The 60,249-nt window shown below is 44.3% G+C and overlaps 4 protein-coding genes across 5 annotated transcripts; all 4 read right to left on the bottom strand.

The window, feature by feature from the left end:
* Positions 1 to 234: 234 nt before the first annotated feature.
* Positions 235 to 13,122, bottom strand: LOC310712509 (uncharacterized protein). Of its 2 annotated transcripts, none has more exons than XM_083515647.1 (6): positions 8,676 to 13,122; positions 6,144 to 6,234; positions 4,175 to 4,291; positions 3,119 to 3,274; positions 2,249 to 2,386; positions 235 to 619 (listed from the first exon to the last, which is right to left on the bottom strand). In XM_083515647.1, the coding sequence occupies exons 2-6, from the start codon at positions 6,190 to 6,192 to the stop codon at positions 444 to 446; spliced, it is 636 nt and encodes a 211-aa protein (XP_083371773.1). In that variant the 5' UTR covers positions 6,193 to 6,234; positions 8,676 to 13,122; the 3' UTR covers positions 235 to 443. The 2 variants fall into 2 exon arrangements, with proteins under 2 accessions (XP_083371773.1, XP_083371774.1); XM_083515648.1 differs by lacking the exon at positions 8,676 to 13,122 and adding an exon at positions 6,260 to 6,384 and having other exon boundaries at positions 6,144 to 6,212.
* Positions 13,123 to 13,263: 141 nt separating this feature from the next.
* LOC310712499 (phospholipase A2 inhibitor and Ly6/PLAUR domain-containing protein-like) lies at positions 13,264 to 27,866 on the bottom strand. The gene is made up of 6 exons (XM_083515626.1): positions 27,732 to 27,866; positions 22,245 to 22,357; positions 20,507 to 20,620; positions 19,609 to 19,767; positions 14,596 to 14,724; positions 13,264 to 13,650 (listed from the first exon to the last, which is right to left on the bottom strand). The coding sequence occupies exons 2-6, from the start codon at positions 22,288 to 22,290 to the stop codon at positions 13,424 to 13,426; spliced, it is 675 nt and encodes a 224-aa protein (XP_083371752.1). The 5' UTR covers positions 22,291 to 22,357; positions 27,732 to 27,866; the 3' UTR covers positions 13,264 to 13,423.
* Positions 27,867 to 31,545: 3,679 nt separating this feature from the next.
* On the bottom strand, positions 31,546 to 44,924 carry LOC310712468 (uncharacterized protein). The gene is made up of 6 exons (XM_083515557.1): positions 44,875 to 44,924; positions 39,846 to 39,953; positions 37,688 to 37,789; positions 34,882 to 35,049; positions 34,028 to 34,168; positions 31,546 to 32,814 (listed from the first exon to the last, which is right to left on the bottom strand). The coding sequence occupies exons 2-6, from the start codon at positions 39,889 to 39,891 to the stop codon at positions 32,120 to 32,122; spliced, it is 1,152 nt and encodes a 383-aa protein (XP_083371683.1). The 5' UTR covers positions 39,892 to 39,953; positions 44,875 to 44,924; the 3' UTR covers positions 31,546 to 32,119.
* A 2,968-nt stretch (positions 44,925 to 47,892) lies between these two features.
* On the bottom strand, positions 47,893 to 56,206 carry LOC310712523 (protein RoBo-1-like). The gene is made up of 6 exons (XM_083515672.1): positions 56,055 to 56,206; positions 53,135 to 53,255; positions 51,594 to 51,704; positions 50,820 to 50,972; positions 49,658 to 49,801; positions 47,893 to 48,159 (listed from the first exon to the last, which is right to left on the bottom strand). The coding sequence occupies exons 2-6, from the start codon at positions 53,178 to 53,180 to the stop codon at positions 48,008 to 48,010; spliced, it is 606 nt and encodes a 201-aa protein (XP_083371798.1). The 5' UTR covers positions 53,181 to 53,255; positions 56,055 to 56,206; the 3' UTR covers positions 47,893 to 48,007.
* Between the last annotated feature and the right edge of the window lie 4,043 nt (positions 56,207 to 60,249).

The following is a 60,249-nucleotide window of genomic DNA, read 5'->3' as shown; positions in this document are numbered from 1 at the left end:
TGGAAAAACAAGCAATCTGAACTGAGTACAGAGTAATGCTTTTCTCTCTTTCCAGCTTTCCTGGTGGAAATAGTTCCCCTACTAAAAACACACACACGTGCCATTAGGAAATACATATTGATATCCCAGATTACAATTTTCAGTTTCCTACTCCTTCTTCACCTTCAGAAATTCATCATGCCATATCTGCATAGAAATTATTTGCTGGAAAATCCACAATACAAAGACACAGTATTTGTCTGCTTTATGAATTTATTCAGATCACAATTCAATGGAAATATAACTCCTGTGTCATATTTTCTATAACTAGAGCTCTGAAACCCCAATTTCCTGCTCTCTTGCACCTGCCTTCTAGAAAAACACTCACTCTTTATCATCTTCAGAGATCTTCCACTCCCCCGCTGCTTGGTGCAGTTTCCTCCTAAATCCCACGAAGGGCCCATCTACAGGCCAGAAGTATAGGATGATGACTGGGCATCAAAACATGCTGCTCGGTTGACATTGAACGAAACCCAGTTATTTAAACTTTGCATTACTCCTTTGGGGACTGTTGTTATGTAATTACAAAAATCTGGGGTTGCACATCCTTTGAAAGCAGCTGCCACTTCACTTTTACCCACTGAAAAAAGAGGAATGATAATATGAGTCAGGGTTGATTTCAGGACCCAGCACACTCATGCAATTTGCAGGGCCATTGGAATCATGTGTCCCCCTTTACCCCCAACCCAGTTATGTTCTCTGAATATTCAGAAGATATCTTTTCACTCAGAAAAAGACACTGAAATGAAAGGTGCAGCAGGATAATATGAGTCAGGCTTGGCATCAGGGTCAGGCATCTTTGGACAAATGTCAGGGTCAGTGCACCTGAGAACAGTCTGCATCTGATGTCTTCCACAAGCCCTGCTTTACCTTTCTTCCTTGTCTATTGGTATTCTGACCAGATCAAGGCTACTGGGTGAAGCTCACACATATGAATTTAGCCAACAATTGAATCTTCCATAAGGCCCACAATATAGCATCCTTCCAGGGCCTGGGAAACTCAAAATGGGAACGACAGCTGTTTGCATGTCTGCTTGCATGTGATCAGGGCGATCTGTGAGTGAGGCCAATAGCATGCCAGTGACTGAGGACTGGGGCCAACATTGTGTACCTCCCCAATAATCAGGAGATCCCACCTTCCTAGGGTCCTTCTTTTATCCTTTTATTTCTCTTTCTCACATACAGAAATCAGGGACAGATATATTTCCCCAAAACTCGTTTCTAGCAAGGAAATCTCATGTTGATGAAAACATTAAATATTTCCCTCAAATAAAACACATCTTGACAGATTAGAGAACTGGGCCAAAACAAACAAGATGAATTTTAACAGGGAGAAATGTAAAGTATTGCACTTGGGCAAAAAAAATGAGAGGCACAAATACAAGATGGGTGACACCTGGCTTGAGAGCAGTACATGTGAAAAGGATCTAGGAGTCTTGGTTGACCACAAACTTGACATGAGCCAACAGTGTGACGCGGCAGCTAAAAAAGCCAATGCAATTCTGGGCTGCATCAATAGGAGTATAGCATCTAGATCAAGGGAAGTAATAGTGCCACTGTATTCTGCTCTGGTCAGACCTCACCTGGCATACTGTGTCCAGTTCTGGGCACCACAATTCAAGAAGGACACTGACAAACTGGAACGTGTCCAGAGGAGGGCAACCAAAATGGTCAAAGGCCTGGAAACGATGCCTTAGGAGGAACGGTTAAGGGAGCTGGGCATGTTTAGCCTGGAGAAGAGGAAGTTAAGGGGTGATATGATAGCCATGTTCAAATATATAAAAGGATGTCACATAGAGGAGGGAGAAAGGTTGTTTTCTGCTGCTCCAGAGAAGCGGACACGGAGCAATGGATCCAAACTACAAGAAAGAAGATTCCACCTAAACATTAGGAAGAACTTCCTGACAGTAAGAGCTGTTCGACAGTGGAATTTGCTGCCAAGGAGTGTGGTGGAGTCTCCTACTTTGGAGGTCTTTAAGCAGAGGCTTGACAACCATATGTCAGGAGTGCTCTGATGGTGTTTCCTGCTTGGCAGGGGGTTGGACTCGATGGCCCTTGTGGTCTCTTCCAACTCTATGATTCTATGATTCTATGATTCTATGATCTCCCTCCTCCCTTTGCTTTCTTCATATTTGGCCAAAAAGGGGATGGGTAGTTGGTGGCTGACAGCTGCTTGTTTTCCTCTGTAGTGACCGGAAGTTCTACTCACCTTGCTTCATAATACCACCAAAGGTTATACATTTAGTCGCTTTATAAGGACACCTGCGGGCTGTCATGCTCTCACAATCAGTGGTGCTGTTAGAGAAGCAGGCTGGGCACTCCAGAGGACCATATCTCCCAGGATGCACTGTCAAAATGAAATCTGGTTAGATTTCTGTTTTCTTTGGCATGCCAAGTCCATTCTGGCCCTTAGTTTCCGGTTTGTATAAAGGATTATGACACCCACCAGGGTGTTCTACAGCTGCAGTCAAATGTGCCAGCTGGGAAAATCTAATATAAAAGTTTCAAGGGGAACTTGTGATTACAATATGACAACAATTGGGGGGGGGGGTAGACCCTGCCAACCTTCCATCTATTTGAAATTGTGGCCAGGAACACCATTTTTGAGTTCATTCTTGGGTAAATTATGACTGGCAATCAACTCTGATCATCTTCATTGCGATCAATACCATTAACAATTTCATTTGTTAGGAATGATGCTACTGGGTTGTTGTAGGCAATGAAATAAAAATGCTGCTATATTTGCCCATGCTGAAATTTGCCGTTATCTCTTCCCTGCCCCAAGGTTAATTGACAACAAATTTCCCCGGAATAAGTCAGAAGCCAGCGGAAGTTAGTAGAATGTGGAAGTATTGCTATATATGGACTTAGCTGCCCCTTTGCTTCCTTTGCTTATAAGCGTATAAATGATTGTGCTGTTTTCATGCTTGGTGCAACACCCCTCACTACTTGCTGGATGAGATTGTGCTGACATTCTCACCTAAATGCCCCCATTTTACTGGTAATTGGATTCTATTGGACATTTCAGGCAGCCCAGGATATCTAGCTTCAACCCCGATATTCCCCCAACAATACTTACTTCCGAATCCATCCTCAATGCATGCAGCAGAATGGCAGCAGGTGAACTTCACACGAAAATATTTCCTCATTGCTGTAGCAAAGCCAAAATAGCCTGGGTGGCATTCCTGGGAGTCAACGCAGTCACTGTAATTAAATTGCTCTCTGTACTGAGAAACTGTGGAAGAGAATTAGGAAGGAGGTTCAAGTCAATCATCTTTGCCCTGGCATTAACTGTGGCACTCTCAAAGCTGTAGGGTTGCCAAAGGAGGGATTTTAAATACAGAAGTGACCACAGCTGTTGCTCCATCCAAAAGTGATAAAAGGCACTCCTAGCTAGGGAAGTTGGAAAATAATGGAGGTGGAGACAAAACATGACAGTGTCACTTGCTGGGGGCACATTGTCCAAGCCACCACCCCAACCTGGAACTGGCACTATTATCTAGCTAGCTAGCTAGCTAGCTAACTAGGATCTATCTATCTATCTATCTATCTATCTATCATCTATCTATCATCTATCTATCATCATCTATCTTTCTTTCTTTCTATTTAAAATTATATGCCACTGTTCACCCAAAGATCACAGCGCAGTTTACAGCATTAAAATGCAAAATGAAAACACAAAATACATATAATAATAATAACAATGAAGAAGAAGAGGAGGAGGAGGAGGAGTAGTTTGGATTTGATATCCCGCCTTTCACTCCCTTTAAGGAGTCTCAAAGCGGCTAACATTCTCCTTTCCCTTCCTCCCCTACAACAAATACTCTGTGAGTGTTTGTTGTGGGGGAGGAAGGAAAAGGAGAATGTTAGCTGCTTTGAGACTCCTTCCAATAGCACCTCCCACAAACACATTAAAAAAGCTATAGACTGGCAAAATGGCAGTCCCCACAATTCCTTCTGTGATGAAAGGTTACAGGATGAAGAATGACAGCTCTGTGTATTTTAGGGCTGATTCACACATGGACCTCACTTTAGTTCTTTGATTTCCCAGCATGCAGTTACTACATGTGGAAGGTGTCTTTTGAAAAGGGCTGTGTGCACATTCAGTAGAAAGAATGAAACCTTTCTTACTCACATATATTGTCATCCAGAACACCTTTGAGGCACGTATCAGCTGGGCAGCTATGTGCCTCTCGGTTTTCACAATAGTTTTTCAGCCCATACTGACAAGTTGTACATTGTAGCGGTGCCCCTACAAACAGGAAAGGGGATCAAGAAGGCTCAGTGTCATTAACATACACCACAACACATCTTCTTTTGAGCCTTGGAGCCAGAGGGTCTTGGGCTTAAGATGGGAGACAACGACAGATTCCCTCGACTTTGGAAACCACGTTAACCTATTTTGAATTAAGGCAATTCAGTTTAATAAAGAATTCGAAAATTGAAATTATGTTTAATAAATGAGCACCAAGTTCATTTCAATCATCCTATCTCCTGGTAGGCTTTCCTTCTTTCTCAGAAGCTGGGTACACTTCTGCCAGCAAAGTTACCTTATATTTCATTGAGTAAAGAGGATGGAAGGTTCCTTTATTCGCTCTTAAAACAAAAGTAGAACATCCAGGGGAGATGTACTGGGATATCCACAAATACACAACTCCAGGCCAACTCATTTAGGTCTGGAATCAGTTTTTAGGATGCTTGGGAACCTGCTCCAGCTCATGTGCCCCAGCAGAGCAATCTAGGGCTGACACCTACCCTACAGTACAGACAAACAGTATAGCCAGTGCTGGCAGATGCTATTAGAACCATAGAATTGTAGAGTTGGAAGGGACCACAACAGTCCCTTAGTCCAAACCCCGTGCAATGCAGGAATCTCAACCAAAGCATCCATGACAGATGACCGTCCAACCTCTGCTTAAAAACCTCCAATGAAAGAGAAGCCACAACCTTCTGAAGGATGGTCAGTTCCACTGCCAAACAACTCTTACTGTCAGAAAGGTCTTCCCAAATCTTTTGCTCAATGTGGGACTTGAACCCACAACTCTGAGATTAAGAGTCTTGTGCTCTACCAAGTGAGCTATCCCTGCTTGTTGTTGTCGTTTATGTTTATTAAATTTGTATACCAGTTTTCATCAGGAGATAACAGGGTGCTTCACAACATAAAAATACAAAACAAGAATGCAAATATTGCTATCATTTATTAAATAGACCCACTTTGGAATAGGGTTGTCGCCCATCCTTTAAAATACAGGATCATCCCAGATTTCAGTGTAAAATGCTATGTGTTGATTGAATACAGGACACTTTTTGCCCTGTATTTCCTGTATTTCTGCTCCATGCATTCTGTGTGTGTGTGTGTGTGTGTGTGTGTGTGTGTGTGTGTGTGTGTGTCTGCCAAGTAAGAATCATCTCCAAATAGCCGCCCCCACTACTACAGGGAAGGCATTGCTGGCTTGGCTGGAGAAACCACCTCTCGCTTCGTTCCTTTCATGTTTTCTCCTCGTTTCCTCTTCTCATCTCACCCCCAAGGAGGTGTTCTCCCTTCCCTTTCCCTGCAGCTTCAGTGGGGTTAAGGAAACCATCCACAGAGCTGCAGCCTAGGAACAAGGGCCTCGTCCCTCAGAGAACAGCAGCTTCCAAGGCTCTAGAAACAAGCAGTTTTGTGACACTGTAACCCAGAAGCCACAATTCCAAACATAGTCATCTTAGGGTTACCATATTTCAAAAAGTGAAAATCTGGACACAAAAGTTATTAAGCTTTTTTATCTAGACTTTCGAGATGGGTTGCCATACGTCCGGATTTTCCCGGACATTTCAGAGATTTCTGTCCTGACACTGTTTTCTGCTGCCATTTTCCGCCTATGTCCAGGAAATTCCAGACATATGGCAACCCTAGTTGTCTGCATAGTAATTTATTTTTTTCTCCCTACTCCAAGATGCTAGCCCTGCTTCCCGAATCCTCCTGCTCTTCACTGCTTTGCCCATCTGCTAGTTTTTATTTCTAAGAGCACCTTAGCTTTTCAGTCTCCTTGCTGTAGCTCCACCAACCACTCCCTATTTTTAGATTAAATTACTAGAACCCAGGATGTCTGGTTTCTACTCACCTAGTGAAAACAAGGCCAAGAGGAGACCTGTGCACAGGAGAGCTTTCATGGTGTTGGGGTGATCAAAAGCTAAGGAGGACTTCAAGAAGATCTGCTCCGAAAAGGACAATGGATACAGCTATGAGCTTATTCAAAGGGATTTTATAAGTCAGGGATGGGAGCCTCAGCCAACACTTGAGAACAACCGGTTTAGTGAGATGTGGAAACTGGCACAAATGGAATCTGTATGTTTTCCCAGAGAGCCTGTGATGTGATATTGGAACACACTGCAGTTTTGAAACGGGATGTGATCTTTTTCAGGAACACCATGGAATTTTGCCAAGCGACAAGTTATCCCCAGTCTTCTTCATGCTGTATATGGGGAACCATTTTCAATCATATTCACAGGGATTGATTAGAAACCACAGGAGGGGAGAGTTATCTGTGCTCATGTTCTGCTGCTTGGTTTCCCATAGGCATCTGACTGGCCACTGTGAGAACAGGATGTTGGACTAGATGGGTCATTGGATGGGGAAAATGTATAATTTATCTTAAAACCATTGCAAACAGCTAAAATTGTTAGTAGAATTGGAATAACACTTGTAGTTTAATGCTGAATTTTGGACATGTAAAAATGTAATGGAAATGGACATGGAAATGTAAAAGATATGGATTATCATCAAAGATGCAGGAGGAAACGATTAACAATAGGACCCACAAAGGGGAGGAGGGAAGTCCAGGAGATTCTTTGGAATCTTGTTTTTATGTTGTATGTTGGATATGTGATTGTAAAATTTTATTCTGAAAAACCAAATAATTTTTTTTAAAAAAAAAAAGATGGGCCATTGGGTGTGATCCAGCAGGCTAGTCTTGTGTTATTACATACAAAGCAAGAAAATGCACAAGAGCAGAGAGCTCATACTATTATTGATGGATATTTCCCTTGCTTCTGTGCTACGTTTTGTTTTGTACAAGCTTGCAATTGAAAAAAATTAGGTGTGGTTCTTTTTAATTCTGCAATGTTTAATGAATAGAATACCATTTTTTAAAAGAAAACTTTAATGTTTTCAAAGAAAATACCAGCATTCCCCATTGTTTTTCTCTGATCTTGCCAGAAGGAGAGACATAGAAACCTAGCAAGCTGCTTCTCCTTTTTTTTCTTGGTTGATTGGCAGTTCTACTCACATAGATCTGTAGAGCCAGCAAGGGCTATGCACTGATCCTCATTACTAAAGCAACTGGCAGTCTCTATGCAGACTTTTTCTTTCCCTTCACCTTTTCCCTTTAAAGACCCTCAAAGATTCTTGACCTTCTTGCTATAGCCGAGGGCTGGAGATCCCACAGCCCTTCAGATGTTATTGGACTACTGCTCCTGTCATCCCTGACCATTCGCCACATTGGCTGGGGCTGATGGGATTTAGAGTCCCACAGAATAGGGTGGGCCACAAGTGGGATGGGCAGTTCTCTCAAGTTTTGTTTCTTTTAGTTTCACATTTTTCCCAATCTCAAATTCAGTTCTCCACATTTCCAACAATTCGTTGATTTTTTTAATGTCCTAATTTCTCCTGATTTACACATGTTTTTATTACAGATAGATAGCCGTGTTGGTCTGCCATAGTCAAAATAAAAAATTCCTTCCAGTAGCACCTTAAAGACCAACTAAGTTAGTTCTTGGTATGAGCTTTCGTGTGCATGCACACTTCTTCAGATAACATGTTTTTATGCAATTTTGCCTAATATACATGTTTTTGCAAAGCAATGTTCCTTAATGAAATGATTGTTTGTCTGCTATTTTTACCAATATATAGGGCTGTGCAGAGCTTCTACGGCCATCCCCACCCCAATCAGATTAAAAGTCTGAAGCAGTACATAGGAGTGGCCATAGTCCCACCTAGGATGATTCAAAGCCTGAACTGAATCACAGCCCATGCTCACTCTGGGTGTGCACAATCCAATCTGGAGCAACTGAGGGCTACCTAAATCCATGCTGTCTGCATCCTGATTTGATTGGGGACCCAAGAATGAATGAATGAATGAATGAATGAATGAATGAAACTTTATTTGCGTCAGCCATCAGCCATAGCAAAAAAAGAACATTGTGATATACACAGAATATATCGATTGTATAAAACACGATTATATAAAACACAGTTTAGGGTCCTGAATCAGCAGTCAAATAGTGGATCTTATTCTGATTGCCCCAGCTAATAATTGGGGGACCCAAGATTTGGCCACAGGTAATTCACATTCTAACATGTGCATTTTCGTGCACACTTTACTGAAATACATGCATTCTTGTACACATTTCTTGGCTTAATAAATGCTTTAAAAAATTTGGAGAACAGTTGGTTAATTTTGAAGAGCAGCTGTGCCTTGGTCCGAGTATTGATCCAGAAAGTGTGGGTTATGTCGATTTGCCTTCACATATGAGCAAAACTGAATATTGCCCCAGTTCCTGGCACAAGCCTCCTGCTCCTGTTTCACATCCACTACCCGTTCCCTTTCAAGAAATAATAAAAGAATAAAAACCCAGGACTTCTGGTTTCTACTCACCTAGAGGAAGCAGAACCAAAATGAGGCATGAGCTCAAGTTGTCAGATAGTTGAAGGGCCCAAACTGGAGCAGAGTGATGCCAATGCAAGGACAACTCTTAGCTGGAGTATTTTGTAAGCCAAGGAGAGGAGGTATGTGGCAATAGCTGGAAAGAGCTGGGCATTGATTCATTTTCTGGAAAGGACTGTAAATTAGAGTGAGGATGTTCCCAGATAGTTGCCTAATAGATGTTATTAACAGATACTGGAATACCCAGAAAGAACTGGTTCAAGACTTCTCCCCTTTAAAGGCAGATAGGGAATCAAAAGATAATATGATTAATGATTATGCCAAACTCTTCTACAGTCTAATTATTAAATGCAGTTTTTTTAATATATTTTAATGGGAATCATTCTAATGACAAACCAGGTGACATGACCATCTCCTCTAGCCAGTGGGGAAGTGGCATCACTGATGTAGCTATTTCTGTTGATCCAATTCTCCATCTTAGCTTGCTTTGAAGTGTACTGCTATTATTACTATTATTACTATTATTATTATTATTATTATTATTATTATTATTAGCACAAATTTACAAAAAAGTGGCCTGATTCGGTTCAGGATTTGGCTAGATTAGCAGGACAGCCCCACTGAAAATGAAAGAATGCGAGACCATGTTGGTTCATGTTGATTATGATTACCATTGGGATTATTTGCAAACTAGTGCTCTTCTAAATAATTTGGGGTGCTCAAATCATTGACAAAACAGCACCATGATTTGAGGCACAGGGGGATGTAGCTGGTAAACTGATAAGAAACTGGTTGTTTGACAATACTGCTCAACTAATGACGCTAGACAGGACCCAAGTCAGGATCACTCACAGGAGGAGACACAGAAGTAAAGGAGAGACACAGTGATGACGGTGTACACCAGTTATGCGGCATCTTTGGGCCCCCAAATGTTGCCGAACTGCAACTCCCATGACCCCTGGGCATTAGCCATGCTTGCCGGGCCCAAATGTTCCCCAAACTGGGTTTTGGTTTTTTTACTAAGGCTTCTAGTTCATTGTTTATAACTGTTTCCCTGGAACTCTGCTCTTCCCTGATTCTTCCACTGCCCCCTATTTTGCCAGATTTCTGGGAAGAACACATACGAGTGTGTTGCATGTGATGTCACTGAAAATGTTTGCCCCTCCCCCTAGCCATGTCTTCCTGAATGTCACCAAGCTATTTCTGCTCCCTCTCAACATTCACTTCAAACACTCTTCAGAACCAGCCTTATGTACCCTGTTTTCTGGTTATTGTTTCCGTTCTGCCTCTGGTTTGCCTTTGAAGGAGAAGCCTCTCTCTCTAATGCTTGCTTTTGAAGGGACCCCCATATAAAACCATGCAAATTTCAGAGGATCTTTTATTCTACTGAATCAGATTCTTATACAGAACAAAGTGGGGTTGTGCTTTCTCTCTGTCCGTCTGAAAGGCAGATCGGGTGTTGCCCACTCTCAAAATTTAATACGAGGCTACAGGTCCCCAAAATGTTGATGATCCTTTCCTGAGCACCCAAATGATCCGCTGGGTCACCTATGGTTCCTGAGCTTATTTCTTGTGCAAACCGGCTTGTTGTGTTAGGAAGCCTGAAATATAGAAGGCAGAAGGCACTTGCAAGAGACCAATCTGCACAAGGAAGGATCTGTGATTATGCTGAAGAGCAGCTCAGCAGAGCCACAATTCCTGCTCGTTTGCAAGCCGTACATCTTCAGAGAAACTGCTTTCAGGGGAACGCTATGCAACAGGCAGGAAGGAGAATCAGGCGGCTGGCTCCTGCCTTCACACAGCTGGTGATCAGGGTAGGTCTTGGCCCAATGCCTGCCTATCCTTCCCATTCCCTCCAACATTTCTCCAATGAAAATTATTATTATTATTATTATTATTATTATTATTATTATTATTATTATTCCCCACCCATCTGACTGGGTTGCCCCAGCTCCTCTGGGTGACTCCCAACATATATAAAAACATAATAAAACATTAAACATTTTTAAAAATTCCCTATACCTTCAGGTGTCTTCTAAAGGTTGTATAGTTACTTATCACCTTGGCTCAGGGGTCACATAACTCCATACCCTCCAACATTTATCCAATGAAAACAGGGACGTCCTAAGGAAAGGCAGGACATTATGGGATCAAATCAGAAACTGGGACAGCTTCAGTAAATCTAGGGTGGGCTCTGGGAAATAGGAACACTTGGAGGGTCTGCCTTCCTACCTGAAGCCCCAGACAGCCACAGATTGCTCTGGGCCATCCACCCCGACCTGTAGCGGTCCATGCCTCATTCAAGGCCCTCTGAATATGCTTGATTTGGCCCAGGCCTTGGCAAAATCTGATGCACAACCCTAGTAACCTGCCTGATTGAAGTACAGAAGTACTGCTCAGCTGGTGGTGTTACCGACATGGGCCACATCAGTGCTTGCATTGTAGAACTGCAAGTGCCAGGGATACACAGTGGAGTAGGTGGGTGGAATTATTTACTAGGACTTTGTGCTCATTCTTGGCAGTTGAGGAAATATTGTTCTGGAACTCTGCCCCTCTCTGTTTCACTGCTACCCGATTTCACCACATTGCTGGGAAGAGCACGTGTTTAAACTGCCAGTGCTTGCCCCTGGCTATGCCTCCCTGAATTTTCACAAAGCCACTTTGGCTTTCTCCTCCACCTCCATGTGAGCCATAGCCTTCAGAACCCATCTTCTTTATAGACTCTGTTTTCCCCACATTAGCAAGCCAAGTCTGTATTTTCTGGTGACTGTTCCTATGCTGTCTCTGTTTCAACAGGACGTTCCTTAAAAAGCAAGCATCCATAAAATTGCACAACCATGATTATTGTTTGCACAGCAAGGGTTGGGGTAAATGAACCCTTCGGGTCCCTCCCAGCACTATGATTCTGTGATTCTAAGTAGTTTTTAAAAAGGGAAACATTCAAGTGAGATTTATTTAATTCTAAAAAGCACACATGCAAAACTGTCATATATGTCAAGTCAGACCATTAGTCCTTCTCTCCATGTGCTTTTTTGATTGACAGGTCCTCTCTGAGGTCTCAAAGCAGAGATTCATTCCTGGTCCTGGTAAAGGTAAGGTAAAGGACCCCTGGACAATTAAGTCCAGTCAAAGGTGACTATGGGGTTGCGGTGCTCATCTGGCTTTCAGGCCGAGGGAGCCCACATTTGTCCACAGACAGCTTTCCGGGTCATGTGGCCAACATGACTAAACCGCTTCTGGCACAACAGAACACTGTGATGGAAGCCAGAGTGCACAGAAATGCCGTTTACCTTCCCACCGCAGTGGTACCATGGATCTTGGTACGCCGGGTCTGTTAGCTGCAGGTTGAGCATGAAACCTTCCATCTGCGAAGCATGTTTTCTGCCACAGCGTTCAGAAGAAATCACAATACATTTCATTTCATTGACCAATTCACTACATTAACTGATTAAAATACCTTTTAAATTGCCTTTTTTTAAAAAAGCCTGCCCAGTTAATCTAAGGATGCATTCATTCATTTATTTATTTAAAAGAATTATTTTTGATAGAAGTAATTATAAAAACTGCATCTGGCAGCCAGCGTCTTAGAAGAGGCATCTTCCCTTTGCTTCGTTTGGGAGGGATGCCTCTTCTAAGTTGGCACCTGCTGCAACTGGTATATGTTTGTGTGTGTGTGTGTGTGTGTGTGTGTGTATGCACATTAAACATCACCATCATCTGGGGGTCAATGGGCACATTTGCAAATTGGAGAAAGTGCTGTGGGCACCTGCAACATTTGCTACAACAGCAAAAAAAAGCAAAATAAAGCAAAATTTCAGAAGCGGGAGGGAGCTCTGTGGGAGCCAGAGAAGGCCTGTGAGCCCAAGTGCTTCAAGCTGGTGACTCCGGAAGCATGCCATCTAAAAAAACAACTAAAATATGATCCACCTTTTGAAACTGTTGTTCTAGCTACAGTGGTACCTCAGGTTACAGATGCTTCAGGTTACAGATGAATCGGGTTACAGACTCCGCTAACTCAGAAATAGTACCTCGGGTTAAGAGCTTTGCTTCAGGATGAGAACAGAAATCATGGAGCGGTGGCACGGTGGCAGCAGGAGGCCCCATTAGCTAAAGTGATACCTCAGCCTAGGAACAGTTTCAGTTTAAGAACGGACCTCCAGAACAAATTAAATTCTTAACCCAAGGTACCACTGTACATGCAAATCTATGCAACTTTGAGTTGATCAGTTAAAATCAGTTAAAATGTATTTACCTAAACAGCTAACACGGCAATCCTGTGCACACTTACCTGGGAGCAAATCCCAAGCAACCCAGTGAGACTCCCTTCTGAGTAGAGAGGCATAATGTTTCTGTAATGCAGAGATGAGGTGCCTTCAGCCCTCCAGATGTGGTTAGACACAGTTCACATCATTCATGATCATTGACTATACTGGCTGGGTCTGATGGACATCCAAAAGCATCTGGAGGGCCAATGACACATTCATCATCCCTCAGGCAAATAGTTTCCCAACTTACACATTATTATGCACACAGGGGTGCATGCACACCACACATACACAAAAATACACACAAAGACGAATGCATTAGGATCCCCCTTTATTTAACTAATTTGCTCTTTGAAATCACATGCAAGCCTGCAAACAGACATTAGCAGATGCTGGAGCCTGAACTTCTGGGAACGGTGCATTGGAGATGCTTTTCCCAGCTTTGCTGAGGAAGACACCTTGAACCAAATGAAATCAGTAAAGGAATTTGTCCAGCAGGAGCCCAAGGAGATAGGGCAGGAGAACGGTGAAAGCAATGCTCCCATGTACCAGGCTGGCTCCATCAGTTGCTTTCTTTATGTGACTGGTGGCGATTGAGATTTTCACCTCTCCAAAGGTCATGTTGGTGCCCTTGACAAGGATTTTTGCTGATTGAGTAGCACAGCCTTGCCCAAAGAAGTCCTGAGATGAAACTGTAGAATCTGCAAAAGGACATTGCAGGAAAGAAATAGTATCATCCCTGCTGTGAAGGAAATTGACAGTTGTGAAAAATAAAAATTATGGGGTGGGGTTAACTTGTTTAAACCCAGCCTGTACAGGGAAGGAATGGGTGGTCAAATTGTGCATGGGCAAAGTCTGCAGTTGGGACTCAGACCCAAGTAGTTTTGTGGATTTGGAACCAAGGGAGTTGAAGGATATGTTTGGGAACCAAATGAAACTTGAGGAGATCATGCTGGGTCTCAGGATACAAAAGAAAGACACACTGAGCTGAGGAAACAGCAAATTCTAACATAAGTCTTTAGCTTTAGGGACTGTCTCTAGATGGAAAGCTGCAAATGTTTTAAACTGACATTTCTTTCTGTATTTTTGCTCCATTTAAGGGCTACGTCTGGGAAGCTAAAATGATGGGTGGCTGCATTTGAGCAATTGGGTCTCCTTTGCTTCTACCCGCTCTAGGAGCAAAGGGTTGTCTCCAGCCAAGTTCCGCTTGGAATGAGCTCACTGAAACTACTGGGTCTGAGCTTCTCACATCCATTTCAATGAGTATTATTTTTTCCAATCACAAACTGATGCAGAATGTGACTGAACTTAAGAAGGGTATAACTGAAAACTGAGAGAAACTGCAATTCATGGGCTTGTCCATCCCTAACCAGGAGGGCTTGCTTTGATGTAGAACAAGGGTTGGGGTTTAGCACAGAGTTCACCTGTGGATAAGCCTAAACTCCTCCATTGTAGAGTCAGTTTGGTGCAGTACGTATGAGGACCTGCTTAAGGTCTGGGTTGAAAGAACTGGACTTGGGTCAGTTATTCTCTTCCAGCCCCTCACCATAGAACTGCCAAGAGAATAGGGGAGAAGCTAAACTCCTTGGGATTAATATGGAAAGAAGATGAATAATCCTCAATCAGCATACCACATTCTCATTTACCTTGGTAAGTCCCAGAAATGGTCAGGCAGTAGTCTTGGGATCCAGTACAGTTTGTCTTGTCACCATGGCAGGGCTTAGAGCTGAAAACGAAGCATGTGGGGCACACCTTCCTGGTGACGTTGGTGTTTACTGCAACAGTGATGAAATGAGTGATGAAACATACTGCTGAACTGGAGGGGGAAACACTCTGCAAAAACAAAAACCACAACAACAACCCTCCCCTTTTGTAGTTGGGGAAAATGGAAAAGGCATGGAATTTCTCAATTTGGTGTGGGGGGAGCATCAAATATTTTCTGAACGGTCCAGGCCTTCCATTTCCTTGGGTTGTGGTTGGTTCTTTTAATAAACAAGAACTATTTTGACCAATGCATATGGTTCCCCTACTGGTGGGCAGAGACAGAGCAAGACAATTGCCTCAGGCAGGAGCTGCAGTGAGCGGCCAGGAGATGATGAGCAACAGAACTGTGTGTACCATTTCGCCAGCCCTGTGCTCCCTCAGCTAGGGTGCTGCCCTCAGTTGCAGTGGAGGATGCTACCTGGTCTGCAGGGCTGAAGTGAGATCATTCTATCTCCACTGGTGCTGCGAATCACAAGTGTGGCACTTCGGTCCTGCTTGTTGGCTTTTCACATGCATCTGGTTGGCTACTGTGAGAATAGGATGCTAGACTAGCTGTGTCATTGGCCTGATCCAACAGGCTCTTCTTGTGTGCCTATTTGGAATGAGGGGGGTGGGGGACAATATTGTCCCTCAGGGCAGGCAGTATAGAATCATAGAATCATAGAGTTGGAAGAGACCACAAGGGCCATCGAGTCCAACCCCCTGCCAAGCAGGAAACACCATCAGAGCACTCCTGACATATGGTTGTCAAGCCTCTGCTTAAAGACCTCCAAAGAAGGAGACTCCACCACACTCCTTGGCAGCAAATTCCACTGTTGAACAGCTCTTACTGTCAGGAAGTTCTTCCTAATGTTTAGGTGGAATCTTCTTTCTTGTAGTTTGGATCCATTGCTCCGTGTCCGCTTCTCTGGAGCAGCAGAAAACAACTTTTCTCCCTCCTCTATGTGACATCCTTTTATATATTTGAACATGGCTTTCATATCACCCCTTAGTAAATTGCCTTGAGCCAGTCCTGCCCGATGCTACCAAGAGCCAGAACTCAGTCGTAGAACATCTGTGCTGCATGGGGCAGGGAGACAGCCTTGTCTGAAATCCTGGGGAGCCATTGCCGGTCAGTATAGACAATACTGAGCAAGATCATGATGGACCAGTAATCTGAGTCAGTAAAATGCATCTTCCTATGTTCTATGTTCTATGTTCCTATATTATGGTGCCACAGGACCCTCCATTGTTTTGTGGACAAACTGAATGGTAGAGCACCAGTTTTGAATGCAGAAGGTCCTGACCTCTCCAAGCAGAGCTGGAGGTGTCCCTACTCTGAAACCTTGGGGAGTTTCTGCCAGCCAAAGCCGCACCCAGAGGTGCCAACTTGCAGAGAAGATTGGCGGGGGACGATGATGCACGCACAGTGTTGGGATACCGCATGACATCAGGATGTCAGGAGGAGACAGGGTGGCAGCAACAGCAGCAGGAGCCAAATGTGGCAGCGGTGCAGCAATTATTATTATTATTTATTTATTTATTTATACCCAGCCCATTTGGCTGGATCTTCCCAGCCACTCTGGGCAGCTTCCAGTAAAAACAGAATACGACTTCAAACATTAACAACTTCCCTAAAGAGCCTTCAGATGTCTTCTAAAAGTTGTTTATTTCCTTGACATCTAGTGGGAGAGCGTTTCACAGGGCAGGTGCCACTACCGAGAAGGCCCGCATCTCCTCCTCTCTCGCACCCAGTCTCCTCCGTCTCTTGCTGATGCCACAGGTTGGGAGCTGCACGTCTTTCCTTTACGTGGCAGTGGCAGGAGGGGGAGCAGCCACTGAAGCTGTGCCATGCTCGGCTCCACAATCAGCCTCATCTTCCTCCTCCTGCCACCACCACCGGCCGGGGGCTGCTTTCCCGCTCCTTCCCCTGCACAGCAGCAGGAGGAGCCGACAACTGAATTTACACAGCTCCATACTTGGCCTCCCCCCCCCCCATGTGTCTAAACATTGGGAGGCTGCCCTCCTCCCCCAAAAATAATAATTTGGAGGGCTCAAAAGAGCTGGGTGCTAGGAGTTGATGCCTACAGCCCCAGTAGACAACACTGAGCTAGATGAACCCTACAGCTTAAGCCAGCCTCCTAGGTCCATCACACTACAGAATCATTATCCGTGCACTCTAGAGGAGAAAAGTTGGTGGCCAGATGAACTTTCTCTCCCCAAATAGCAGTTTTGATTCAGTCCTACTCCGCCTTGCTTCCTTTTCCGTTCTTCTTCTTGTGGCAATTTATTAATTTACATACTGCTTAATGCCATAATAGTGCACGGAGAATGGAAGCCAGTCATGCAAATCATTAAAATGTTAACATCCTCGATCAAAATATACAATTTGGCAATCCCATTAATGACATTAAAGAAATATACCTGCATCATTAATATATGTGATAAAAAATGCAGTCCCTTTAAGATAACATAACACTCAAAACAGAAGGCTAAAGTCAAGGGGATGCCTGCATAAATAAGTGTGTCTGCAGTATATCATTATCATTACTATTGTTTATTATTGTTAGAATTAATTTTGTTTTCTAAATTTGTCCCAAAAGCAGGAAAGATGCAACACTGTGACATATAGAACAGCAGAGATTGTGCATCCCATACAAATTATTCCCTACACAGTGTTGTGTAATAACTTCCCCCACCTTTCAGGAATCTCAAAGGAGGAGGGAATAAGATTTCAAAGTGACCAAAAAATAAGGCACATCCAAAATTTGACAATCTGCAAATCTAAATAACTCTTCCATTATTCTCACTCCTATAAACAATTTTTGTTTTGTTATTGTTCCTATAAACAATGACACTGCACCAATCAGCTGTACATGAAGCTTTCTTCCCTTTTTGCCACACAGATGTTCTGAGTGATTTCCCCCCCCCCCCCAGAGGCTAATTTGCTCTATGCTGCCAATCCAGGTGAGGCCTCTTGTGTTTCACCCTATCCATCTTCCCCCTCTCCACCCCCCTTTCTTTTTTCTTTTTTCTTTTCTTCTCCCCCTAATGCCTCAACAAATGAAATGGATTTGTAAAAATGTTACATGAAAAAAAAAATACGAGGCACTACACTTCTGTAAAACAAGAAAATCCTGAATAAAATAAAATTTAAAAAAACCAAAAACATGCAATTGTATTGATGTCTTAGACACAATGTATTTGCAACATGCTCCCTCTGCTGGCTTTATAGAAACTTGCATCTTTATTTTGCCTGCTGCAACCATAGCCTAAAACTTCTTCAACAGCAAAATACTGTCTCCTCAGTATAATCCTTGCTGAGTTCAATTCAATTTATGTCCAGGCAAAGATGGATTTAGGATTGCAGTCCAAATGACTCTTTAAATCTAATGCTTGTGATTTTCCAGGTTTATTTTCATTTAACCAAAACTAGCTATTAGGAAGAATAAATGAGATAATGATTTAGATGCAGGGGTCAAACTTCCATCCCATGGAATTTTCCTATTGAAAATCCCCTTCCCAAATGGGGGGGAGGGGGGGTCTTTACAAGCTCTGGTTTGTTGTAAGTCATACTCAGAGTATCCTCATAGAAATCAATGGGATTAAGTTAGGCTTGGTCATTAATTTCAACAGGTCTACGGCGAGTAGGAGTTAGCTGGATACAGGGGTGCTGGATAGGGGGGCAGGTAAGCCTTGCCATGCATAATTAACCATAAGGCCATTTGAATGGCAATGCTCATTAACTTTGGGGACTCCTGGCCCCCTCAAATATTTTATTGAGGAGTCCAAAGTTGCCTCCTATGGCTAGATATAACCTTCTGTTTCTTGGTGATGAGTAGGAGTGCTAGAGTAATGTAATGTTGAAAGCATGTACATTCCTAACACAGGCAGCACAGAAGCTCATCCTGCACCCAAGAAATACCTACCAGCCAGAAACCTTTCCCCATCCCTTCCCCAACCCGCTCTTTCCCTCTCCCTCTCTCTTCCTTGCACTGATTTGGGGTACTGAATCATCAGGTGAAAGTTTTCATGGTACAGAGCGATCCCCTGGTCACCTGCTCACTCCTGCAGATAAAACTGCTTGAGAAATAACATCTACATTGGCCAACAAAGCAGTCAGCAAGCCTACATGCATCAGATCTCCAAAGCACAAGCCATAGCCCAGTCCAGCTTGGTGCATCCATGGCCGTCTTTACCTGGGGGTGCAATGGGTGCAGTGCACCCAGGCGCTGAATTCTGGGCGTTGCCAAATGTATACCTACTATATATTGGTCCCTCTCGATCAGCAGCAGTGAAAAGCAATGGAGCGGAAGTCCCCCCCCCCCATCACTCTATTACCAGAAGCATTTTTTTCTGCTGCATTGTCGTTATAGGTGAGCGATCCCCCCCCCCAAAAAAAAAGGTCAACAACTTTGGCTTTCCCCCTCCCAAAAAAACTCAATAAAAGTTAATTTGGGGTGCCTAAACTAATTTTAGGGGCGCTGGGTGGATCTTTGCACCCTGGCGGTGCATATGCTAAAGACGGCCTTGGGTGCATCGCAAATATCCTCTAGATAAACTCCCCACTCTCTGGCCAACTTAAAACAGCAACAGACTTTTCCTCTGCCTCTCACACTACCTGAATGATGTGACATTCCAAAATCTGGAGAGAGACTTGCAGCCATTAAAGAACAGCATGTCCTTTCATCAGGTTGTGCAAAGCCAGGGCAATAGGTCTATTCACAATCATCAATACAAGAAAGCTCTTAAATTTTTCTTATGGGTGCTTGATCCTCAATTTCACTTACTTAGTATGCAGTGTAAATAACTTCCCTATTGCCCTTCAGTTAGGATTCCTGGGATATGGGGAAAAAAATTATATACTCATTTCTGAGACTCCTACTCAGCCTTAATCAGTTCTGGACCCCACATACCTTCAGGTAGATGACTATTGCATTTTGTCGTATTGCAGCATACAGAGTTCCAGGTAAAATTTTTCCCAGCTGTGAAGAATAAGTCCCCCTCTTTGCATACATCGAAACTGGTCTTGTTGCTTTCACAGCCTTGGAAGTTAACAGGGATTGCTTTGGAATCTTGTGTTTCAAAAAAAGGGGGAGGAAATAGAAGGGAGTTAGGGAGATAAAAAATAACGTGTTAAAACCAATGACCAAAACAATATCACTCATCCATTAAAGCAGGGGAGGAAAAACCTTTTCAGCCTGAGGGTCGCAGTCTATCACTGACAAGTGCCAGGGGTGGGAGGGGCCAGGGGTAAAAGTGGGCAGAGCTGCAAATGTGACTCGTATCTTTGTGCCCTAGGCTAGATTCCAGCCATGCAAAAGTCAGGGGGTTCTACACACATTGTTCTACCTCCAGGCAAACAAGTTCAAGGGTGCTTCCAAACTGAAGAGGGCATGGAGGAGGACCGGTGAGGGGTGTTGCCTGGGCAGGATGAGTGGGGCCTGGGAAGAGAGTGGAAGGCCAGAAAAAGAGGGCTGCCCTTGGCCCCTAGACCTGAGATTTACCCACCCCTTCATTAAAATGTACCACAAATGCACATAATCAAGCACTGGTGTATTCACACTTGTGGTCAGCAGTGATCTTTCGTGTAAACGCAACCAAGTTCTTGATAGTGTAACTGCTTCCATCTGTAATATGCTGGTGGGTTTGCACTATTCAGACAGTGCAATTGGCATTTGATGTGTTCTTCAGATTCATAATGATCATGGCTGCATTCCTCCTCTCCGCCCCCCCCCCCACCTTTTAATTAGGTTTCTAGAAAGGCTTCTGTTAGTGTTTTCTGGAAATATCCTCAGGGACACATATACCTACTCTTTGTATAATTCCATGCTGCTGAAATGCAGGATCCTCCAGCATCATCAACTGAACAAACTTTGCCTTGACACTCTTTTGCATCACCATTACAGTCACAGTCCAGGGAGTTTGCTGGGGGGGGAATAATAACATTGAAAACAGTAAACAATCGCAACCACCACGATGATGAGCAACACTGGTTCTTATTTCTTTTGTTTCTGCTTTATTTTCTAATCCCAACCTTCCTCTGAGGAATTCAGGATTATGTGCCAGAGACACTGCTGCAGTTGCCACACCCAATCACAACAGCACAACTTAGGCCTCATTAACTCCATGCATTTATAGTGTTGTGATACGATTTCCCCTTGAAGAATTCTGCAGTTTGCAAAGGGTGCTGAAAGTTGTTAGGAGGCTTCTGTTGCCCTCACACAGCTATGCTGGATTGATTGTTAAATCACTCTGGAAGGGGAATGGGGGCCTCTTCTAACAACACTCTGCACCCTTACCAAACTACAGTTCCCAAGATTCTTGGGGCAAAGCCATGGCTGTTTAAAGTTTTATCATAACAGTTTAGATGTGTTACCATTGTCTATTGGCTGCAACAGGACTCTACTGTTGTGTTCTGGTCCAATGACAGACTCCACACAGAATGCAGCGTCAGGACCATGGACAGATCCCAATGAGCAGCTTCTTCTGACAAAGGCTGGTTGCAGACTGAAGCCTTTTGAGCCTCTATCTCCAGGCTGTCTCTTCCCATGACTACTATTGTGGCAAGGCCACCTGAAGAAAATACACTGCAGTACCTCACCTTAGCTGTACCTCATTTTACATTGTAGTGCCTAATGCTAAAAGCGCCTAATTCTGAGAATCAAATGCTGTCTCTCTCTCTCTCTCTCTCTCTGCTTTATTGCTGGATTAGCAGAAACATATTTTTAGCTGTGCTTGCAGAATATAGGGGAAAGGGGAAAGCATCCATCATAGTCACAAGGTGAGGCACTATCACCACATGTTCTGGAACACAGGATGTCTGAGTTGGGTGCTTTCCATATAGGACACAGGATGTCTGATAAGGAAGGGGGGTTTGCTTTGCATGCCAAAGAGGGGATTTTTAGCTTTACTTGCTGATAATAATATATGAGTAATTGCCAATATAATGAGCAAATATATGGAAAGAAGAAGTAATCTTTATAAGGACATAGGAGGATTTAGGAAGGGTGATGTTCATGCTTATTGGTTTAATTTTGCTGCAGTGCATGAATATGTAATGTCTGAAAAAGGTACATAACCCCATGGAACTGTTGATCAGCGTCCAGTCTTTGGGAGAGAACTCCACTGGACCTGTTGCTGTCAGCAAAAAAAAATTACTTTCTATTTCTCCAACTGCTGCATCTGTGGTCTTTGAGCACACCTTGAACAGGTATCCAGGTACTTTCGCAACACTATATCTCTCCTTTGTGAATGTTTGGTAATCGGCTCTATGAAGACATTGTCCATGTCTGGCTTGGCAGTCTATAGCAGACCCTTCACAGTAAGGTCACTATTTCTCTCTGCTACAGTTTTTACTCCTATACTCTCTATCAGCTTTCCATGCTCCAGGTCATGGATTTCTTCACAAGTGTACACATCCTTTACATATAATGCTACTCCTCCTTCCTTTCTGTTTGGTCTATGTATTTTGAACAAGTTATACTTCTCAGTTGCTACCTTCTAGTCATGAGTTTCATCCACCAGGTTTCAGTAATATGACTCAACTCACCTGCAGCTATCAAGGCAGCAAAAAGATAAAGAAGAAACAACTTCATGATTCTGGGAACTGAAGTGGTCCGGTGTCAATGGAAGAAAAATATCCCACAGAGGAGGTTTCTGCAACTGCAATACCAAAATGATGGGAGATTTTATTTTTTATTTTTTTAAAAAGCAAGCAAGAATCAACATGAAGGCAAATGATGTGGTGGTTACAGCTGGGCAAATGGCACTCTAGTGTGTCATGTGGTTGTGAGTTCCAATGGTCTTGTTTTTCTATTTTTGAAGTCTCTCCCTAGCAGACCTGGGTCAAAGCATTTTGCCACCTGATGCACTAATGAGGATGACATTCTCCTTTTTTCTTTTTTCCCTTTTTTCTTTCCAATCTTGACCTGCCTCCAAAATAATCCATGATAATATACATCAGGGATGGAGGACAGCTCTGGCCCTCCAGATATTTATTTGTTTAATTTTATTGTTGCATTTCTATTCCACGTTTCCTTCAAGGAAGCTCAAAGTGACACAGATTGTTCTCCCTCTTCATGTTTCATCCTCACAACAACACTTTGAGGTAGGATAGTTTGAAAGACAGTGGCTGGCTCAAAGTTATCCAGTCAGCTTCATGACCATAGGGGGATTTGAACCCTGGTCTCCCAGGCAGTACAACAACTCCCATCATCCCTGGCTTTGGGGCATGCCAGCTGGAGCTGGTGGTATTTGGAGTCTAACAGCATTTGAAGGCCCACAGGGTCCCCAATAAATTTGCAAAAATGTATTGTTTTGGTCTCTCCATATTAAAGCTTGGTCTCTCCATATTAAAGCTTGGTCTCTCCATATTAAAGCTTTACTGCAGGTGTGACCTCCAGATGTTATTACTAATATTCTGTGTCCCCACCAAGACTGCTGTGAGAGTAGCAGGACTGAGAAAAGGACCTCCCCTGAAGACCTCAAAACCCAGGCATGTTCATATGACAGAATAGAGTCTTTGAGATACCTTGGACCTTAGCCTAGACACTGCTAGGGTACTATGGCAAAATGTGCATTAAAATGTACATATTAGTGAAAATAACGATCGAAAATGCATTAGCACAAATAGGTGTATTGGACAAAGTTGCATTGAAATATGTGCATATTAGAAGAAAGTCACCCTAAAATGCAGGTGAATTTCCGCCACTAATAGTTAACTGCTCCCTGCAGTTTGTGTGACAATATTTCAGATAGCAATCCCATTTGCTCCCACCCAAGGGAATATCTGGGCAAGGCCAGTAGACAAAGGGCTATCCTGCCCTCTTTGCTAAACAATTTGGGGCAGGACCCCAGGGCGTGTGCTGCGAGGAGTGTGTATGCAAGGAGAATGTGCCTTGTGTGGACACACAGCACCTGAGAGCAAGAGGAGGGTCACACCCTCATAGCAAACACATATCTCTGGGGGGGGGGGGAGAGAACATTTCGGCTGAAAACCATGTAACGGAGATGGCAAGAATGGATGGCAAGCAGGCCAAAGGAAAAGGAAGACATTCAAAGCTGCCATAGCTGGGTATGATGGTCATCTGAATTGAGGGGTAGCAATGAAGCTGGAGGTAGATACCATGGAGAGAGTGGATAGAGGAAACCTTTTACCCCTCTCTTATAACACTAGAATTCATAGACATCCAATGGAAAGTTGGAAGATTCGGGACAGGTGAAAGCACATGCTATGGAAGTTACTTCCCTGGGAGGTAATGATAGCCACCAACTTGGGTGACCTTCAAAAAGGATTGGACAAGTTCATGGAGTATAAGGCTATGCTCTGCCTCCATGGTCTAAGACAGTAATGCTTCTGGATATCAGGTTCTGGAAGCCCCAGGAGGGGAGAGTGTTATTGTCCTGCTTGCAGGCTTCTCATTGGCACCTGCGTAGCTCTGTGAGAATTAGATGGTGGGCTTGATGGGCCATTGGCCTGATGTAGCAGACACTTCTTATGTTCTTATAAGAGAAGCAGAGACTGGAGAGAGGCAGTGATGGTACTGTGATGTTGACATTTTATCCTTTATCAGGGCTGGCGTGTCTACCGTACTCATAAGCTGATATGGAACTCTCTTTCAGGGAAACCAGGTTGCTGGATTTCAGGGTGGGTCGTGGATAAGAAACCTTTGATAAGAAAGAGGAGGGTGTCCAAACAAAGGGATTTGCACCCCTCTGAGGACAAATGTTGAATCATAGAACTGTAGAGTTGGAAGGATACATTAGATCATCTAGTCCAATTCCCTGCAATGAAGGAATCTCAACTAAAGCAGCCATGACAGATGGCCATCCAACCTCTGCTTAAAACTTCCAAGGAAGGAGAGTCCACAACCTTCCAAGGGAGTCCATTCCACTCTTGAACAGCTTTTACTGTCAGAAAGTTCTACCTTCAACCTCCTTCAACTGTTACTCATAAGGCTTGGGCTTGATGTCAAGCCCATAACGCTGTTTTGTGCAGCACCAATGAATCCTCCCAAGATTTCTCAAACAAACACCTACTGCCAACCTTGGGTTTCACAGTCCTTGTGTTTGTCAGATGCACTGTATTTTAAAAGCTAAGTGGAGTCTTCAACAAAAGGTTGTATTGCATCAGGTATGGGGGACTTTTGGCCTCCGGATGTTGCTGAATGCCAGTCAGCCCTGACCACTGGCCAACCTTCCTGAGGCTGATGGGAGTTGTAGTTCAGCAGCATCTGGAGCGCCGAAGATTCCCTTCACCTGCAATTGAAGCACTGCTGCTGCCTTGCAGCACTACACCCCAACAGAGGATGGGGCCCCAAAAAATATATTTTGCCTTGTTCCCCCTGACATCTTCCCACTGGGATGGTTATTTCATTGGAAACTGAGCCCACCTCAGTGCTCTAACACTCTCAGTGATGTCATTGCCAAAACCCATGACCGACCAGTGAGAGTTCTCCACTCACTGCTGTGAGCTACTAACATCATTTACTGTGCCGTAGGTTACCCTGATGTCATTTAAAACAAGGAAGGCGTTTGTTCTTTTTAGATACATTAGGCAAACATACGGCTATCAATAGTGTTATCAGCAGTGCATGGGCAACCGCAGAGCATGAGAAAGTGGAGTGTGCACTGCATGGTACCTTGGTATTCATCCACATGCATTTATACATAAGTGTGTTGGGTCTTTAACAGTGGTTCACATTCTAAGGAGGACTAACAAAATAAATTGTGTCTAAAGGAGGGTGACCAGGGTGGTTGAGAGGTCTGGAAACCAAGGGTTGCATCCAACTAAGTTCTACTCAGAGTATGAAAGTAATGGAACAAAGCCATGTCCATAGATTTCAATGGGCACACTTGGAGAAGAAGTAACACCAGCTACAACCCCAAGTCCTATGAGGAAGCGTTAGAAGAACTGGAAGAACAGGATAGTGTCTTGATGAAGGGTTGCCATTCAGAAAATGTATAGACCCCTGATAGACCAAAAGCCCATCTAGTCCAACATTTTGCCCTCACAGTGGCTGGCAAGGTACCTGTGGGAATCCCAGATAAACAGAACATGACTGCAACAGCACAGTCTTGCCCCAGTATATACTTGAAAGAGCATCTCCACCCCCATTGTTCAGCCTGGACACTGAGGTCCAGTTCTGAGGGCCTTCTGGTGGTTCCCTCACTGCGAGAGGTGAGGTTACAAGGAACCAGACAGAGGGCCTTCTTGGTGGTGGCACCCGCCATGTGGAACATCCTCCCATCAGATGTCAAGGAAATAAACAACTATCTGACTTTTAGAAGACATCTGAAGTCAGCCCTGTTTAGGGAAGTTTTTAATGTTTGATGTTTTATCGTGTTTTTAATATTCTGTTGGGAGCCACCCAGAGTGGCTGGGGAAACCCAGCCAGATGGGCAGGGTATAAATAATAAGTTGTTGTTGTTTCTCCTGCTCAGAATCATCAAATGCTGGAATTGAGAGGCATGCTACCTCAGATACTGGTGATAATGTAGTCATCATGACTAGTAGCCACTGATAGTCATCCACCATTGGTTTATCTACCCCTCACCTTTTAAAGCTATTCAGATTGGAGACCTTTCCTGGTTCCCACAAATTCACCTCCCCCTCCCCACTGAAATTAGACTTGAAAGAAACATTTTTTTAAGGCGAAGTTGATTCCCTGTTCACTGTGCATTTGGACACCTCTTAAGATATTGTAAACATTTTTCTCTCATGATGGTGCCCAAGAACAGGAATCAAGTTTTCATTTGGATGCAATTGGAGACCATTTTGAATCGAGAGGGTGGACTGAAGCTTATCAAAATCGCATTGACTTCAACTCAATTTTACAAAATGGTACCTGAGATCAAGAGGCAAGTTTTGAACTATATTTGAATATGACTGGATGCCATTTTGAATCAAGATAGAAGACTGAACCTTTCAAAACTGCACTGATTTCAACAACGGATATCAAAATTCCACTGATTTTTCAGTTTTGGAGGTGGCTATCGAGTAGCCAATAGGCTGCTGCGTGTGTGTGCTGCACACAACAGTTTCCCTGATTTGCAAGTCCACCTACAGGCGCTAAAAGCTTGGTGACCTCCTCTAATAGCAAACTCAACTGGTGGGGGCTGAAAGCTATGTTGACCAAAACAAGTCCACTGAGAAACAACAGGCAAATATCAGAATGCTCGTGGGAACTGTAAGGTTTGCAGAAGTACAACACACCCACCCCACTTCTTCCTTCCTTCCTTCCTTCCTTCCTTCCTTCCTTCCTTCCTTCCTTCCTTCCTTTCTTCCGTGGAAATATAAGGTGGCAATGTCCATGGTAAATAAAATACCAATCAGGATGATCATAGAATCATCGTCCAGTCTAACCCCCTACAATGCAGGAATCTCAATTAAAGTATGCATTACAGAGGGCCACCCAACCTCTGCTTAAAAAAACCTCCAAGGAAGGAAAGTCCACCATCTTCCAAGGGAGTCCATTCCATGGTAGAACAGCTCTTAAAAGTTCATTCTGATGTTTAGTCAGAATCTCCTTTCTTGTAACTTGAAGTGATTGGTTCAAGTCCTACCTTCCGGAGCGGGAGAAAACAAGCTAACAGGTACTGAAGAAAAGTGTGACTGTACACAGTGAACCAGTGGTATTGCGAGTGAATGGGGCAGCCCCGTGGTTCCACGTTATGCCCATCATGGCCTGGAGGAGGGAGGATGTTGCAAAGACAGCTTGCCTTCCTCTCCTGATCACCTCTGGCCATGCAGAGCTACCAGGTGGGTGCCGGGCATGTTCTAGGATGTCTGTGTAAGAAGACTGTGTAGCTCAACGCTCCTAGCAGCAAACCACAGAAATGGGTTGCGCACCCTGGAAGAGTCCCCTGTAGGTGAATGCACCAAGTTGTGCTGGGATGTCATAGAACAGCTTCATGCAGACCCTCCTAAATATCTCCCCGTTTCTGTTCAGGTCCTAGGCAAGCATCCTTTCCCAAGCACCAGCAAGTCCTGGCTGTAAAGTTGACTAATATCCATAGCAAAGAATTCCTCTCTTACCTGGTTTTCCCCCTTCTTTGTTGATGTGATATCTTTATGCAGAGAGACCAGCTGAGAGGCATTAGGTTGGTTGTGTGTGTATATATACTCTCTAGGGAAAGGTGAGTAAGTGCCCGCTATCAGTGGGCAGAGAGTAGATATGAGAAGAAAGGGCAGCTTCAGTGAAAGACTTTTAAGGTGGAGGAGAGACGTTGTGATTCATTGTGAGGTGTGGTAAAGAAGGAAACAAGGTTAAAATAGCTGGGCAAACTTGACGGGAAATCTGAGAAACCAATTCTGCTATGGAAAATAAATCTTGGTTTGTTTAGGACTGTATTCCTCCAAACACCAGAAGGAAGTGAGGGGCTGCCCTGACTTGAAGAGGTTTTAAGGTGGAGCACATGAGATAGGGACAGGAAAATCTGAAAATTTTGGTTTCTCCCAGTTTCTAATTTTTTCCTGAAGTTCAGTTTTCACAATTCTACATCAGTGTGCAGATTTTTATTTTTATTTTTTTAAAAAAGTTCTCATAAACATTCAGCAGCATTTTAATGCAACTGTTTCTAAATATACACATATTGGATGGAATTGTGCCTAAGACACACACCTTTCACACAGCAAAGGTGCATACTTTACTATATACATTTCTGTAAATGTTCCTTGACTGGAGAACCACGCTGCAAAATTTGGAGAACTGTGAATTTCAATGGTTTGCATATTGCGTCGGAAAATGCAAACTGAAATGAATTTCTCCCCCATCCTTATTATGAGAAAGTGTTTCCAGGACAGGGCAGTAAAGAAGTCCCCTCATTTTGCAGCAAGCCATGCCTGCAAGCTCATTTTTTAAAAAAAGGGGGGGGGGAGAATAAGCTGAAGGAATTAGTCTCATCCTTCCTGACCCTAGCAGACTTCCAACTGTGAGGGGTCTAAGGATCTTCTAAAAACTCTCATCACCTTTAACAAGCTACAGTTTCTAGGACTCTTGTGGTAGGAAGCCATGATTGTTTAAAATGACTGTTTAAACCATGCAGAGGGTCTTCTCGGTAGTGGCACCCGCCCTGTGGAACACCCTCCCATCAGATGTCAAGGAAATAAACAACTATCTGACTTTTAGAAGACATCTGAAGACAGCCTTGTATCAGGAAGTTTTTAATGTCTAATGTTTTACATTTTGTGTGTGTGATGTAAGCCACCCAGAGTGGCTGGGGAACCCAGCCAGATGGGTGGGGTATTATTATTATTATTATTATTATTATTATTATTATTATTATTATTATTATGCCTCTGAACATGGAGGTTCCATTTACCCATTGTTACTACACTGATACCTCGGGTTACAGACGCTTCAGGTTACAGACTCCGCTAACCCAGAAATAGTACCTCGGGTTAAGAACTTTGTTTCAGGATGAAAACAGAAATCACGTGGCAGCGGCGGTGCAGCGGCAGTGGGAGGCCCCATTAGCTAAAGTGGTACTTCGGGTTAAGAAAAGTTTCAGGTTAAGAATGGACTTCCAGAACGAATTAAGTTTTTAACCTGAGGTGCCACTGTAATAGCCATTACCAAGGAGAATTGAGCTCCGAGGGCCTTCTGGCGATTCTCTCCCTTCGAGAAGTGAGGTTACAGGGAACTAGGCAGAGGGCCTTCTCAGTGGTGGTGCCCGCCCTGTGAAACGCCCTCCCATCAGATGTCAAGGAAATAAACAACTATCTGACTTGCAGTTCTGTTTAGGGAAGTTTTTAATGTTTAATGCTTTAACGTGTTTTTAACCATAGTAGCTTAACTGTATAGCACTGGTCGGGCCTTAGTGTTTCAGATATATTTATATTGTACAGTGAAATTTTGGTTTTCAAACTTAATCTGTTCCGGAAGACCGTTCGACTTCCGAAACGTTCAAGAACCGAGGATCAATGGGCGGTCAGCAAACTCCATTGATAAAATGGAGAAACACACCTTGGAAGCCATTCGACTTCTGAGGCACATTCAAAAATGTTCAGGTTCCAAATCATTCAGCTTCCCAGACACTTGAAAACTGAGGTTCCACTGTACTGTTTTGGCATGTCGGTGTTTGCCTCCCTGGGCTCTTTGGGAAGGAAGAGTGGGGTAGAAACTTAATAACTAATAAGGAGAGTCCTCCTGGATCATGCCACAAGCCTGTCTAGTCCTACTTCCTGTTTCCTACAGGAAGCAAGGGAAAGCCCACAATCAGAACATTAAGGAGCTAGTTTTGTAAGCCATGCTTTTTAGATGAATGGTGGACTATAAATGCTGTAAGTATTTCTCCCTTGCTATTCTTCCTCAGGTATTCAGAGGCATGTCCAACAAACAGACAAATAGCCACTATGGCTGGTGGGTATTGATAGACATATTCTCTATGACTTTTTCTAATCCTCTGGTGAATGAATGAAACTGTTCAACCATTTTGTTTTCAGCTGGAGACAGTGGTCTAGGAGGCTAGAGGCAGTCCTTGCCAGGAAAGTGAAACTTAAGTTGTTACGGGAAATAGAAACTTAGCAAAACTCTATTGTCATTCTGGTTGGCTGCAGTCCTAAAGGGCTGTTTTAGCAGAGGCAATCTTAAAAGCTTATCTTGTTCAATTAGCGAAGGTTAAGTTCAGTTGCTGAATTTTATACATATATGGGTGTTTGCTTGTTTATAAAGTATATCTTCTAAATTGGAAACAGGAACCAGTAGAAGGAAAGCAAGGAAGATCTTTATTTTCCTGTTGCAACCGAGTCCCCCACCCCCACCCCCACACCTTTGCAAGGAAGTGAGGACCCAGGGCAAAGGTGTGTAAGAGCTTTTAAAGACTTTAGAAATTGCCCAGACCCTCAGCCAAAGACCACCCAAAAAGCAGTCTGCTTTCTCCTTTGCTCCCATGCCCCACCTTGACTTCATGTAATTCCAGGATTGTGATGTGGCACTACAAAATCTCCAACACGAGCTGCATGAAGACAGCCTTACATTTTATGCATATAGGAAGATACACACACACACACAGAGAGAGAGAGAGAGAGAGAGTCAAAAATCAGGGGTTTATTTCATTAACAAGCGTTTGCTTTTAACATGGTTATTTATTTTTTTATTTATTGCCATCCACATGTGCCTCAAAGCAATGTATAAAATAAAATCCAAGAAGCAAAAAGAAAGGGGGTTACAAAGCTTGGTTCTGTTAGGCATATTTTAATATACTTAGTATTCCATAGCATTCTTCACATGTATAAATTTGTATCTTTAAGAGCAGGGATTTGGAGCCTGTGGTCCTCAAAATGCTGCTGGACTCCTTCTCCCATCAGAAATGATGGGAGCTGCAGTTCCTGTACTGCAGGGATTGGACTAGGTGAGCCCCATGGTCCCTTCCAACTCTGCAAATCTGTGATTCTGTGACATCTAGAGGGCCACAGGCTCTACGTTTGGGAAGCCCTTGAAAGCCAAACTGAGATCCTGCACTACCAGTTCTCTGTGTCTGCGGATATTAATGATTGTTGAGCAGGTCTCCTGGGGAGGATGCAAATCAGCTCTGTGTTCTCTTGGAAATGTAAACATTTTCCACTGCAGACCCGTCTCCTTTCCCCTCGGACTTTGGACTTGTGCAGAACTCGAGAAAGCTGGACCAGGCAAAGGATGTTGTTTACCGAAGGGATATTTGCTTATTGATGAAAAGAGCCACGTCAGCATGTGGGGGGGGGGCAAGGCCCATGTATCTTTAATAGTCGTGTTAAAGAGAGAAATGCAATTATTAAAGGATGAGGAATACTTCCCTCTTTGTGTTTGCGAGTCCATCTTATAGAATTTATATTTGCATTTGACCAAAAACGGTCACACACTCTCCAGTTGTTGCTCCACATTCAGAGGTATTTTGTGGTTTTAAAAATGTTTATTTTTATTTAATCAAGAATGTATAATTTAATGACATTGACAAATAAAGACTTAAAGAAAAACAACAACACAATTGAATTAATTAATTAAACATACACACCCCAAAATAAAATGAACTACAAATTTTGGGTTGTTTCTTTCACAATCCCTGGGGAAAATAATAATAGTTCCGCGTTCAGAGGTGATTGTAAGGAGACTAAGAGTGCAAGCCTATGCACATCAATTCTGAAGTAAGTCTCATTGGGTTTGGTGCAAATTCCACCAGGGGATGAAGGCAAAAAAAAAATTGCTTTGGTTCTCATTTTAATGAGAACCCATCAAATCCACCAATACGTGAATCAAAATGCACCTGTCCTTTTAAATTCACATTTTTCCTCACTTTGTGATGCAGTTCACCCACCAAAAAATTACAAAAAGGTATATTGGGGGGAAATGTACATTAAACTTCTGGGATTGGTGCCCTCTGTTCTTGTATCGTGTTGAAGATGCTCTTCTTAACTTGGGTAGGGAAGGTGTCCTGGGCCAAATGAGATCAGTAAAGAAATTTGTCCAGCAGGAGCCCAAGGAGACTTGGCAGTAGGATGGTGAAAACAGAACTAGTAGAGGTGGCAGAGGTGGAGGTGGTTGCAGGTTTAGTAGACTTGCTCAGGGACTTGTCGGAGGATCGGTTGGTAGAGGTTTTAGAGGAGGATGAGGTGATGGAAGAGCTGGAGGATGACAAGGTGGTGGGTATTTTAGAGGAGGTTGGGGTGGTGGAAGAGTTGGAGGAAGACAGGGTGGTGGGTGTTTTAGAGGAGGTTGGGATGGTGGAAGAGTTGGAGGAAGACAAGGTGGTGGGTATTTTAGAGGAGGTTGGGGTGGTGGAAGAGTTGGAGGAAGACAAGGTGGTGGGTGTTTTAGAGGAGGTTGGGGTGGTGGAAGAGTTGGAGGAAGGCAAGGTGGTGGAGGTTTTAGAGGAGGTTGGGGTGGTGGAAGAGTTGGAGGAAGACAAGGTGGTGGGTGTTTTAGAGGAGGTTGGGGTGGTGGAAGAGTTGGAGGAAGACAAGGTGGTGGAGGGTTTAGAGGAGGATGTGGGGATGTCCTGGCTGGCCCCATCTTTAGCTTTCTCTATGTGGCTGCTGGTAATCATGTAAGTGACCTCTCCAAAGGTCAGCTTCGTGCCGCTGACAAGGTTGCTTGCTGTAGGGGTAGCACACCCTTCTCCAAAAAAGGGCTCAATTGTAGTACCTGCAAAAGGACAATAGGAGAAAGAAATTCTATCATCCCTGCTGTAAAGGAAATGGACCATTCTGATGAAGAAAAGCCTTGCATCTGGGTTGATTTGGGGATTATGAGGTTAACCTGTTAAACCTCACCTGTCCAGGAATCAAATTAGAAGATGGTAAAATCTTTGAGGAAGGTGCGGGGTGGGATTTCACATAGGCAATACCGGCAGTTGGGACTAAGGAGCTTATGCTTCCTTGCGTTTTGTCAACTGGGAACCAAGGGCATCACATAGCCAGAGGGCATGTTGGGGAACCAGGTGAAAGAAAGAGGTCAAGGCAGGTGTCATAATGCCAAGGGCTGGTGGGTGCAAGAAACCAACCATTCTTTCACTATAGGAACTGTGTCTAGAGGGAAAGCTGCAAACATCCTCCAATTCTTTCTGTACTTTTACTACATTTTAGGGGTTTGCTTTGCATGCTTGTAACCATTCGTATTTTTAAACCTTTTCCCTAAGAACAACCTTTTTAATCCTTTTGGTCAACTTTTAATCTAGCTTCACAAAACCTTTGTCGTCTACCTTAATGTGTCACCCTATATACCTGCATGCCAAGTTCTATGCTACCTTGAGGTCTTTTCAGTGGGGATCTGGGGCATGCTGCAAACAGATATAAGCAGCACCTCAAAAAAAGTGACCATTTTGAGCCAGGCTAACAGTGAGTTCTTGCCAAGCCAGTTATTTGGGTCTCTTTTGTGAACCACAGCTGTTCTTTGAAATTTTCACTTCTCTGAATTTTGCAATGCAGTTCTTAATATATATATTTAAACTCCTTATCTTAGGGGAAAGTGTGCATAACAAATGAAAATAACAATCAAAATAACAATCAAAATGCATTATTTTAGGGGAAATAAACCCAGACTCACCCGTGTAGAGCCAGTTCAGTGCAGTGGTTAGAGTATCCACTTTGATTCTGGGCTGAAATAACTGGATTTGGGCCAGTTATTATCCCTTAGCCTAACCTACCTCATAAGGTTTATGAGAGAGCAAGGGAGAGGCTGAACTCCTTGGAAGAAGAGCTGGATTAAAATGAAATGAATAGTAATAATCTGCAGTCATCATACTGGCCAACTCTCATGGATGCTTTAGCTGAGATTCCTGCATTGCAGGGGGTTGGACAAGATATCCCTTGCGGTCCCTTCTAACTCAATGATTCTATGATTCTACATTCTGCTTTACCTGTTGTGATAACCCCAGTAATGGTAAGGCAATGGTCCTGGGATTTGGCACATTTCATCGTGGTGGCATTGCAGGACTCAGAGCCGAAAACAAAGCATGTTGGGCACATCAGTTCACTGGGAGTGGTGTCTTCCTTTAGCGCTGCAGGAGTGATGAAATGAGTAAGTCAACAGAAAGAACATCTGCAGTGGCCAGCTCAGCAGTTGGCAAGCTGATTTGCTTCAGATCTCCAAAGTGCAAGTTGTAGCCTTCAACTGGGCACATCACAGACATGTCTCCAGATAGACTCCCCAATTTTGGACCAGCTTCAAACATACAGGGGTACCTCGGGTTAAGAACTTAATTCATTCCGGAGGTCCGTTCTTAACCTTAATCTGTTCTTAACCTGAGGTACCACTTTAGCTAATGGGGCTTCCTGCTGCTGCTGTGCCGCAGCTGTGCAATTTCTGTTCTCATCCTGAAGCAAAGTTCTTAACCCGAGGTACTATTTCTGGGTTAGCAGAGTCTGTAACCTGAAGCATCTGTAACCTGAAGGGTCTGTAACCCGAGGTACCACTGTATTCTGCCTCCCATGCTACCTGAACATTGCAAAGTTTGGAGAGAGGCTTCCAACCAGTAAAGAACCCTAAGCCCTTTTGGCAGCTTGTGCAAAGCCAGGGCAATAGCTCTATTCACAATCAACAAGACAAAAAAGCTATTGTGCTATACCCTTCATTTTCCTGACTTTTTATATACATTGTTAATAATTTTCATAATGCCTTTCAATAAAAATTCCCAGGGTATTTTGCATGAAAATACACCTATCCATTTCTGAGAGTCCTCCTTAGCCTTAATGAGTCCTGGACCCCACATACCTTCAGGGGTGACAGCATTGCAGTTGTCCTTGTGGCAGCATATGGTTTTAGTGTTCCAGGAAAATTGTTTCCCTGCTGTGAAGAACATCTCCTCCTCTTTGCACGCCAAAGGGGTCTGGCTGCTCCAACAGCTACTGAATATACCTGGTATTGCACTGGAGTCTTCAGCTTCAAAAAATTAGAAATCAGAAACGAGTTAGAGACATCAGAATAACAACAACATGTGTTAAAACCAATGGCTAAGCAATATCACCTTTCCATTAAAGCAGAGAAGGAAAACATTTTTCAGCCTGAGAGCCGCATTGCATTATGGGCTGGTTTCCAGTGGCCAGTGGGGCAGGGGCAAAAGTGGGTGAAGCTACAGCATTCTTCCCTTTGTACGCTCAACTGCATTCCAGTCTTGCAAAAGTCAAGGGTTTCTACACAGACCTCACTGCCTCCAGGCAAGCAAAGAGGTATTATCGCTGGCCAAGGACACTTCCAAGTGGGCAAAAGCGCTCAAAGACACTGGCGGAGGAAGGGGAGTGCAAGGGGAGTGCACCGCCCCCGGCAGTGCAATCCCAGCAGGGTGCCATCACAGCTGCCCCCCCGACCGTGCTGGGTGCCACACCCCCGCAGGTGGCACACCCCGCCCCCAGGACACGCTCCACCCCTGCCCCCACCTGCTCTCCACCCCCCGGTGCCAGAGCATGAAGCTCAGCCACTGCTCAAAATTGGAGCACAGCCAGTGAAGAGTGGGGCCTATGGAAAGAGGGGGACCTGGGAAAGGGCAGCTGAGCCTAGTGAGAGCCCCAAGGGGTGGGTAAAAAAGGCTGGAGGGCTGCACTGGAGCCCTGGACCTGAGGTTTCCCCACCTCTGCATTAAAGCATACTTTCAAGAAGCCCCATGGTCAGGCTTCCTGTTTCCGGCGGTGGGAAATGGTTGACTCCCATGAGACCGGACCCTGACCATGCCGATAATTCAGGGCTGATATGGGAGTAATTAGCCCTGGCAGCCTCCCCAGGGCAGGGGAGGACTGTCTCAAAGACCCACGGTTTGTCCGAGATTGCCAGCGTGCATTAAGATGCACCCGGCAGGACACTGGGTCAATGAGCACCACAATGGTTGGCACTCTCCGATGCCACTCCCATCTAGCCGGTCACATCTGTTTGGGATAGTATATATATTTGGAAAACAAACAGACGCGGTCTGATTTGGAAAAGCTGAAGGAAAAAACCTGCAGAAAATACAGTCTCTGGCGTATGAACTTGGACTTCAAAGAGATCTTCATCACGCTGTGTGGAACGTGGATGATATTGGTATGCTTTCTTTTTCCTCTTTAAGATCAACAATTGTTTTTTCCTGCCAACAGTCATTAGGAACTTAAATTGCTTTTTTAAAAAATATGAGTGCAGATGGACTTTTATTTATAATTGGATTTCACGCGCAGCTCTTTTTAAGACTTGAAAGAAGAACAAAGGATAAGATGGCGCTTACTTACTACGCAGTTTTAGAAAATTCAGAATTTGTCTCCAATTAAGATAAACAGGAATTAATTGCCGGCTGACAACAATGATTTGAGATAACATTTTGGACAACATACAATGCAGCTATTTCTGAATGATTTTTTTTTTCATTTTGAGCAAGAGAAAAGGCTAAATGGATGTCTAGTGGGGGCCCCCTCTAGGGCCCGGAGGGGGGGTTGAGTGGTTTCTAGGAAGGCTGATCGATCACCAAATGATTGATATATACATATACAACAAAATGAACAGACTGCTTTGCTTAAGAACAATTCAACACTTGATAACAGCCGGACAGGAAAGATTAATGATTTGGGAGCTGCCAAGATATCAAATTCAAAGAACTGGACAAAAGCCTGGACTGGATGGTGTCAGCTGAAGCGGCGTGAGGGGGGGGGAGCAGTGGAAGGGAACATAATATAAACAAGTCTGCACTCGGAGGTGGAAAGATTATTTGTGTTTTTTTGACGTGTTGAAGATTGCAGAGCCAGAGGCAAAGAAGTTTGGAGAGATAAAGTCGGATATGGAAATATGGAAAGATCGTGAGAGGCAGGACTAAGAATTTGGACTTGCTTTGAAGTTTAGGCCATGGGAAGCCGTAAAATAAGAATCAAATTTGGAAGACAATTGGATTTTTTATTTTTTATTGGATTATGATCTGAATGTTAATTGATGTTTTTATTGGAAAAATTAATAAACGCTCTAACAAAAAAGAAGAAGAAGAAGCCCCATGGTCAAGCACCGATGTATTTATACTTCTGGTCAGCAGTGATTCTTAGTATAAGGGCGGTAGTGCTCCTGTGTCAAGGAGCTGTCAAGGACCCAGGTCAACCACAGGGCAGGCACACACACAGCAGGCACGGAAGGCAATTAGCCAATCTTTGACTCCTCTCTATCTGAGTCTGTGATGCTCAGCCTCTATCCCTCCTTCTCGTGACCCCTCTAGGTCACTCAGACACCCTTCTCCCAGCACGACCCTTCTGCAAACTGCTTTTCTGTTTCCCACCACAAGGATCCAGAATCTTAAGTTGGCATCTTCTGTGCACTCGCTGGAAGGCTCTTGAGTGGGCGGTTCCCACCACTATTCCTCATCCAGCCAGTTCCTGATATCCTGTTATAATCTGTAATACACTGTCAAGTTTGCACTGTTCAAGTGTAGAGCTTGGTATTGGACATGTGATTCAATATCATGAAAATCTTGGCTGTATTCTCCCCACCACCACCACCACATTTTTTAAAACCTATGTTTCCAGCAAGCTTGCTGTTAGTGTTATCTGGAAATGCCCTCAGAGGTGAATTCACCTACCAGTTTTAATGTTCCCTATCACAGCGATGCACGCTCCTTCTCTGTCGGCTGTGCAAGTTGTTCCACTTGTGCAGTTTGTACATTCGCAACTCAGGGATTTTGCTGAGGGGGAAATAATAATATCAATAACAGTAAATGACAACAACTGCTGCAATTATGACGGTAGCAACAACCTGATCTGTTATTTCTTTTGTTTATGTTTTACTTTCTGAACTCGACCTTTCCTCCAAGGAATTCAGGGTGATGTGCTGGAGAAACTGCTGTTTCACACCAGCATAACCTAGGCCACAATTGCTCCACACATTTAAAACATTGTGATGCCACTTTAAACAGTCATGGCTTCCCCCAAAGAATTCTGGGAGTTGCGGTTTGTTAAGGGTGCTGAAAGATTGAGGGCGCAAGGAGTAGGGTATGACAGAGGACGAGATGGTTGGACAGTGTTCTTGAAGCTACTAGCATGAGTTTGACCAAACTGCAGGAGGCAGTGGAAGACAGGAGTGCCTGGCATGCTCTGGTCCATGGGGTCAGAAAGAGTCAGACATGACTAAATGACTAAACAACAACAACAAGGGTGCTGAGAGTTGTTAGCAGGCCCTTGTTCCCCTGGGATTGATTGTTAAACTACTGTATGAATAGCAGCCATCTAGCTCTGGGAATTGGAACTCTATGAGGGAAATAGGGGCCTTCTAAAACCTCTCAGTAACCTTCATGAACTACAGCTCCCACAATCCTTTGGGAGAAGCCATGACCTGCAGCTCCACAGCACTACAGGATTATCACCCTTGGTGTACGTGGGTTCACCCTCTCCAGTTGCTTTTATTCTCACAACAGCTCTGTGAGGTATGCCAGTCTATTAGTGGGGTTGTTGTTGTTTAGTCATTTAGTCGTGTCCGACTCATTGTGACCACATGGACCAGAGCACGCCAGGCACATCTGTCTACCACTGGCTCCTGCAGTTTGGTCAAAATCATGCTGGTAGCTTCGAGAACACTGTCCAACCATCTCGTCCTCTGTTGTCCCCTTCTCCTTGTGCCCTCAATCTTTCCCAACATCAGGGTCTTTTCCAGGGAGTCTTCTCTTCTCATGAGGTGGCCAAAGTATTGGAGCCTCAGCTTCACAATCTGTCCTTCCAGTGAGCACTCAGGGCTGATTTCCTTCAGAATGGAGAGGTTTGATCTTCTTGCAGTCCATGGGACTCTCAAGAGTCTCCTCCAACACCATAATTCAAAAGCATAAATTCTTCAGCGATCAGCCTTCTTTATGGTCCAGCTCTCACTTCCATACATCACTACTGGGGAAACCATAGCTTTAACTATACGGACCTTTGTTGGCAAGGTGATGATTAGTGGTGTAGGAGAGCTGTAAATAAAGCCAATATTCTTCACATCTGGCAACCAGTGCACCCCTTTGGTATTAGATAGTGCATGGGTAGATGAGTCTAAAAAGACCGGGGCACACCTTTTCACAGCCCCCTAGCAACTATGGTGGCTCATTTACTAGATGTGATGTATTTAGTGTTAACTCTGGAAGTGTTTACTCGATTCTGACCAAACGAAGCCTCCTAATGTATATTTTGCTCTATGAGGCTTAGTTTCATCAGAATCGAGCATATTGAGCCAGTGTGGTGTAGTGGTTAAGAGCGGTAGTCTCCTAATCTGGGGAACCGGGTTCGCGTCTCCGCTCCTCCACATGCAGCTGCTGGGTGACCTTGGGCCAGTCACACTTCTCTGAAGTCTCTCAGCCTCACTCACCTCACAGAGTGTTTGTTGTGGGGGAGGAAGGGAAAGGAGATTGTTAGCCGCTTTGAGACTCCTGAAGGGGAGTGAAAGGCGGGATATCAAATCCAAACTCTTCTTCTTCTTCTTCTACTTCCAGAGTTAATAATAAATACATTACTCCTGGTAAATGGGCCACCATAGCCATGAAAATTTGTGTCCCAGCCTTTTGGACTCGTCTCCCCATGTACTATCTGAAACCAAAGAGGCACATTGGTTGCCAGGTGTGTGTTTTTTCCAGCTCTCCTACCCCACCATATTGATTAGAGTAGAATCCTGCTTTCATTCCTAATTTCATCTGGGGGAGAGCTGGGGTGAGAGGACTCTGAGTTGCCTGCTCTGACAGAGGCTAGTTATACCCCTAGTTATACAACTCAACTCACCTGAAGCTATCAGGGCAGCAAAAAGGTAGAGAAGAAAGAGCTTCATGGTTCTGGGAACTGAGGAGGTTTGAATGGAGGGGAAACGTTCCAGTGAGGCAATTTCTGTGGCTGAAGGACCAAAATGATGAGTGATTAAAATAGCAAGCTGGAAACAACACGAGGACAACCTAACAAAACAGAGTTTGGAGCTACAGCCAGGCAAATGGAGCTGTAGTGTGTCATGTAGCAGGGAGTGCCAATGGTTGGAGCTGCTGGGAGTTGGAGCCCAGCAATATCTGGAGAGCTGCAGATTAACCCTCTCTATTTGGGGCAGAATTTGTTTTCCACCCCCTTGATCTCTCCACTTTAAAGGTCAACTACACAGGTGGGGGACCTCTGGTCCTGCAAATGTTGCTGAACTGCAACTCCCACCAGCCCCAGCAAGCATGGCCAGTGTTCAGCGTTGATGAGATTTGTAGTTCAGCAACATCTGCTGGGCCAAACCTTCCCCACACCTGCTGGGGATGTGCAGATTAGAGCATTCCCAATTCTGCTGCTCTAGGCTTCCGTTGCAAAGTCCCATCAATGTGACGAAGAAACGGACCAATGTTATCCCCATAACAGAGGATGCCTGTGAAACCTTAACACCTGAACAAATAAGCCTTCTTTTCATGTATGCTGGTTGAGCTGGACATCTCTTAGAGGAACACCCTCTCTCATCTGTCTTCTGTTCCCCCACCCACTGCGTGAAAGCAGCTACCCATGGATTGCAAGAGCCCTAGTAACATTAATACTTGCATTATGCCAAGCCCACCAATCTCTATATTGTTTACAGACAAGCAATGAGGCTTCAAGGATTCAGGCAATTTTAAAGGGAATTTTGAGGCTACTTCAGCCTTCCACAGCCACACCTTATCCGATAAACTTCAAGAGGAAAGTGTTAAGCAAAGCAACAACGTCATTGTGCTCCTTAAACAAACATTCTCAAATGAAGTGGGACAAGAAGAAAACCAGAAGTGGATCTGCGTGGATCTGTGTGTGTGTGGAGAGAGGGAGAGGTTTGTGGGCTCAGCAATAATGTGAAAATCTTGCCTAAACATGGCTATGGGGCAACCAGCTGGTGAATACTAAGTGTGTAAGGAGACAGGATACTGTTCAGCAATGAGCTAGATGGGTCAGTGGTCTGACATGAGGAAAAGTAGCTTCCTAAGTCCTGGAGTAAGAGTAGTCAAGCCTACCTTGGGTTACCTCTAGGGATTGGGGAGAAATTTGCTTTAGTCTGCATTTCCAGGCAAGCTTGCCTGATTTGCACTTTGAAAAGCAATCAGCCACCCAAAACACAACCATCCTTTGAAATTCACACTTGTCTGAATTTTGCGATGCAATTCTCCAGCCAAATATTTTGCACATAAATGCATATACTAGGGTAAAGAGTGTGTGAAAATGCACCTATTCATGAAAATAACATACAAAAATGAATTTTAGACAAATCCCCATTTACACAAGTTCAATAAGTGTGCACATTGCACAGAACCCAGAAGTGTCACAAAAAGGGATGGAATGAGGTGGGGGGGGGAGCAGGCTTTTTCAGTGGTGTTTCAAATATACATGATTTCACTTAAACAAACAGTGACTTGGAATGCAACCCATATGTACATTGGGAGTTGCCTGTATTATGGGAAAATGCTTTGCAGAATTGTGTACGTCACACAAAATTGCATAGAAACGTGTGTATCAGGCAAAAGTCACACCCAAATGCTGATAACTCTTCAGGAGAGAAAAGTTGGAAATGAGAAACTGAAACTGAAATTGACAGATTTGCCTGTCCCAAATTACCTGCTCTCTGCGGTTTGCATGACAATAGCTCAGGTAGCAATCCCATTTGCTCCCACCCAAAAGAATATCTGGGCAAGTTCAGTAGACAAAGGGCTGTCCTGCCCTCTTAGTTAAACAATTTGGGGCAGGACCCCATGGCGTGTGCTGTGAGGAGTGTGTATGCAAGGAGAATGTGCCTTGTGTGAACACACAGCACCTGAGAGCAAGAGGAGGGTTACACCCTCATAGCAAACACATCTCTCTGGGAGAGGGTGGTTTGGGGAACATTTTGGCTGAAAACAATGTAACGGAGATGACAGGAATGGATGGGGCAGCGGGCCAAGGAGGAAGGAAGACATTCAAGGCTTGCCAAAGCTGGTCATCTGAATTGAGGGAGAGAAGTGAGGTTGGAGGGGAGAAAGTGAGTGGAGTGAGGTGGCAAATGGTACTGCAATGTTGGCATTTGAGCCTTTATTGGGATTTACATCTCTGCCATGCTGATAAATTGACACAGAGCTCACTTTCATGGAAACCAGTTTGCTGCATTTCAGAAACTTCAACAAGAAAGAGGAGGTTGTCCAAACAAAAGAATTTTCAGACCCACAGGGTGGCTGCAGGGACAGCTGTGCACCCCAGATATTTAGCTCATGCCCATGATGATGCTTTGCACTCCACCCCTGAAATCCCCCATGTTTTGCAAAACACCTTCTGCCATGTTGGGGCATCACAGCACCTAATGTTTATCAGATGTTTTGCATTTTAAAAGATCAGTGGAGCCTTCGCCAAAATGTTTCAGTGTTGTGGGTGTGGGGAATCTCTGGCCTTCCAGATGTTGCTAACTCCCCATCATCTGTGGCCATTGGTCATACTTGCTGGGGCTGGTATGAGTTGTACTTCAGCACATCTGGAGGGCCAAAGGTTCGCCGCACCTGCAGCTTTCATTCTGGAGTGGTTAAGTCCTGGGTTACTATGGGCAGGTTTTTTCACACCACGTCAGATCATCTATCTAGCTCAGGATCAACTACATGGACTGGCAGCTGCTCTTGAAGGTTTTAGAAAGAAGGCCTTCTCAGCTGGATCTGGGACCTTATGCATGCAAAGAAAAAATAACTCTAATATTTTATGGGGGAAAGTAATTTTACATCACAGTTGCATTTACTTTCACTTTTTGAAGGATCTGATAAGTCTGTATAGACAAGAGATCTCCTGATATTTGTGCTTGCTGCAACAACGCTCTTCGTTGCCCAGATGTGTCAGAGAGTAGACCTATGATGTAAAAATGTGTGCAGTTTGGCTATACCTGTGATGTAGCATGCAATGTAATGGTGCTGAAAGGAAAGCAAAAGAAAGCAAATGCCTATTATGCCACCTGCTGGCAGTTTATTTCCTATGCTAGGGGAAAGGATCTGTGAAATAGGTTTTCGGCTGCATCGCTACATATCTGGATGTTGTGACCAGTGGATGGATGCTTCCATACAACCCTGATAAAAGATATTAGAAACACCGGTGATGTTGGGGGCAGAGGGAAGGGGGTGGCAGGGTTATGCTTAGTTTGCTAGCTGTATTTTGATGTGCAGCTATTAAAACCAACGCAAATACTTACAAAATAATAAAATAATAATAATTTCACTGGGGAGGGGGCCCTGTAGCACCAGAGAAGGCATCCAACTTTAGTTGTTTTAAAGGACGATTAGATAAATGAATGGAGGGTGACTTTCAATGGCTGCTCATCGTGATGGCTACGTTATCCCCATGATCTGAGACAACACATCTCTCAGTACCAGCCACTGGGGATCCTGAGTGTGAGAGTACTTTTTTATAGGTTGTTCACTGTTGTGAGGACAGAATCAGGGCCAGATTAAGACCTTTAGAGGCCTGAAGCACCAAAAAGATTTTGGTGTTCCCCAGTGTTGTTTTTTCTAGAAAAAGAGGTGCTGGAACTCACCATGAACACATCCCTTGTTCTCTTATAATGGCAATGGCACCCACCTGAGAGGTGATGAAACTAAGTTCTGGTTGGTTCTCCTAGCCCTGGTGCTCCCCCATAAAAACAATACTAAGTTGATTGATTGATTGATTGATTGATTGATTGATTGATTTGCAGGTGATTAGGTCAGGGGTGTTATGATTATGCTTAGCTGTCTAGTTATATTTTGTTATATGTCTATGAAAACCAATAAAATTTATTATTATTATTACTATTATTATTACTTCAGTGTGGAGGGAGCCTGTGAGTGCCAGGGGAGACCACCAACTTGAAAAGCTTTAAAATGGATAGATAAACCAATGACTGATGACCATCAATGGCTACTATTCATGAAGGCTACATTGCCTCCAGTATCTGAAGCCACAGGTTCCTGGGATAGCTCAGTTGGCAGAGCATGAGACTCTTAATTTCAGGGTCATTGATTCAAGCCCCAAACTGGGCAAAATATTCCTGCATTGTAGGGGGTTGTACTAGATGACCCTTGTGGTCCCTTCCAACTCTACAAATTCTCTGATTCTGTGCAGGTCTTCTCAAGACCAGTCCCTGGGGATCACGAGTAGGCGAGTGAACTAGATGGAATATTGGCTGGAGCTAGATGGAGGAGTCTAAGGCAACTTCCTATATTCCTTTCAAACAGAGCAAACTGCAGGTATATGGCATGGCATGCTAAATGTAAAAAGGAGCGGTGTCCTTGAGGTATACACAAACACAAGTCTCTCCCTGTGGTTTCACCACCTTGCACATTTTTCAGGATCTGAAAGAAGAGGATGGGGCTGTTCCCTATGATGTCTTACCCCTCCCCCTTTCAAAAAGTTGACAAAACAACTGATTGCGTATGAAGAAAACACATTTGGAGTCAGTGGACCAGCAGCATTTAGAGTGAGTGGGCCAGTGCTGTTGTTTTTCCACTGTGCCCATAAAGACAGCTTGCCTACCACTCCTGATCATCCCCGGCCATGCAGGGCTCTAGGTATGTGCTGTGTACATTCTAGGATGCACTTGTGGCAGGATCACTCTACGCCTGGCAACGAACCACAGAAATGGCATGTGCACCCTAGAATGTTCCCTGGAATCTGCTGTAAGCAGAAATGCCAAGCTATTCAGGCATGCCACAGAACAGCTTCATGCTGACCTTCCCAAATATCTCCTCTTTGCCATTGAAGCCTTATGCAATCACCCCTTCCCAAGAACCAGCATGTCCTGGATGTAAGGCGAACTAATATCCCTAGCAAAGCATCCCTCCCTTACCTGGTTTCCCTTGCTTTGTTGGCAGGATATCTTTATGCAGAGGCACCAGCTGAGAGGCGTTAGGTTGGTGGTGTGAGATATATATACTCTCCAGCAAAAAGTGAGTAAGTAGCCCTATCACTGGGCAGGGAGAAGATATGAAAACAAAAGGCAGTTTCGAGGAGGGCGTTTTAAGGTGGAGAGAAATATGTGATAAAGAAGGAAACAGGGAGGTGTGACAAAGAAGGAAAGAGGGCCAACATGTGCAGGTGTGTCTTGTGGGGGAATCTGTGGATCCAATTGTGCCATGGAACTTTTGTTTGTTTGTTTATTCAGGACTGTTTTCCTGACACGAAGCGTTTCCAAGGGGGGGCATGAAGTAAGTACAGGTGAATCAGTCTGTTTTGGTTTCTCTCTGTTTCTCATTTCCCCCCAATCAAATTCTCCACATTTGCACAAAGGATTGGCAAAGCGGGTAGGAACAGGCAGGACTGATGAACCACGCAAGCAGTGGTGACAACCCCTAGTACTCAGTATTTCTGTAGCACAAGCCATACATAGAAACTTCCTGTCTCCGAATGGCAATGGCCAACTTTTGCACATCATGCATTCAAACCAGGGTCTTAATCAGATGAGCAAATAAGCAGGTTCCTGGACTGAGGATCAAGACTGCTGTACTTCTTTCCTGTTCCTACTGCTGTCCTTCCCTGGGGAAAGCCATGATTTGGCTTAACAGTACATCCGGACCTGGCCTTGTGGTTTGTCTCACTCCAGAGAAACCATGAGTTGCAATCAAGAGTTATTCTTGTTTGGCAAAGCTATTGCCTCATGCACCTGAGATGTCAGGCCTAATGCACAAGCCGAGTGAAAGTGCATCCGAGGACAACCCTGTAAATTTTACCTCTGCCCAGCAGTATTGTACATATCCTTCCCTGTCCTCCATCCACACAGACATGAGCCACAGTTCAAGGACGCATGCCAGCCAGGCAAAAGTAACCTAAGAGGCTTCAGAAGGCCACATCTGGACCCCAGGCCTGAGGTTCCCCACCCCCTGGAGTCGGACATTCAAGCTCTATCCATCAGAGCTTCGCAAACTAGATTTGGGCACAGTGGCCACTCAGGGCTGCAGCTTGCTCTCAAAAGGCACAGGTGAAATGGTGCACATCTCTGATGCTTATTGTCATTATAATTTGATGTATTTAAGCCACTCGCTGCAAAAAAAATGTTTCTAAGCGACTTCCAAGAAAATTCAGGGCCAAAAACAATGACCCTTAAAACAGACCAAGCAGAAGAGCAAAGCTTCAGTCAAAAGAAACATGGAGCAGCAAGCGGCCACGTTTTGTGGGTTTCATCTTAATCTTTGAAATCAATCCTGAGAATTACAAATGAAATAATAAAAGGGTACAGAAAGGTGAGCTAGATCAGATGACAAGCAAGTCTTAACCCACAAGTGAATTGTAGGTTCTACAACAATTTATTGGGCTCCATGATCACTGCAGATGGTGACAGCAGCCACGAAATTAAAAGACGCCTGCTTCTTGGGAGAAAAGCAATGACAAACCTAGACAGCATCTTAAAAAGTAGAGATATCACCTTGCCAACAAAGGTCCGTATAGTAAAAGCTATGGTTTTCCCAGTAGTGATGTATGGAAGTGAAAGCTGGACCATAAAGAAGGCTGATCACCAAAGAATTGATGCTTTTGAATATGGTGCTGGAGGAGACTCTTGAGAGTCCCATGGACTGCAAGAAGATCAAACCTCTCCATTCTGAAGGAAATCAGCCCTGAGTGCTCACTGGAAGGACAGATCCTGAAGCTGAGGCTCCAATACTTTGGCCACCTCATGAGAAGAGAAGACTACCTGGAAAAGACCCTGATGTTTGGAAAGATGGAGGGCACAAGGAGAAGGGGACAACAGAGGACGAGATGGTTGGATAGTGTTCTCGAAGCTACCAGCATGAGTTTGACCAAACTGCGGGAGGCAGTGGAAGACAGGAATGCCTGGCATGCTCTGGTCCATGGGGTCACGAAGAGTCGGACATGACTAAACGAGTAAACAACAACAACAATTTAAGTAAAGATGTAACAGGATTAAGCATTTAGGCTTACCTAAGCTTAATCATGAAAAGTGAAACTTATTTTCAGAAAGAAAGAAAGAAAGAAAGAAAGAAAGAAAGAAAGAAAGAGGGGGAAGGACTATGACTATATTATCATCAGGGCTGTCTTAAGCATATGTGGTGCCAGGGTGCAAAAATCCGCCTGGCACACACACCCTGTCACCGCCGCCTTCTGGACAGAGCTGCTGCAGCCGGAGCTCAATCGGATGCCAGGTGTTGGCAACAGGGAGGGGGTTACAAATCAAATAAAATGGCCAGGGACTCTGCTGAACTGATTTCTTTGTCGCCTGTGTTGCCCTCCCTGCTCATATGTTGCCCTCCATCTCCAACAAGGCGCCTAAAACTTGGGAGGCAGAGAAAGGGATGGAGGAAAGTTAAGACTGGCAGCCACTGGGCATCCAAGTGGCAAGCCTCTGCGGGCGGCTCGTGAAAGCCCGTCCAGGGACCTGAAACACCCGCTCGCTTTGGTCCCCTGGTGGCGCGGTACCTTAAGATTTTGACGACGACTCTGCCAGCAGACGCTGGGCAAGAGGGCGGGGGGTTGGGGTGGAGAGCCGCCCACAGCAGAAGAGACCACCACGGCACTCCAACCGATGGGCGGGCTCTTCCCCGGACTCAACTCTCAGCCCCGGACTCTTGGCCTGGCGTCCCTGAGAACCTGGCGCCTGGGTGCCCCGCACCCCTAGTGTATATGGGTAAGACGGCCCTGATATTATGGGAAAGTCTTGAGTAGCAGATCAGATGTAGCTTTCTAACTGTAAAGCAGGTGTGAGGAAGCTCTGGCCATTCAGATTGTTGCTGAACTACATCTCTGATCATCCCTGGACACTGGCCATTCTTACTGGATGGAGCTGATGGGAATTGTAGTTCAGAGCCAAAGGTTCTCCATGCCTGCTTTAAAGCAATGTAAACTGGGGTAGCGATTTGAGGGGGGCATTCTTTTTCATGCTAGTTTATTCAAAGAATTCACAGCAGGGAATGACAAAGAATCACAGTGACCCTGCAAAAAGTGGAGAAAGTTTCTCCCGCTTGCTCCTTTCAGCCACTGTTGGTGGCTGGGGATGGGCTGCACTTGATTTTCTTCAGGAGGAAGTCCATGGCTCCAGTAACGAGGTACGTCTGCACAGGCAAATTGCAGGCAGTTGCTGAGGCACAGCCTGATGCTATAAAGGGAAGAGTGGCAGCATCTCCTGAAGCAGAGAATAGAGATGGAGACAAAAGTTTATTCAGTTCCCATTAAAAGGTCAGCCCTTACACATACCTTCCAAAACAAAAGGGTGTGGTGGTGTTGTTGTTGTTGTTATATGCCACCCCAGCCACTCTGGGCGGCTTCCAACACAATTTTAGGCAAATAGTTGTTTATCTGTTTGACATCTGATGGGAGGGCATTCCACAGGGCAGCCACCACTACCAAGAAGGCCCTTTGCCTGGGTCCCTTTGGAAGAATGTGTTCTGGGAAGGAGAAGGAAGAAGAATGACTGGGGTCCATCTTGGGCAGGCTGCTGCACTGGGTGTGGGGGACAAGCCGCTACTGAAATAACCATGCTGTAAGACTTCCTGCTTAGGGAAGTTTTTAATGTTTTATGTTTTATTGTATTTTTAATACTTTGTTGGAAGCTGCCCAGAGTGGCTGGGGTGACCCAGCCAGATGGGTGGGGTATAAATATGTTGTTGTTGTTGTTGTTGTTGTTGTTGTTGTTGTTGTTGTTGTTGTTCCATGCAGACTGTAAATAGGTGAACAAGGCATCTTTTTTAAAGCTACGACAGTCTCTGCAGTGTCTCAGTGTGGTGTAGTGGTTAAGAGCGGTAGTCTCGTAATCTGGGGAACCGGGTTCGCATCTCCGCTCCTCCACATGCAGCTGCTGGGTGACCTTGGGCTAGTCACACTTCTCTGAAGTCTCTCAGCCCCATTCACCTCACAGAGTGTTTGTTGTGGGGGAGGAAGGGAAAGGAGAATGTTAGCCGCTTTGAGACTCCTGAAGGGGAGTGAAAGGCGGGATATCAAATCCAAACTCTTCTTCTTCTTCTTCTTCTTCAGTTCTCCAAAGGAGCATGGACCCTTGGTGAGTGCCTGGAACCCCTTGGAATTTTTCTGCAGCTCGGCAGAGAGTGGGGGTGGCACCTAACTTTTGTAACAATATGAATTCTATTAGTGTTTAATTGACTTTTTGTGTTTTTAGCTTGTTTTACTTTATCTGTGAAAGCCGTCTTGAGTCCTGGACTAGGAAAAAGGAATATTAGTATTATTAGTATTATTCCAGACAGGCTAAACTGAGAGGGGTGGACTTTCCTGCAGCAGCCGTTAGGAAGGGGTGGTCCTTTGATTCTCTTGGCTGACAAAATAGGTGAAAGAAATTTGCTTCTCCAAAGGTAGGGAGCACCTCAGTTATGAGACTTTGTGTTTGAATTCTCCAGGGAAGTACATGCAAGACAATTTTAGGTTATATTTTAGTGATCAAGATTTGATATATTTTTTTAACTGCCGCTATATCTGAATTGTCTATGTTAAACCCAATTGCAATTCAATGTATCCCTGTTGTGTTTTAGGATTTTCCTAATATTGTAAGTGACCCGGAACTGGTCTGTAACCGTAAGAATAAAATTCAATACATGCAAGACATCCATCTTTTGCAATACTAGAGAACACTGGTGCTCTGGGACCCAACAGGAGCTTAAATTGAGACCTACCTGCAGTTAGCTCCCCGGCCGCAGAGATGCAATTATTTTCATCTCCTGTGCAACTCAGAGTCCCGGGTTCTTCTAAGTGGTTAGAGCCAAGTGCAAAACTAGTGGGACAATTCACTCCATTCTTGGTGAGGTTCTTGGGTGGTACTGGAGGGATGCAGGAAAGAGAGAAAGCAGACCGCGTTAAAAAAACAGCAATTGTCAAAGCAGGTACAATTGAGAATAAATAAATAAAAGAATCCCAAGCTCCTGGGAGCCCAAAGCACTCAAACAGAAGCAGCTGTAGATGACAAGGGGTGGCACACTTCAAATCCCATATTCAGTAGTAACCTCATCCATATGCCCAACATTTCTCGATCTACTGGACCCCCCATGTGTGTGTGTGTGTGTCTACATTATCACTAGAAAGCATTCCAGACCCCCCCTTCTCCCAGAACCTGGTGAGCCTTCAAATTAGGAGAGCAAAGGGCTCAGAAGCAAAGGGCCATCAGTGCCACCCGTGGAAGGAATGACGAATGAGGAAGTGGAAGAGAAGGGAAGGGGAGATTTACTGGCAGAAATGCCATTATTCCTAGAGGCAGCATTTCTAAGCATCTGTCTGTGACTATTGAATAAAACACAGTTGGTAAGAACTTTCCCTTGTCTTGTCCATTCCTGGCAACCTGCTGTGGGGGTTGGTTCCTCTGCTGCCTGACACCCAGGCCATTAGCTTAAGATTGTGACATTGTAAGGGTCAGAGAGCGACATCAAGCCTTTGATTGTCTTGAGCCACTGTACAGGCACTTGACATACAAAGGCAGGGGAGAAGCTGTTGAAATAAATCATTAGCCATCAGGGATCATTAACCCCCTTTGCCATTGAGAGCCACTCAATGGAAAACTAGCAACAGGTCCTTTTGTTGTGGGCTGTGGCAAAGGGTGATGCTGTGAGAGCAAACAAAGAAGCATGTCAGACCATGGGACCATCTAGGCCAATATTGTCTACACTACTGGCAGCAGCTCTCCAAGGTCTCAGACAGAGGCCTTTCCCAGTCTTGCCTGGGCATGCTGGGGATGAACCTCAGACCTTGTTCACACAATGGCAGGTGCCACAGTCCTAATGTCCTTGGCTAACTGTCCCCGCTCCCAAAGCAAACTTATCAAGGTCTGGACCTCCCTTCACATACATTCAAGGGGAGTATTATTGCAGTTTTCTGTCATGCAGCATTTGGAAACGGTCCTCGTAAAATACCCTCCAGCCACAGTAACAGAGACGGCTTCATTGCAAAGCTGAGAATCCTGCTGGCAGCCCCTGGATATTCCTGTGGCAGCGATTCCTCCTGTTTAAAAAACAAAACGAAACAGAGGGGAATCATAATGGAGTTGGGGAACGTGCCTACAAGGTGGTACCTGCCTGAGGAAAAGGACAAGATGTCACCGCTGCCACCCATTGCTAAAGACAATTTGGATGGAGCAGAATTGCACACATAAAAATGGAGGAAAATCACAAAGGGGTGAGGGGACCCATCTGCAAGGCTGACATTTTCCTGCCTATATTTTGTTAGGAAAATACATTTTCCAACTATTTTGGGTTAGGGTTTCTTTAAAATAATAATAATAATAATAATAATAATAATAATAATAATAATAATAATAATAATAATAATAATAATATTTGCAGAGTGACACAGAAATGAGACAGAACAGACTTCTGTAAACGCATTAGTGAAAACAGGCTGATTCACCCACCCCTGTTCTTTGTGAGTACCTGCCTGACTTCAGGAGGTAAGAGAGCGTGAAACAGAGCCTCCTTTAAAAGCCTCATGTGCCCAACAGCAGGACCGGGCCTGGTAGTTCAGTTTTCAATGGATCAGACTGGTCCTGGAAGCTTCTCCTGCAAATGTAGCCCAGAAGTGAGCGGGCTACAGGTGCAAGCACAAGGGAAATACGCATATACCTACCCATGTTATTTTCCTGGGCTACTGTTATGCAGATGGCTTCCGACTCTGGAATTGAACAGGTACCAGTACTGCATGCTGGGCTTTCAGTACAGACACAATTTAGGGAGTTAGCTAGCCGAAAAAGAAAATAGGGATGAAGAGGAGGAGAGAAAGCAACATTGTTTCATTATTTCATTTCATAAATTTTAAAGTATGCCTTTAAATTTGAATAATAATAATAATAATAATAATAATAATAATAATAATAATAATAATAATTTATTATTATTATTTATACCCCGCCCATCTAGCTGGTTTCCTCAGCCACTCTGGGCGGCTCCCAACAGATCAAAAATACACTAAAACATCAAACATTAAAAATTTCTCTAAACAGGGCTGCCTTCTGATCTCTTCTAAAAGTCAGATAGTTGTTTATTTCCTTGATATCTGAAGGGAGGGAGTTCCACAGGGCGGGTGCCACTACCAAGAAGGCCCTCTGCCTGGTTCCCTGTAACCTCACTTCTTGCAGGGAGGAAACTGCCAAAAGGCCCTCAGAGTTAGACCTCAGAGTCTGGGCTGAACGACGGAGGTGGAGATGCTCCTTCAGGTATACTGGACCAAGGCCATTTAGGGCTTTAAAGATCAGCACCAACACTTTGAATTGTGTTCAGAAACGTACTGGGAGCCAATGTAGGTCTTTCAGGACTGGTGTTATATGGTCTCGGCGGCCACTCCCAGGCACCAGTCTAGCTGCTGCATTCAAATAATTCAAATAAGTCCAGGTGGGATGCATGGATTCGTTCCTGCTCACATCCTCCTCACAGAACTTCTCAGTTGCTGTGGGAAACTGGCAAGTGCTCCCCACCACCCCTCCCTGCGGCTTCCAGCAGCCAGCATTCAGAAGCATTACTGCCTCTGACCATAAGAGCAGGGCAAAGCCATTGTGGGCAGTGGCCATTGATAGCCTTGTCCTCTGTGATTTTGTCTAATCCTCTTTTAAAGCCATCTAAGTGGCCGTCCATGGAGTTTTTGCCAACAAAGGTCCGTATAGTTACAGCTATGGTTTTCCCAGTAGTGATGTATGGAAGTGAGAGCTGGACCATAAAGAAGGCTGATCGCTGAAGAATTGATGCTTTTGAATTATGGTGCTGGAGGAGACTTGTGAGAGTCCCATGGACTGCAAAAAGATCAAACCTATCCATTCTTAAGGAAATCAGCCCTGAGTGCTCACTGGAAGGACAGATTGTGAAGCTGAGGCTCCAATACTTTGGCCACCTCATGAGAAGAGAAGACTCCCTGGAAAAGACCCTGATGTTGGGAAAGATGGAGGGCACAAGGAGAAGGGAACGACAGAGGATGAGATGGCTGGATATTGTTCTCGAAGCTACCAGCATGACCAAACTGCAGGAGGCAGTGGAAGACAGAAGTGCCTGGCGTGCTCTGGTCCATGGGGTCACAAAGAGTCAGACATGACTAAATGACTAAACAACAACAAGTGGCCGTCACTGCCTCCTGTGGGAGCAAGTACCATAGTTTAACAAAGAGCTTCGTGTTGGCCTCACCTGTAGCTACAAGGGCAGCAGAAAGGTGGAGGAGAAACAGCTTCATCTCTCTGGGAACCGGAAAGGTCCGGCTTCAACAATGGCGAAACACCAAGGTCTGGTGGTTTCTGCAGCCGCAGGACTGAAAAGGTAAGGGACAGGTTAAGCCAGCAAGAGAGAATCAGCCCAGCATAGAAGGACAACGGTGTCCAAAAGGATGTCAGGCAAGACTGGGAAAAACCTCATTCTAATACCTTGGAGGTTTCCAGCACCTTGTGGCTCAAATCCTGTGGAATGATATGAGCCCACTCAGCATATTCATTAACACAGCTGATTAACGTTTAATCTGGAATGTGGCTTGCCTGTTCAGTGTGCATAGGAAACATCAACAATTGATCTGAGAAAACTTGGTATACTTGTTTGCATAACATTATTCTTGTTTATAAAACCCAATTGAAAAAAGAAAAAAGAAAAACAATTGATATGGCTTTTTGGCATTCCCTGTTTAGGGAAGTTTTTAATGTTTGAAGTCTTATTCTGTTTTTAGTGTTCTGTTGGGAGCTGCTCAGAGTGGCTGGGGAAACCCAGACATGGGTGGGGTATAAATAATGAAAGTATTATTATTATTATTATTATTATTATTATTATTATTATTATTACCATTTTCCTAATATGGATGCAAATGGAAGTTTATTCTGTGTCTCACATGCCTACTGTTCCCTTCGCCTGTGACATGTGCTCTCAGAAGCCTGTCCCTTCTTTGGCTATGTACACACCTTGCGGTTTGTTAAGGGTGCTGGGATCTGTAGCTGTGAGAATTCTGCTGAGGAATGAATGTGCTTTAAATGGTTGGTGTCCTTGCAGCTTTCCCTTGAACCTTCTGCCTGCTTCCTGTCTGTCTCTTGTGTGTTTTTCTTTCACTCTCACTGTGAGTTTGTCTGTGTTTTCTGCTATGCTGGTCGCACTGACTAGCTTAAGCAATCATCTCTCTTTCTCTCCACTTTGGTGATTCCAAGCTGTAAATTGAGACCAAGAGCATTGACTGAGTTCCTCATTTTTGCAATTCAGATCAGAGTGCTCTGCCAGGAATCAACTGGTCAGCTTGGGCAGCTGCCCACACTTCAGAATGCAAGCTCTTGTATTACTTGGCAAAGGCACAAAACAGAATGTATTAAGCTTAATTGTCACTGTTCATGCCACAGGGATCTCTGAAGAGAGCCAGCTGCATCCAACCAACTCCTACTCAGAGTAGAAATGTTGGGCTTAATGGTCATGACTGGACTTAGTTCTATGGGCCTACTCTGAGCCATGCTTGGTTATAACCCAACTGATTTTCGAATCTGGGGTTTTAATTTATTACACTAAGATTTATGCAATGGCTGTTCAATAAAAATGGAACTGGCATACCCACCCAGGTTCAGAATCACTTTGCTATGGTTTTCGTTGGTTTATTCTGTATTTTGTGTTCTCATTTTGTATTGTCATGTTGTGATCCACCCTTCGGATGAAGGGCAGTATACAAATTTAATAAGTAATCAAATGCACCAGCTGGTTTGCATACACTGCGTATATGCCCTACAACCTAGAGCAGGCATGCAACCATCTAGACATTGTTGGACTACAACTCCCATCATTTTTAACCATTGGCCATGTTGGTGGTGGAGTCTAGCAACTTCCGGAAGATCAAAGGTTCCCCATTCCTCTAGAATAAGTTCCAGAAACTTTGTATCCCTCAGAACACAGGTTAGTATGGAAAGAGTTAGCTGTAAGAGAAATCTGGGAAACACAAACTGAGCTGGAAAATGTGTAAGCATGATTACAGTGGTGCCTCGCAAGACGAATGCCTCGCAAGACGAAAAACGCGCAAGACGAAAGAGTTTTCCGCTTTTTGAGTCGTTCCGCAAGACGAATTTCCCTATGGGCTTGCTTCGCAAGACGAGACGTCTTGCGAGTTCTTGCGAGTTTGTTTCCTTTTTCTTTAAGCCACTAAGCCATTAATAGCCGCTAAGCTGCTAAGCCGTTAATAGCCACTAAGCCGCTAATAGCCGCTAAGCCGCTAATAGCCGTGCTTCGCAAGACAAAAAAACCGCAAGACGAAGAGACTCGCGGAACGGATTAATTTCGTCTTGCGAGGCACCACTGTATAAAAGTGTTTCTCTCTCTGTGTGTGTATTCCAGATATGCAAGATAAAAAAAGAACAACATAAATAGCAAGCAATAAATACAAAAAAATGCAATTATTGTTCAAAAGAAAAATAAAATAACTTTTCTGTAGAAAATCAGAAGGTTTATCCCGAAACAAATAACTACAATGAGAATAGGATCAGCATCATGTATTATTGTTCAGTGCACACCAGGTAACATCAAGCAGCAAATCACAGTGGCATAGCGTGGGGGGTGCAGGGGGGGCCGGCCGCACCGGGCGCAACGTCTGGGAGATAGGGTTAGGGGGCGCAAATTACTTGCCTTGCCCCGGGTGCTGACAACCCACGCTACGCCACTGGCAAATCAAACAGCAAGTGTTCCAGGAATAATTTTTTTAAAAAAAATAATCTACAAAACATTTATTAATCAATAGCTGTTCTGTTTATTCACAGGTGGAAGGGATGAAGGGATAAACGAAAGCTAACATGGCCAGATCCAACTGTATGCTGGCTGAGGGGACTGCTCATGCACTTCCACAACTTTATGTGTTGTAAAATCAAACAACACTGATAAGATTAAGGATGACTGTTTGTAAGGTAGGGTGGAATAACTAAATCCTTCAACTATCAATCAAAAATTCTTCCTTCCTTCCTTCCTTCCTTCCTTCCTTCCTTCCTTCCTTCCTTCCTTCTTTCGTTAAGGTCATATTTGCCTTACCCCAAACCCTGTTCAAACACCAACCAGCCTTAACTGGGAAGCTCACAAGTATTTTATCTGCTAAGGATTCATCTTTTACCTGTTTTTCTCCCCTTCCTAGATCTTCAAGTTCCTTGTTGAACTGATGCCTGTTGCTGAAGGGCTCAGCTGCAAAGTGTGAGGCTGATGCTGCCTGTATTTATAGATGCATGCACTGTTCAGGAAAGGGTAAGTACCAGCTCTCTGTGGGGAGGGAGGAGATACAGGAAGCAGAGGGGAGCCTAGGTGGCGGGGGATGGGGTGGCAGTAACGATGAGAAAGGGGAACGGGACATTCCGATTCAGTGGAACAAGGAAATAAGAAACTAGAGGCTGCGGTTTGTGAGAGATGTTGTTATCAATTGATCTCATGCCAGTTTTGGGAGAGACCTTTTAGGCAACATCCGCCATTTGGTCACCCTATTCCCACCCCTGACTCCCACTCATGTTCCCTCCAAAAATAAACACTGGAGACCTCGATTTTGTTTGCTAATAGATGTTATGTTGAATAGGCGTGGGTGGTTTTTTGCTTTCGGTACATCTAAAAGGAAAAAAGCATTGAAGAAAGGCCAAAGTATTGCTCTGTTTTCCTTTGGAACGAGGCTGTGAGGGGGGGGTCTTGTTGTCTGGACAGCTCAGGACTTCCCTACATGTTGCCCAGGCTTGCGCCCCAGGGAGGCTACTTCGGTGCTGCTAAAGCAGTGGTCTGTCTTCACCCCTGGAGGCACATGCCCAGGGTTGTCTTAAGCATATGTGGTGCCAAGGTGCAAAGATCCACCCGGTGCCCCCCCTCCCCAGGTTGCCCAGTCCCAGGCGTGCAGGAGGGTGGAGCCAGCCGGCCGCCTCAGTGTCTCGCTGGCTCGGTCGCCCCCGAACTCACGGCACAGAGATGCCCGCAGCAGAAGAGCTTGCCACAGCACTCTGACAGATGGGTGGGCTCTTCCCCAGACTCAACTCTTGGGTCCCGGACTCTCGGCCAGGCGCCCCTGAGAGCCCGACGCCCGGGTGCCCCGTACTCCTAGCGCCTATGGGTAAGACGGCCCTGCACACGTCATTGTCTCTTGAAACAGAAAGGCGCCAACAACAGTAATATCCCTGCCTAATGGCCATTCTGGCTGAGGCTGATGTACTGAAACAGAGTCCCCCAACTCTGACCTGTGGACTGGGGCTTTAGCCTCCTGTGTCTAGCAGGAGTCTGTCCATGTCTCATCAGTGCCTTCATGGACTTGTTGTGGGGAGTCCATATTACACCACCATCCCCACAGCAGTTGGACCTGCTGCTGCAACCTAGTCACGATTCAAAACGGACCTGAGGCAGGTTCAATCCCCTACTGCTGTTACTCAATTTATACATTGCTTCCCACTAAAAGAAGAGCCAAATAGGAGAACTACTTGAAAATGGTTTCCAGATGGTATTTAAATCTGAGTAGGCTTACTAAGATGCATAAGAATGAATCAGATAAAAGATGGAGATGCAATGAGGTTGAAGGAACATTCTTTCATATGTGGTGAAAATGTAAAAGGGTAAAAGAATTTTGGGAAATAATTCATAATGAATTGGAAAAAATGTTTAAAAAGTACTTTTTAAAAAACAACAACCTAGAGTCCTTTTTGTTGGGGATAATTCAGATGGAAATTCACAGGTGTCAAAAAAGGTTATGCATGTATGCCATAACTGCGGCCCCTGTTTTGTTAGCCCCAGAATGGAAAACGAGCAAGGTCCCAACTAAAGAAGAATGGCAACTTAAGCTGATGGAATATGTGCAGCCTGAAGACTTTAACGTATAGAATAAGAGAACAAGAAGAACACACGTTTAGAGAAGACTGGAAAATGTTTATTGAATAAATGGAGGGAATTGTGTACACTTGAAAACGTTGGCAGCATTAAGATAAACCCAACAGTGTAAATAAGTTCTGATGGATGTAATAATGGAATACAGAATGGTTTGGTTTATGTAAAATATGCAGGGATTTATGATATGCAAAATGAACCATAGAAAGAGAAGAAGGGAAGTCGTTAATATTTTAAGGATGTTTAAATGAGTGTTCTAAATTATAAAACAGAAAGTTTAAGAATTATTATATATATAAAAGAAGGGCTGAAATGATTTGCAGCCAAAGAAAATATCCAATAAAGTGCCATGGACCAGGAGTCAGCTTCACCTTCTGAGCAGCAGGCTAAAGGGGGAGAAGGCAAAGGCGACTCCACCTGTACCTGACCAGCCTTCAAGGTCACAGAGCAGAAGGCACCGATGAGAACCAGCTGTCTCTGGTCTTCTTAAATGCTGGAAACAGCACCTGTAGCTCCGGGCCCTGACCTGGCTGTTGCCTGCTCTCCATCTGGAGTCCCTGGCCTTTAGACTAGAGCTTTGGCTCTGTGATCATATGGACTGCTTCCATCTGGCAGTTTATTGTGGTGGTGCTCATGCATGAAAGCTTTTTCTAGTGTCCCCATATTTCCCCATCTAATTCAGGTTTCCTGTTTTGCAACAAATCCAGTACGTTTTTTTAAAAAAGAAAAGAAAAAAGTTTATCTATCCACAGTCACTGCTAGTGTGAAAGTTTGTTTGCACATTTGAGGGAGGGGGCAAGGAGTTGGTTATGTGAGTGGTGACATTTCAGTGGTGACATCTCTATCACCGTCCTCCTGCATCATCACATCACAACCTCATCATTTCCCAAAACTCTTTCCCTTTTACAGGTCCACCACATATTTTCTTAATCTTATTTTTTTCTATCTTTCTCTTTTAACCAATTTTTTACTCCTTATTATTTATTTCTTTTCCTTTTTCTATTTCTATCTCCTCCCCCTTTTGTGTTTTGTTTTTTAAAAAGGGAAAAGATATTAAGTTTGTATTTTTTCTCTATAAACCTTAAGAACCTCTATAAACAGGGTGGCACCCTCCCCTTGGAATGCCCTCCCATCAGATGTCTAGGAGATAAAGAGCTACACAACTTTTAGAAGACATCTGAAGGCATTGGGAAGTTTTTAATGTTTGATGTTTTTATATGTGCTGGAAGCTGCCCAGAATGGCTGGGGAAACCCAGCCAGATGGGCAGGGTATAAATAGTAAAATTGGTATTATTATTATTTTAAAAAAATAAATAAATGATTAAGACATTTTTAAAATAACAAGGAAAGCAAAGGGTGGCTCTGTTTTCTTTCGTCCTTGCTTTGATAGCAGAACTGACCTAAAACCTAAGAAGTTTTCTTCCTCTTTCCCTGCCTCCAGCTCTCACTTTTTATTACTGGTATGTGACTGCTTTTCTCCAGGCAACACAAGAACATTTACAGAGATATCTTTAGATTTCAGCTTCCTGGATCAGGTCAAAACCCAGTCTCCCCTGGCCCCAACCAGGCCTTGAGAGGCGGAGGTAAAAATGATGTGTGTTATTTTAGCTACTTTCCATGGCAGTTTATTGAAGGACAATGCAGAAGGATGTGAGGGAGGAAAATCACACCCCAAACACAGTGGGAGGAAGAGAAGCGTAAGAGCGTAAGAAGAGCCTGTTGAATCAGGCCAGTAGCCCATCTAGTCCAGCACCCATTTATCACAGCGACCAACCAGATGCCTGTGGGAAACCAGCAAGCAGAACTCGAACACAAGACCCCTCTCTTGTGGCATCCAGTTACTGGTATTCAGAAGCATTGGTTCCATCCAACTGTGGTGGAAAGCCAATAGGGCAATGGAATCCTCGGATCATATCCATGCCATACCTTTCAAACACTTTCATACCACTTTAAGAGTCATGGCTCTTATGTTTAAAATGACATTTGTAAAAAAAAACCAGAAGCATTTTTGTTAGGGATTTTAGGACGAGATCTGACAAGAAAAAGAAAGAACCTGTTTATGTATTGTCAGGGAACTGCCATCGGAAGGAAGGGAGGTGGAAGGGCTCACACAGGTTGGGAGAGACTCAGCAGCTGAAGAGGGAACCAGCAGGGGGAGAGGAGGTGAGCTGAGGGGAAGTGAGCAGGAGGGATGGCTCAGAGACACTTCCAGCGAAAACAGTGGGGAGGTTTCAGGACCTCCTGTAGGGACACCCACTCCTCACCGGAAACTGTCACGCAGAGAGTCCAGAAGACGTGTTTCCGTTAAGGAGCTTTTATGTTGGAAGAGATTCCGAAAGCAACCACTGTCAGAATCTGCCAGAGACTGACGGAGCCATGTTTAAGGGGCTCCGTTACAGACAGAGGTTTGCAAACTTGACCAAACCCTGAGGGACTTGGATTTTACGCACAAGCAGCTCATCATC

Source organism: Podarcis liolepis, assembly GCF_965112155.1.
Source record: "Podarcis liolepis genome assembly, chromosome: 7".
In the NCBI taxonomy this organism is placed as follows: Eukaryota; Metazoa; Chordata; class Lepidosauria; order Squamata; family Lacertidae; genus Podarcis; species Podarcis liolepis.
Note: the sequence above shows the minus strand (reverse complement) of the source record. Positions and strands in the feature narration are given on the sequence as shown.

Bases quoted from the DNA above. Each gene is read 5' to 3' on its own strand.
- LOC310712523 (XM_083515672.1), bottom strand. From the start codon at position 53,180: ATGAAGCTGTTTCTCCTCCACCTTTCTGCTGCCCTTGTAGCTACAG. The intron at 51,705-53,134 runs GTGAGGCCAACA...TTTTTCGGCTAG, and splicing joins TGCTGCCCTTGTAGCTACAG to CTAACTCCCTAAATTGTGTC. The intron at 48,160-49,657 runs GTAGGTCTCAAT...TCTCTGCTTCAG, and splicing joins GGCCGGGGAGCTAACTGCAG to GAGATGCTGCCACTCTTCCC.
- LOC310712499 (XM_083515626.1), bottom strand. From the start codon at position 22,290: ATGAAGTTGTTTCTTCTTTATCTTTTTGCTGCCTTGATAGCTGCAG. The intron at 14,725-19,608 runs GTATGTGGGGTC...TCACTGTTGCAG, and splicing joins CAATAGTCATCTACCTGAAG to TAAACACCAACGTCACCAGG. The intron at 13,651-14,595 runs GTAAATGAGAAT...GTCCTTTTGCAG, and splicing joins CATTTCTGGGACTTACCAAG to ATTCTACAGTTTCATCTCAG.
- LOC310712468 (XM_083515557.1), bottom strand. From the start codon at position 39,891: ATGAAGCTCTTTCTTCTCTACCTTTTTGCTGCCCTGATAGCTTCAG. The intron at 37,790-39,845 runs GTGAGTTGAGTT...TTTCCCCCTCAG, and splicing joins TGCTGCCCTGATAGCTTCAG to CAAAATCCCTGAGTTGCGAA. The intron at 35,050-37,687 runs GTAGGTGAATTC...AATTTTTTGAAG, and splicing joins GATAGGGAACATTAAAACTG to CTGAAGACTCCAGTGCAATA.
- LOC310712509 (XM_083515647.1), bottom strand. From the start codon at position 6,192: ATGAAAGCTCTCCTGTGCACAGGTCTCCTCTTGGCCTTGTTTTCACTA. The intron at 4,292-6,143 runs GTGAGTAGAAAC...TCCTGTTTGTAG, and splicing joins CTTGGCCTTGTTTTCACTAG to GGGCACCGCTACAATGTACA. The intron at 3,275-4,174 runs GTGAGTAAGAAA...TCTCTTCCACAG, and splicing joins TGTTCTGGATGACAATATAT to TTTCTCAGTACAGAGAGCAA.